A 72,089-nucleotide genomic window follows, 5' to 3' on the forward strand; every position below is an offset into this window, starting at 1 on the left:
CAATATAGTGTATCCAATAATACCCTTGAGAATGAAGATACTTTTTCACATAATCAAGATAACGAGGTTATAATTGGTAACACTACTTATTTAGATAAGGTTCAATCATTTTCGTACTATGATGATGAGGATAGCAGTAATGAAGAATCTGAAATATGTAGGCATAGTGATCAGGAGTCTAGTAATCCAATTGAGCTGTATAGTGATTATATTATTTCTAGTTCAAATCCAAAAAAAATTTATGATTATTCACCTATTCAAAAGGACGAGGATTTGATTAGGGATACCACCGTTTTAGACGATGTAGTATTTCCTGTTTACGAAGCCGATAGTGGTTTAGAGGAACGGGTTCATTTAGAAAATACTGTTTTAGAGTCTAGCGACTTAGAAACAATAGTCTTGGAAGAAGAAGATAGACCCGTAGAGATGAGTAAAGATGCACTACCTGATAATAACTTAGAAGAATCTCTTGAATATTTTAAGGACTCTGAAGATACGGAAATTCAAGAAATAATTAGAGGTCTATCTAGAGACACTGAAAACTCTAAGTTTGGGGGTGATTATCACTTCCCTAGTGCCTTACCTTTAACTCTCAGAAAGTCCCCAACTTAGGACTTGATATCTGTGCCTCAACCATCTTACAAGATTATCTTCATACTAGGTTTCCCGAACCTAATGATGTCATGAAAAAAGTTCAGTCGTTAGAAACCCATCCTCTGGTTGATGTGGTTTGCCCAGGATATGATACCCAGATTGACTTTGTTTTCCCACCAAATAGTTTTCTTCCAATTGTGGGAACGTATAGATTTCAAATGTGTCAATTATTAAGTTCTGAGACTAACCTAATTACTTTAGGAATTAGAATCGACACATTTCTTAAGAATGACCACTACTCTCACTGTGGTCAATTATGTAAGTCAACCTGATTGACTTAGAGGATCCTCAATTATTTAGGTTATTTTGTGCTTCAGTTCTTATTAAGTTTTCCAGACTCTAGGACCTAATAATTGGATCTCTATGAGGATGCAGCCGAGAAATATATTTAGACCCTTATAGAACCTGAACCTGAACCACAATTAGATAGTTATCCAGGAAACTAGGTAAGGGCATGCAGTCTTGTACATTTTCTTGGTTCACTGCAGTTTCCTTTTGTCAGCTCTTTTTGGTTTTAAAGACCCACAGTTATTCCGGCTACTGTTATACGGTTCGAGTTGACTAAACCTTTTCTAGTCTGGCTGAAGACTTTAAACTTAGCACTTCTTGGGAGGTAACCCAATCTCATGCAACCAGGTATATCCTTCCGTAACTCTTTCTTCAAATGGTAACAGTTTCTCCTTGTTCATGCTTTTAATTTCATCTTTAGAACATTGAGGACAATGTTAGTTTAAGTTTGGGGGTATGGGAGAAACTTTTTAGTTGCAATAAATAAACTCCAGAGCTTAGAAATTATGCCTATTGAGGATTGCACTAACTAATCTAAGTGGATGGAAGCATTTTGATTGTAGGAGTTTGAGGAACCAATCTGATTAGATGGAAACATCTAAAGAGTCTATTCATAAAAGCACAGAGCTCAGGTGTTAGAAATAACATGATAGTTTCACCATATCTCGTTGAGTCCTTTTCACTTATATTTTTATTTTATTTTTTAAACTATGTTCTCTAAGTGATAGGTGGGGCCCACGATTCAAGTTGTTACCAATGCTAGGGTGAATTAGAGTGATTGAGATACCAAAAAAAAAAAAAAAGTTGAAAAAGAAAAAGAGATGAAAAAAAAAAAGATGAAAAAAAAATGGTAGTTACCAAAAAGTAAAAAAAAAAAAAAAAAGAAATTGAGACCAGACCATTTGACCAAAAGGAATAAATTCAATAAAGTCGACCACTGGTACCCTTGTATATGCCAGTTGTGTTGACCTAGAGTTAGGTTATCGACCACTGGTACCCTTGTATATGCCAGTGTGTTGATATTAGTCAGACTAGTATCTCAATCCATTAGGATAGGTTCATTTTGGCGGAGGCCTTCAGACAGATATGGGAAACGCCGTTCACTTAGTAAACATCAAAACCATCTATGTTTTTCTATATCCATCTCTTAATCTTTCCATGTGATTAGTTTGACTGCGAATATGATGTCCATAGTGCAACTATCTGAGTAGAGCTCTGTCACTTTATATGAATTTTAGTATGCTTGAGTGCAAACTCGTGTACAGCAATTGGAATTTCGCATCAGGGTACTTCTTCCTGTAGTCGATAAGTATGCCAACCAAGGAGATTCTTTAGTGCCTTCCAAGGTTCTGCGTAGATAGATAAGCTCTGGAGTATTAAGGTTTTGTGGGTACACCTCTGGTAAACCCCCCGGAGACAACATTCCGCCACTAGGGCCACCTAGTGGTTTAACGGCTTACTGCACGTGCTAAGTGTAGTCATTTTATTTTAGATTAGATTTGCTCGAGGACTAGCAAATAATAAGTTTGGGGGTATTTGATAGACGCATTTATGTGTCTAATTTGTCCCAATTGTTTATATTGTTAGTGCTCGATTTTGTACTTATTTGGTTATTTTATGTCTTTGTAGGTGTTTTTGGAGAAATAAGCTTTTGCGGCGAAATTGGCTAAAAAGTGGTTTTTGCGCTCGTGGGAGAAAATTACTATACGGACTCTCACTTTGGATAAGGGGTAACCTAATTACTAAGGGGCACCCCATTTCAGGGCATTAACTAAAGGGACACCGGAACTGGATAGGGGGAGGTCATCTTCAAAGTTTCAAAACTGGATTTTGGCGGAAAAAAAGGCAGCAGCGTCAACAGTTTTGGATCAAGGATTTGAGCGGAGGCGATTCAATGGGCAAATTTGGTACCCACGGACTCTACAAGACATAAGGGACCTGTTAGAAGCGATTAGACCCATCTAATTGGGCTAGATAAGTCAGAAAATCCACACAAAGTCAAGACAGTGCACACGATTTCTGTTTAGGGTTTGAGATTAGTTTGAGAGATTTATGGGATATCTTGCGTGGGATATACATCAAAACAGTTGGGCAAAAGTCCTAGAAGATATTTGAGACGAGAGAATAGCTAGAAACAGCCTGTAACGCAACAAGAAGAAGATTATTCTTCAAACAACCCGTAAAGAATAATGGAGATTTCCAAGGGGTTTGATCGAGTTTCAAGGGGATTTAAAGCCTATAAATAGTTGGTTTTATGTCAGAGAAGGGGGATCAAGAGTTAGGGGTCGATTGGGAGGCCAGCAGAGAGGCGCAGGAGGAGTTGCAGGAATTGTACCTGCTGCTGCTGCTGCCATTAACAAAGCTCGAAGAACACGAAGAACACACCTGCAAAGACAGTCGTTTATCAACAGTGACAACGACTAGCAGCTGAGGGTCTTAAAAAAACAGCGTCAACAGCAGCAGTGAGGTATCGTTATTAACAGTAGTGGCATTCTATCGTTCTTCTCTGGACGCTTAAAGAGGGTCGTAGTTTCACTGTATTATATTTTTCACTCTTTTAATCATATTTTGAGCATCAAGTATGTATTTTGAGAACATGATTATTATGAGTAGCTAAACCCCAATACTGGGATGATGGAGGAAGCTATTTTTCAGCCATGTGGTTATTTAAATAATTCTTAATTCACTTTTTGCACCGATTTTAATTGATTTATGATTTCAATTAATTACTTGTGATTTTGTTTGATGGAACATGCTTAGTCCTAGGGATTCTTGATGTGCCATGCTTATCATATACAAGTAATATTTTATGGAATCTAATTTGGCAAAGATAGAGTTAATACTTTTTTTATTTTGAGCTATAATCGCCTAGAATTATTTTCTGAGCCACTTGAATATGAAACACATTGGAATCCTGAGTCCTGGTTCCTCTTGATCTTGTGACATATTGTGTATATATTTTTGTTTTAAAAATCTTTTCAAGTCCGAGTAACGAACTCTTATTTACCGCAATCGAAGTACCACAACAATAGATACTGAAAGTCATAATGAAACTTATTGAGAATCTCGACTTATACTTAGAACCATCAATTGATTGAGATGGAAAATCAGTGTTAAGAACTTCAATTTATTTATTTTCTAGTGTTTAAATCAGTATAGTTGAGGTTAATAATTTTGATTGTTAGATTACAGATTCATATAGAAACTTTATTATAGCGTATCTATAGTACTTAGAATCAATAATCTGTTGAAATAGAAATTAGTCTATTGAACCTAGAGCTACAAATTACAGATTTTAGTTGTAGAAAACCATATAGGTTTGTGTTTCATTTCATGTTGTTTCTAACTCATTTGAATTGAGTTGCTTTTCGCTCGTATGTAAGTATGAGCTGTACTTACATTGAGAGGTGGAATGATTTAATTTTTTAGAACGAAAGTAAGGTGGGGAGAATTTAATGACCCTCAAGCTCGTCAACGCTATTAGACAAGTTAAGAGGCGACTTAGACGCTATTGACTCGACTAATTAGATATAAACATTAATTAATAGAAATTAATCTAAAAATAATTTCGAACGAAATCAGTACCAATAGTTAGACCTCAAAAAGTTATGCGAAATGGATTACTTGAATGCATAAATCGGATATCGAACTAGAAAAATATGACAGGCGAAAAATATTTTATCGAAGTTTGACTCTGGTCAATCCAGATAGACTCCGGGTTTGACCATTTATTTTGGTCATGCTACCATCCCAACCCAAACATATCTGACCTTTCTTATAGCTCACCTATAGATAATACTTAGGTCGATGTATTTAGAGTATAATTAACTGAGGTGTAAACTTATATTAAAATAAAAATAAAACAAAAGAAAAAGAAGAATATGGCCTGAGCAATGGGCAGTTCATGGAGTATCAGGTGGATATAATGGTTATGTTAATACTGTTGAAGGAGGCTTGATGCAGCTGATTATCAAGAAGATATTAGCATGAGTAATGGGAGTTTAGGCGCAGTTATGTAGCAGAATGAAGAACTGTAGTACAAATAAGAAATGTGGCATGTGTTGTGGTGTAGGATTAGTCAGCCCATTCAGCTGTAACTCATCTAACTCACTTGAGTCAGCTGAGCTGCCTGAGTTAACTCAGTGCTGACTCACCGAGTTTCTTGTCTTGACCTGAGTTGGACCTCTGACTCGATTTCACCCAGTTGACCTTTGACCAAGACTTGATATTTGAATTTGACCTTGACGTAGTCGTTGACTGTTAGTTTGACCATTGACCATTTTTTGACTGATTACCGGTGTTAACTTTCCAACAACATTATCGTGAGTTTGCGGTATGTGCCCCTCTACCATTCCACTATTCCTATCCTTTGTTGAACAATTCGAACAGAGAAATATCAACGGAACCTTAATAAAGAAGGAGATTATGGAAGGCTAGAAAGCATATTGAGATAGAGCAAAGGATATCGACTGAGTTCTGAAAGACCATTTATGTATCAATGTGATGTGGATTCAGATTTTAATTACATGTTCAAGATGCAGATGAGGATGAGGGACGGTTATATGGACTTGCAGATAGGAATTCATGAAGTAAGCGTGATTTATCACCAAATCAGGTGGGAGCGCTGTAACCTTCTTTTAATCATTGAGCTTTCTTTCTATCTGCGAGCATGACGGGTTTTTGTTACTTTTGGACAAGCTTGTGTGCATTATTACTTTTTGTGTGAATGATTGTGATTACTTTGATGTGTGTGTAATGTGTGTCGCGTGATTTCTTCCCAAGGAGCACCCGTGGTTTCCCAGCAAATCCTTGCTAAGTCTTATAGCACGGGATGTGCAATATATCTATCTAACATGGGAAGTGTGATGTTATTTATATTTTATTTTATGGGGAAAGTACACGTTCGCATATTATACTTGATTGTTTAGCTATTTGATCTTGAGTGCAAATATTGTTGTAGCACGGTGTTGATGGTGGTTTTTAGCTTAGGGTTAAAATCGTAAAACCGCAGATCTGACATGATGTCACTATGACCATTAGCGTATTTATTGAATCAATCAGCATGCCTACGTAAGAATTACCAGGGTACCTTTTTTTATACATGTGTCATGTTCCACGGAAGAACCCTTAGCATTGACCGACATCATCTATGCCAAACCCTAATTCTCATGTTACATGTGCCAATGGCATGCCGAGCCAGCCACATCTCCGTGCCAAGGCATGCCAACCATGCCAGCCGCACCACCATGCCAGCCACGTCTCCGCGCCAAGGCATGCCAACCATGCCAGCCGCACTACCGTGCCAATGGCAAACCATGCCAGCCACGTCCCCGCGCCAAGGCATGCCAACAATGCCAGCCACGTCCCCGCGCCAAGGCATGCCAACCATGCCGGATGCACCACCGTGCCAATGGAAAGCCATGCCAGCCACGTCTCCGCGCCAAGGCATGCCAACCATGCCAACCGCACCACCGTGCTAATGGCATGCCGTGCCAGCCACATCTCCGTGCCAAGGCATGCCAACCATGCCAGCTGCACCATCGTGCCAATGGAAAACCATGCCATCCACGCCTCCGTGCTAAGGCATGCCATCCATGCCAGCCGCACCACGGCGCCAAGGCATGCCAACCATGCCAGCCGCACCACCGTGCCAATGGAAAACCATGCCAGCCATGTCTCCGCGCCAAGGCATGCCAACCATGCCAGCCGCACCACATGTGCCAATGGCATGCCGTTCCAAACACATATCCGCGCTAAGGCATGACAACCATGCCAGTCGCGCCACCGTGGCAATGACAAACCATGCCAGCCACGATTTCATGTCAAAGCCATGTCGGTCGCGCTATATGCCGCTGGCTGCCAAAACGAAGGGTTGCAACAATCAACGTCCACACTTCCATCTGAGATGCAGATCTTAGCCATCCAGGGTCGCCAGCTAACGCGTGGTAACCTTTGGCCCAACGCCAAGCCCTAATTTTGGCTGCGCCCAAAACTAATGCCAAACCCTAGTTTTTGGACGCGCCTAACTATGCCAAAATCCTAGCTTGGCCATGTTTCCATGCCAAATCCATGCCGGCCCCGCCACATGCTGCTGGATGCCAAAATTAAGGGTTTCAACGATTAACGGCCACCATTCCATCTGAGACGCAGATCTTAGCCGTCCAAGGTCGCCAGCTAACGCGTGGTAACCTTTGGCCCAACGCCAAGCCCTAATTTTGGCCGTGCCCAAAACTAATGCCAAACCTAGTTTTTGGCCGCTCCTAACTATGCCAAAATCCTATCTTGGCCACGTTTCCATGCCAAAGCCATGTCGGCCCCGCTACATGCCGTTGGCTGCCAAAACGAAGGGTTGCAACAATAAACGGCCACCCTTCCATCTGAGATTCAGATCTCAACCGTCCAAGTTCGCCACCCAAGGTATGGTAACCATGTCGCACCACATGTGCCAATGGCATGCCGTGCAACCTATCGGCGCCAAGGCATGCCAACCATGCCACATGTGCCAATGACATGCCGTGCCAGCCACACCTTCACGCCACGCCTCCACGCCAAGGCATGGCAACCATGCCACATGTGCCAATGGCATGTCGTTCCAGCCACACCTCCACGACAAGGCATGCCAACCATGCCACATGTGCTAATGGCATGCCGTGCCAGCCACATTTCCACGCCAAGGCATGCCAACCATGCCACATGTGCCAATGTCATGCCGTGCCAGATACATCTCCACGCCAAGGCATGCCAACCATGCCACATGTGCCAATGGCATGCCGTGCCAGCCACATCTCCACGCCAAGGCATGCCAACCATGCCACATGTGCCAATGGCATGCCGTTCCAGCCACATCTACATGCTAAGGCATGCAAACCATGCCACATGTGCCAATGACATGCCGTGCCAGCCAAATCTCCGCGAAAAGGCATGCCAACCATGCCAACCACACCACTGTGCTGAAACCATGCCAGCCTTTCCTTCACGACGTTGGCTGCCAAAACGAAGGGTTGCAACAATCGACGGCTACCTTTCCATATAAGATGCAGATCTTAGCCGTCCAAGGTTACCAGCTAACGCATGGCCACCTTTAGACCGACGCCAAGCCTAAATTTTGGTCGCGCCCAAACAATGTTAAAACCCTAGTTTTTTGGCCGCGCCTAAACTATGCCAAAATCCTAACTTGGCAATGCCTAACCATGTTAAACCATATCGGCCATGCTTTCATGCAGCTGGCTACCAAACGAAGGGTTGCAATAATCAACGGCTACCCTTCCTCTCAAGATGCAAAATCTCGACCGTCGAAGGTCACCACCGAGCCGGCAAGTTTCCCAAGATCAACTTGACAAATAGCAGCAACATGCTACATATTTTCCAAAAAAAAAACACCCGAGACCTCAACACATGTCACAAACTGGGGGATGCTCATTGGGGTATTGGTTTGGCGGTTTACAGCGTGCGACGTACACTACGCCCGTTACAAGACAATGTCATAAGGATGAGGCGATTAGTAAATACAGGGAGTAATAGTGAAACGCTTTCCTTCATTATGGAACATCAATTACAGGCGTTACCGGTTACCACCTCCTCCAATTTACTCATCCGTTTCCATTTCTTACGAGACCAGAGTACGTTTCACTTCGACTTGTATAAATAGGTCTTACCTATTTTCACTGAAAAACAAGTTCTGGTCAGGAGCATACAACACTCAGAATACATTTGCTATCTTTCCATCTGTTATCTTTCCACTTTCTGATACAAGTCGTCAAACCACTACTCTTCCAGAATCAACTATCCTGGTATCAACACTCTCTTCGCTTCCCTCCCCAAAGCCAACCCTTTTCCTCCACTTTGTGACCGAAGCAAGTCTGGAACGGCCATTTGTTGGTTTAGGCCGGACTTGTACAGATTGATCTCTCGAATCTAAAGTATTCCCTTGCGGTACATTGTTTAGGGTTTAGACTTGTTTCTCACCCACATCACACGAAATTACCGGAACCAGCAGAAATTGTTTTCACCCTCAAACAATTGGCGACCACAGTGGGAGATTAATCTCTCGGTTACAATATCAATTTTCAATTATCGATCTCATACTTCGACCCAGACATCAAGGCGGTAGAAGCAAACGATCCACTCAGGGATCGGCGACTCAGTTACCGACGTCCCGATTACCAGTCATGACACGGCAAGGGATGACTGGGGACTTACCAGATGATAGGAGCAAACGATCCGCCCAGGGATCGTCAACTCGGTTATCATGTGACTCAGGAACGGCTGGGGATTTTCCACAATCACAGCAGCGTTTCCCACAAAACTTGGACTTACACCCGGAAGATTCATTTTTCGTCAAGAGATCTGAAAAACCCGAGTAAGTCCTGCCTAGACAAAATACATGGTTTACTACTTCAAATTTTCACAGGAATGATAAAACCGATAGACATGTTATGTCTCATCTCATGCTCTCTACCGACATGCAACGCTCATGGTTCTATGGTTTTCCTGGGATGTTTGCGTCACTTGCAATCGTAACCAAGACAACATTATTCTAAAACAATTCATTCAAAAAGGGTAATCCAAAACCCTCATAGATAACAGTTAACTATCAATTCAAACCAAAACCATAAACCAAGTGTTTCGTCTGCCTTTCAAAAAAAAAACCTAAATAAAGAAGTTCAGAAGACAGGAGTGCATTTAAGGAAAACTATCCAGTAACGGCTTGCTCTTCTTGGAGAAATCCTCCCTCGCGCTTTCGAGAGCCCCCATTTTCAGATTCAGCTTCCTGGACAACCTTTCGATTTCCGCCTCCTGCCGTGTGATTTCATCTGCAGAAGGGCCTTCGACCGTTATGGATTTCAACTTTTCAATCTCAGCAAAGCCTTCAACAAACCAGGAGATGTTGAACTCATGGTCTATGCACATGTCACGATGAAACTTCCAACTTGTAATCATGTCCTCATAAACGGTGCGGCCAGTCACTTTGCACATATCATCAATCGAAGATAAAGCTTCATCCACACGTTTGGATAGCGCAAACTGACTAGTGACTTTTTTGGTTGTGACAATGTGTCCGCACCTTTCCCATATCTTGGCATATAACATTTCATATTTGGCTGGCACGATGAAGCCCCCGATCAACACATGATCCGGATAAGGAACCAAGTATGGAGGAGCAAAAGTGGCGCCAGCAACTGAACCAGTGACCAGCAAAGGATTCCCAACTACAATTGTGCCTACAGACACGGGAATGCTCTATGTTATTTGAGTCGCAACAACACTTTCAGCTTGATCAACCTCCATTTCCAGATTGCCAGATGTAGCTTCCGCGGTTAGAGGTAGAACTGTATCTCCACGAGCCTCCACTTCAAGGCCATCTCCAGAAGCGGATACTTCCTGTAATATCACGAGTTAGACACTTTCAAAAAAGAAAGGGGAAGAGGAAGAAAGAAAGATGCGCAGAAGAATCACTGATCCGCTTTCAGAAGAAGACTCAACATTGCTGTCGGAAGAGCTATTCTCGTCATCACGAGATTCAGATTCAGAGCTTTCCTACTTTTCGGACTCCTCTTCACCGTTGGAAGGTTCAGCATTGCAACCCCCTGCCTCAAGAAGTGCCACCTTATGACGACGTCCAAGTTCAGCATTGCCACCCTCCGCCTCAAGAGGTGCCGCTTTCTGACGACGCGCAAGTTCGGTAAAGGCGTTCACACTGCTGAGACCCTGAACAAAGCGCCAAGACGGAAATCCAGAAATGAAATGAAGATTTACACAATCCAGCTAAGCCGGGGAGAAGATGACGCATACTCGAATATTGGAAGAGCTGAAAGTCACGAGAGCCGCCGGACCTGACCGAAATCCACCTTCACGGTTCTTTGACCTTCGTTCCTTCGCTTGGGGAATGCCCGCATCCCGACTAGGAGACTTTCGCTTAGTTGAAGAAGGACCCCTCAACAGCGGGTGCTTTGCCAAAACCTCAGGGGAGGGTTTACCGCGGGTATTCTCCACTGTATTATTCACGAAACCTTGGATAGCAAGGAACTCATCCTGCCAGAACGCATTATACTTGGAAGTCGTCGACGGGTTTCTTTCCAAGGGCAATAAATGGAGACTCTTACCCGGCGCAATGGACTGGCGTCGGGAACGGTGGACAACGGATTCTCTGAAGCAACTGGATGACGAGCAAGAGGGACTCCTTGGTCAAAGCCCATATGTCGATCTGCCCGATCAACATTGTAGGAGACTACCTAGAACGATCCTCGAAAGAAAGACGCTATATAACTAGGCACACAACTTCGCATGAATACAACCTCTTCAACACTCATATTCCTTTCGTCAGAAAGCAAAAACATGTTCGGAGCAGAATCAAAAGTGTTAACCTGAACTATGGATGCACACACCGGGGCCCACGGTCGAAAGTTGACCGCGTACGAATTTTCGAGAAAATCAACCAGGTTTGAACCGGCTCTTGGACGCCTATTCGACCAGCGAAGTATCCTTGAACCGCCGCAAGCCTCGGGAAGTGAAGCCAACGGTTTAGGAGCGTATCTCTCGAAATGCTCCTATAACCATGCCTGGAGGAAAGCAGCATGGACATACGAGTCCACTTTCATGTATCCATTTGAAGCGCGCATGTCTGCAACCATATGATCCAAGTGTGTGTACAGAGAACCAAGAAACAAGCCGCCAATGGGGAGAACGACGCCTTTCGCTAATTTTATGGCAAGCTTGATAAGTTCCGGTCTTATCTCCTTCCTACCAGAGCCATCGTCAAAAATATCTCTGGATAACCAAAAGTCCAAGAATGTCGCGACATGAAGTGTACTATTCTTTTGATCCGGCTCTAACTCATCGGGAAACCATTGAGACACCCACCAGCTGTAGAAACACCTCGTCTCATATTCTTTCCGAACGAACCCTTTCGACTTCGCAACCAGAGCGGTGTGTTCTCTTCTTCATCTTCTGATAACTTGATATCGAGGTTTCCTGTTATGGGAGGATTCAGAAAAACGGCGACACTTTCTAAGGAGATAATCATTTTGCCCCACCTACATACGGCCGTGTGAGTGCCTGGACACCACCTGGAGATAAAAGCAACCATACCCGGGATATCTTTCCTAACTTGAAGCGCTGCAGAGGCCACGACAGCATCAATGATTTGCGCCCCAGTCAAGCTAGCTCTTACCATTACACCAAATTCCAGGATTAGTAACAGCAATTCGTAATGGCTTACGGGCCGTTACAAAAGAAATCGTAAGAGGCTACAGGCGTTACTAATTTTTCAAAAATTCGTAACAGAGACCAGCCGTTACGAAATTTTTTTAGACGTGCCAGTCACACTTGTGGCGTAACACTTGGAGTTTGTGCGTGTGCCATTCACATGCGTGATATTATGTTTCCGCCCAAGATGAGTTATACTAGGGATATTTCCTCCCAAGAGTGTGCCATTCACATGCGTTAGTTTGAGAATATAACCCTAATGAAATGAGATCGAGTTTCATTTCTTTTTTCTCTCTTCTGCCCGTCTTCTCTTCTCTTCCTCCCAGCAGATGAAACCCTAGTGAAATCTCTTAAATCTATTCAATCATCGAACCATAGTAAGTGTTTTTCAATCTTCAATAATCGAATCGTAATGAATCGATGAAACCCTTGTAAGTGTTTTTTTAATCTGTTTTTCGATTTTTAGGGTTTCATTTGTTTTCAATTTTCAAGGGAGAGTGGTGGAGCTTTCATTTTTCTGCAAAATCTCGTCAGGAGAAAGCTAGGGTTTCAAAAATCAAATCAATCCTTAGCTTAGATTAGATTAGCTCAAGATTTAGAAGCGGCCACATGTAATGAGTTTGATTTAGGGTTCATCCTTGAATCGGGTGAACCATTATGAGTTTTTTCTTTAAGTGTTTTCGTGTTAAAGATGAGAATCAAAATCATCATAGGAGAGGCATATTTTGTAATTTTAATTTTCTTTGATTTAGGGTTCATCCAATACACAAATCCAATTAGGGTTTATATTTGATTTGATTGATTTTTTCTGGGTTTTAATTTTCTGTTCATGTGCTTGTTTTTCTTTTGCAGAATTTCTCTGAAGGTATTTGAAGGAAGTAGAAGATTGATGATGATAATGAGGCCAGTATTTTGTGGGAGTTTTGATTACGAGACACGTCAATCTGATCTTGAACGCCTCTTCTCTAAGTATGGGACTGTTGATAGAGTTGACATGAAATCTGGTAGCCTTAAAACATCTCTCTTGAATCAATTTAGCTCTTTTGTTTTAATATTGATTGTTTTTTAGCTCTTAATCTTCGGTTGGTTTACTTTAGGGCCCTTAACTTGTTAAATCTGATGTATGAACTATGGATTTTGTCTAGAGAGGGGCAATTGCCCTGTATTGTAGGATGTGAAAGAATCATGATGTAGTTCAGCTTTTAACCTGTTTTTCAATATGGTGCATTAAAATTGGTGTAATCGAACCCTTATCTCCAGCACTATTGGTTTTTCCCTTAGCATAAATGGGTTACAAATAGCTAATAGAATTTAAAGGCTCAGAAAGTGATCCAGTTTTAGTTGCAGTACATGGTCTGATTGTTTTGTCTATTACCACCATATCTTGGCTCGTAAAGCCTTATGTTTAAGCTAACTTGTCTTTCTTTGGTGATCTGATATGAACTAATTCATGTTTTTGTGTTGTTTTTTCATGGTGCACAGGTATCCTCGACATACAACTGAAGTGATTGCAGAGTCTTGCCTATTTTGTCGTAGAAGTTGTAATTGTAAACCGTGCTTGTGTTTGTGCAAAGTGTCTAAGGTTGATATTTTTTTACTTGTTGTTGGCTTTATTAAAGTTGTCACTTGACCTTCTTCAATTTATGAGTTCCATCATTGCGCAGGATATGAAGAGCCAGGGACTGAAGATGGAGGCATAAGTGAGACTTAAATACTGTAAATATTTGTTGAAAGCTCTTTTATTAGTCTTGAATCAAATCCACGAAGAGCAAGCAATGAAAAAGGAGCTCGAGGAGAAGATTCAAGGTGCCTGGCTTAAGCTTTTTCACCAATCACCCTTTCTCTATTGTCCGTTTTTGAGTTAAGCAATATGTTTCTTTATTTAGAATAAATATTCTCCAAGATCGAAGTAATATATATTAGAAAGCTTTGAAAAATCTTGTTATCTAATTTACCTTACAAAAATCTTAAATTCCTTTTTGTTTTCTTACCTTGCAGTTATGATGAAAAAGCTTTGACGGAGAAGATTTTGTCCAAGTAACCGCAGCTTCAATCTGCAACTCAACCACCTATAGATCAGACAGTTTGGAGTTATTACGTCAAAAGTTCCTGGTAGCTCTTCCTTTCTATGTATTTCATTATCTTCCGTTTATTTGAACTCTGAGCACTATGATATTTTTCTATTAGAGGTATTTTCTCTTACATTCTCGACTGAACTGTATTGTATTTTGATGCAATCTGAAATGTGCTTTGACTGCCATATGATCAGGCTTGGATAACTGGATGCTAATGTGATAATTTTGTGCTTAAGTTTTTTTCCTTCTTTTTGCTTGGTTTTACAGGCTGACATCTTCTAGTTGGGAATGGATCAGCGTAAAGTGAGTATGTTTGCTAGGGATTACAGGAAAAAACTCTATAAAAGAAAGAACAAGCCTATAATGTTGTCACAGCAAACGAACAGTCCTATATCTTGCCACATCGTATGTTCCCTTCTTACTTGGAACACTTTTTTGTGTTTTAAAACGAATTATGATTTATTTACATACATTGCCTCGCAGACATGCTACCTGGTTTGAAAGAAGGGAAGGAGAAGACGTCTTAAAGTGATGCTTCATCCTCCATCTTTATTGAAGATGAAGAGGTATACAGTCGGTGGTTCTTTAATTCTTCTTCTCACATTTGCATTCTTTGTTTTCCTACTGTATTGAACATAGTTTGATGTTGAATCAATGATCTGATGGATCCAAATCAATGTTAACAGGACCAAGTGGAAATGAAAATAAACAGGGCACATTGTACAGAAGGAATTGTGGAAGGAAATCCATGTTTGGAGTACATAAAGCACATCATATTCCCATGGTTTCAGGAGTTCGAAGTAGAGCGTTTCGAAGAACATGGGGGGAATAAGTGAGTCATCCTAAATTACATCACTCAATCCTGCATATTTCATTTGTTTTAGCCTGCAGTCAATGGGGTTGATAGTCTGCTTCTCTTGCTAATGATTTTGATTTGTATTTAATCCAACTTCTTCTCTGTTCAGGACCTTCAAAAACTTAGAAGATCTAATTACCGACTACCAAAAAAAGAAACTGCATCCTGCTGACCTGAAGCTGGCACTTGATAAGGAGCTGAATAGAATATTGAAGGTAATACATTTATACTTAACCCTATATGCAGTCTGAATGTCAAAGCAATGAAGATTAAAAACAGAAATGAGCTGTAACTAATTCCCCTTTTATAAGCTCATTTCTGTAACTAGTTTGTGATGCTAATTTGTGAAATATTAACTCCTTTCTAGTATAATATACGGGTATGTGATTGTTGGGCCTGACCTAATTATGTTGTTAACGATTTAGAATTTGAATTTTTGTTGAAGATGTTATACATGTGTTGGTTGCAGTTCCACTTGAAGCTGTGGTACTTGTTCCACTTGAAGATGCTTACATTGATGTGTTACACCTATGTAATTATTTCTTGTTTACATTTACTTGCTACGTATTTTGAACATTATTTCTTCCAGTTTACTTGTCATAATAATGCAGCCTGTTGTATTTTGCAGGATTGCCTATATCGAGTTTCTGAAAAGGATATAAAGCTTAGCTGCAAGGGTGGAGAACAAAGCAGCTTCAATATTTTTAAGTTGCGGTTATTCAAGTTTTGTAGGCAGTTAGTAAGTTTTTGTGTTCCCTTAGAAGTTTGAAACCTTCCATGTATTCCCTTAGAAATTTTGATACTTAACGAAAAAAAAAAAGAAAAAGGTTTGGTACTTCGAGAATTTCAAAAAGTTTGGTACTTAGAGAAATTTCAGTTCTTTGTAATTTATATCTGTTCAGTTCTTTTGTAATATAAATCTGATATGAATAGATTGAAGAAATTGTTGTCGAGTGTGGATGATGAATGTATGCAGGGTATTGAATTTAGAATTCCGATTTATTTCCGGCAGAAAATGAACTGACGGTCAGCCTTGACCTGGTCAAGGTTGACTGGCAGTAATTTTTTTGTTGTTACGAAAACATTCGTAACGGTGTAAGCTGTTTCAAACTACCACGTATTAACGGCTCTTGCCTGTTATTAATGTGCCAGGTAGTAACGGCTTGAGGATGTTACGACCGCGTTGTTACAAAAAACATTGTAACGCCTTCAGCTGTTACCACGTGTCAACTTAGTAATGGCCATCAGGTGTTAGTAGAGACGTTACAACCAAAATTCGTAACGGCCCCTTTGCCGTTATGAAAAACGTAACACCCACTTTTGCAACAAGAAAGAGCTGTTACAACCCGTTTTAGTAACGGCTCATTTCTGATACGAATCCGAGAATTTGGTGTAGTGTACGCAGTCGTGGCTTATCATGAATCGCATCCATTTGTCGAAAGAACGCAATGGATTCACACTGATTTTAAAGTCAATAGACGAAGCAGAGTACTCTCCTCTGTGGAGACAGAACCGTATTACACCCTCTGGTCGAACCGACCGGGTCCTGCTTTCATCTTCTGAACCGGTCAGAAGAATCGACACATACTTGGAATGATTTCTCCTAGCTGCGACAGAAGACATCGTGAAGAATTCATCATTCGTGTTTGGTTTGGAGTTGCCAACGAATTTTGGTACAACAAGACTTTTCTCGGATGACATCCTAACGAAGTTTCTTACGCTTTCGCTATCGAGGTAACTACACTAGAAACAAAACAAAAGGAAGTTACTACAAGGTGCATGAAAGCTATTTTGTCAGCAATGGAGAATCCATTTTAGACGTGAACCAACTTGTTTTGATTTCAAAGTCATAACATGCATAACCGAAGAAATAGAGAGTACCAAACCCTACGAAGCCACGGAAAGCACACTCCTTGCGAAGCCGTACCTTGCAACGGAAAGTACGACCAAGAAAACATGCTCCACCGCGGAAACTATACACACGGCCACACCAAGGAAAGGGAGGAAACCCTAGAAACTAGGTTTTCGTGGGGAATGAATGTGTGGCAGTTACCTGCCCATGCATGCCTAATTTGTGTAATAATTAAGGTGGCCAACATTACTATCGTACTCATGCCGAAATATTACTACAAATTCACGGAAAGGATATCTACGGCTGGGATTCATACCAATACAAAAGAAAAATATTTCTACAAGTTCATGAAAGGTACACCTACGGATAGGGTTTGCACCAACACAAGAAAACAAGAAGAACAAATTGAAGAGGAAACGCTGGAAGACATACCTGGGATACTCTTGCTTTCTTTATTGCTACCACACATCCAAAACGAAAGAACAAAGGTGTGAAATAAAGGGAGAGACCGGCCCCTTTTATAGGAGTGACACTTTGGAGTTTAAATAAGGAAAGGACTTCCTATTTGAGTTAAGTAAGTAAAAAAAACAATTGGGCCCGCGAAGAAAATCCACCACCGTGCCAAACAGTCCATGCCTTGCCTCATCGTGTCGCGCCATGCCTTGCCTCACCGTGCCGCACAATTCCTTGCCACACTAAGTCGTCGCCCAAGCCCAAGCCCAAACCAACGCCAAGTCTACGCTAACGGCTCCATTCCAAGCCAATACTACACTGACGGCACCATTCAAAGCCGCACAATACCTACGGCTCCAATTCCGAGCCGAGCAACACCAGCAACTCGCTAAGCCAGCACCTCCGCGTTCTCTAACCCAGCCAAGATGACGCGTGACCAAGCCAAGCTGACAATCGGCATCTCACCGCTTCACGGACTGGCCAACAACACCACTAGTAGAATTTATGCAAGGCCGCCAACACGAGAATCACGAACTCTCCTTACTTCTCGAAAAAGGTTAGCCAGCTCTTCTTCACAATTTCTTTCACGACTAGTCTTTTCGATTTTGTCCTTGTATGTCACCATCTTATGCTTACCTCGCAACAATGCTCTTGTTCCGAGCTAAGCAGGGGACTTAATGTTGATGGTGGTTTTTAGCTTGGGGTTAAAATCGTAAAACCGCACATCTGACATGACGTCACTATGACCATCAACGCATTTATTGAATCAATCAGCATGCCTACGTAAGAATTACCAGGGTACCCTTTTTTTTAATACATGGGTCATGTTCCACGGAAGAACCCTTAGCATTGACCGACATCATCTATGCCAAACCCTAATTCTCATGCTACATGTGTCAATGGCATGCCGTGCCAGCCACATCTCCGCGCCAAGGCATGCCAACCATGTCACCCGCACCACCGTCCCAATGGAAAACCATTCCAGCCGCACCACCGTTCCAATGGCAAACCATGCCAGCCACGTCTCCGCACCAAGGCATGTTAACCATGCCAGCCGCACCACCGTGCCAATACAAACCATGCCAGCCACGTCCCCGCGCCAAGGCATGCCAATCATGCCGGCCGCACCACCGCGCCAATGGCTAGCCATGCCAGCCACGTCTCCGCGCCAAGGAATGCCAACCATGCCAGCCGCACCACCGTGCCAATGGCATGCCGTTCCAGCCACATCTCCGCGCCAAGGCATGCCAACCATGCCAGCCACGCTTTCGCGCCAAGGCATGCCAGCCGCACCACCGCGCCAAGGCATGCCAACCATGCCAGCCGCACCACCGTGCCAATGGCAAACCATGCCAGCCACACCACCGTGCCAATGGTAAACCATGCCAGTCACGTCTCCGCGCCAAGGCATGCCAACCATGCCAGTCGCACCACATGTGCCAATGGCATGTCGTGCCAGCCACATCTCCGCGCCAAGGCATGCCAACCATGCCATTCGCTCCACCGTGCCAATGGAAAACCATGCCAGCCACGATTCCATGCCAAAGCCATGTCGGCCCCGCTATATGCCGCTGGCTGCCAAAACGAAGGGTTGCAACAATCAACGGCCACCCTTCCATCTGAGATGCATATCTTAGCCGTACAAGGTCGCCAGCTAATGCGTGGTAACGTTTGGCCCAACGCCAAGCCCTAATTTTGGCCGCGCCCAAAACTAATGCCAAACCCTAGTTTTTGGCCGCGCCTAACTATGCCAAAATCCTAGCTTGTCCATGTTTCCATGCCAAAGCCATGCCGGCCCCGCTACATGCCGCTGGCTGCCAAAACGAAGGGTTGCAACGATCAACAGCCACCCTTCCATCTGAGACGCAGATCTTAGCTGTCCAAGGTCGCCAGCTATCGCGTGGTAACCTTTGGCCCAACGCCAAGCCCAAATTTTGGCCGCGCCCAAAACTAATGCCAAACCCTAGTTTTTGGCCGCGCCTAACTATGCCAAAATCCTAGCTTGGCCACGTTTCCATGCCAAAGCCATGTCGGCCCCGCTACATGCCGCTGGCTGCCAAAACGAAGGGTTGCAACAATCAACGACCACCCTTCCATATGAGATGCAGCTCTCAACCGTCCAAGTTCGCCACCCAAGGTATGTTAACCATGCCGCACCACATGTTCCAATGGCATGCCTTGCAACCTCTCCGCGCCAAGGCATGCCAACCATGCCACACGTGCCAATGACATGTCATGCCAGCCACGCCTCCACGCCAAGGCATGCCAACCATGCCACATGTGCCAATGGCATGCCGTGCCAGCCACATCTCCACGCCAAGGCATTCCAACCATGCCACATGTGCCAATGGCATGCCGTTCCAGCCACATCTCCACGCCAAGGCATGCCAACCATGCCACATGGGCCAATGGCATGTCGTGCCAGCCACATATCCACGCCAAGGCATGCCAACCATTCCACATGTGCCAATGGCATGTCGTGCCAGCCACATATCCACGCCAAGGCATGCCAACCATGCCACATGTGCCGATGGCATGCCGTGCCAGCCACATCTCCGCGACAAGGCATGCCAACCATGCCAACCACACCACTGTGCCGAAACCATGCCATCCTTTCCTTCACGACGTTGGCTGCCAAAACGAAGGGTTGCAACAATCGACGGCCACCTTTCCATCTAAGATGCAGATCTTAGTCGTCCAAGGTTACCAGCTAATGCATGGCCAGCTTTAGACTGACGCCAAGCCCAAATTTTGGTCGCCCCCAAAAAATGCCAAAACCCTAGTATTTTGGCCGCGCCTAAACTATGCCAAAATCCTAGCTTGGCCATGCCTAACCATGTTAAAGCCATTCCGGCCATGCTTTCATGACGCTGGATACCAAACGAAGGGTTGCAATAATCAACGGCTACCCTTCCTCTCAAGATGCAAAATCTCGACCGTCGAAGGTCACCACCGAGCTGGCAAGTCTCCCAAGATCAACTTGCCAAATATCAGCAACATGCTACATGTTTTCCACACAAAAAACCCGAGACATCAACACATGTCACAAACTGGGGGATGCTCACTGGGGTATCGGTTTGGCGGTTTACAGCGTGCGGCGTACATTACGCCCGTTACAAGACAGTATCATAAGGATGAGGCAGTTAGTAAATATAGGGAGTAATGGTGAAACACTTTCCTTCATTATGGAACATCAATTCTAGGCGTTACCGGTTACCACCTCCTCCCATTTACTCATCCGTTTCCATTTCTTACGAGACCAGAGTACGTTTCACTTCGACTTGTATACATAGGTCTTACCTATTTCCACCGAACAACAAGTTCTGGTCAGGAGCATACAACACTCTGAAAACATTTGCTAGCTTTCCATCTGTTATCTTTCCACTTTCTGATACAAGTCGTCAAACCACTACTCTTCCAGAATCAACTATCCTGGTCTCAACACTCTCTTCGCTTCCCTCCCCAAAACCAACCCTTCTCCTCCACTTTGTGACTGAAGCAAGTCTGGAACGACCATTTCTTGGTTTAGGCCGGACTTGTACAGATTGATCTCTCGAATCTAAAGTACTCCCTTGCAGTACATTGTTTAGGGTTTAGACTTTCTTCTCGCCCACATCACACGAAATTACCGAAACCAGCAGAAACTGTTTTCACCCTCAAACACACGGGAAGTGCAATACATCTACATAGCACGAGAGGTGTAATATTATTACTTTTATTGTATATTCTAATTTATGTTGCACGGGAAATGCGTTAAATATTCTTACGCATGTTGTGCATGTTTATTGTTCAATTATTGTTCTTTAGAATTATGAAGCATGTTAGTGATTACATGAGAGTTATTTATTTCCATTGGGAACTCCTTTTGGGATGATGTGCTCACTCGTTCCCACTTCAGTTTCAGTATTCAGAAGAAAAGGTGCGCGTGAAGATATTTGTTTTCGTAGCGTAAAGTTTTGGCGAACTGAAGATGTTTATTTATCTTTTGTATATGCATTATTTCTATGTAAACAACATATTATTATATTCATATCATTCGGGAAATTTTCATTTGTACGATATCAAAGTGTATGGGTATGTCTTGGGAATAGCTTATGTAATTTTGATTCTTAAAATCGATAATCTAGATTTGATGTTTGAATTAGGTTGTAATCCTATTATCTAAGCAAGTGATTAGATTGGGGGATCACAAACGCCTTCTGCTCAACACCAATTACTTACTCCAGCACCACCAAGATGATCTTCTCCTCAAACACGATGTCTTACCAACATGTCCATATGAATACTCCATGACGAAATATCTTTCAACATCGATAAGCATTCCATAAGCACCCTAATGAAGCATCGACTCCTTCCATCATTATATGGTTTCTCATATACCATTCCAAGAGATGGGATGAATTCCTCAAATCTCCATTGAGAATTCCATTGAGGAGACTAAACACATATCCTAGACCTCCTTATATTAGTAGTCACAAACTTGATTCTCAAGCATTATCCTCCTTGGATTAGGAAACCATCACAACTAAGAGACCATGATTAGTTAGGAAACCTATCTTAATATGGAAATTGATCTAAACTAGGAAAACCAACGTTTCCATGTTATTCCTCACCTTGGATCATGCATTTATGAATGAGACAATCAACTTGTTACACCTCAAACTTATGAAAATCGATTGCACCAAATGTTATGCACGGATCCTTTCTGCAAGGAAGCAAACCAAACTTCGTTCACCCAAATTTTTCTGTAGAACTTCACCAGAATAGAGCAAACCAAACTTGAGCGTCATTAACTCACGACTCAACAACCTAACCTAATGGTGATTGTACAATCTCCACCTCAACGAAAAATTCCAGACCATCTCACCAACCATTATCATACGATAACTCGTCATACAACATCTTGAGATACACCTTATTCCTTTATGCTCACAATTCCACATTGATTGACACCATTCAGTTGTACTGCATTCCAACACAATTGGACCATATACAAACGTTGTCCATATGATACCGTGGAACTTAGTTATAACCATTATGCGCTTTTTGAGCCTTTCCCTCCTGTTCGAAGTTGCTTCGTACTACGATCCCAACTCTGTCTGGGTTAATGTTTCATTCCACTTAGGGCACTAACTCCAACTTTCGCACCATATCTGTGAGGAATGACACCCATAACTACTCGATCAACAAATGGAAACTACCACAGTAGCCTCCAACCGTCTGCATAAACATCCCTTAGCATAACCATAATCTTCATCTCTAAAGTCCGCCAAATTCAACTGCTTCTTCAAATAATTGATCACACACTTGATCTTTTCCATGAGAAGGTCCACCAAAGCGGGTCAACAAGATATTTCATGTTAGTTATATATAGCCCACCTTCGCTTTAGCTTCCAAGAAACTAACCATCTATATTTACCAAAACATATTGATCGTGGCTCTGTGCATCCCAATCATTGGATTATTGTCACAGCGTGCCAAGCTCGAGCTCATCTTTATGAGTCTTGCTTTCGAGTCTATCTCTTTCACCGAATCGTACTCCCCATAAACGCTCATCATATATTGTCATATTGCATACATAACAAATCACATAGACTTCGGAAGCTGACACACCAATCCTCTACAGCACTTCAGCAATCTCAACGGGCATTGATAACAATACTGTCCTATTACACGCTTTAACAAAAATTGTCAATCTAGTTATTTACCAATTTCTGAGCATGCACGTGGTTTCGACTTCGCGACAGTCAAACCCTAGTTATTTACCAATTTCTGAGCATGCATGTGGTTTCGACTTCCCGAGAACCAAACCACAACATAATTTGGACTCGGATAGAACAGTGACTAATGTCTGAAGAATTCATAACATTCACGCATTCTATTTTATGTGTATCCCTTTCCAAAAAAAAAATGCTTAGGAGAAGTAGTAGAGAAAGTAAGATGTTCAAGAGTCGTATATCTGCAGTAGTAGAGAAAGTAAGATATTCAAGAGTCATATATCTGCCCAGATCTGCTTCAATTGGGTCTATTGGGCATATGAGGATTCAGGCGGTTGTCGCCGGAGAAGATGAAACAGAGAGAGGAAAGAGGCCTTTAAAATGAGAATTCCGGTTTGAATTCTATCTATGACATAAGATTGCTTTAATCATCTAGTCTATCTGAAGATTTGGAAATCAGTCATCTTTGACAGTGCGTAAGCGTAACCAGATTCCTTGAATTTGATCAAACAAATAACTGTGAGGAGTCAAACGAAGAGCAAAAAGAGCACCATGTGCACTTCAAAAAGATGGGAAAAAATTATAAATGGATAGTAAGGGTTGCTAAAGAAGCTAAATTAGGTCTTAGAAGTTTCTCTTATGAAAACTTGCTATTAGGGTTGCTAAAGAAGCTTCTAAAAGTTTCTCTTAGAAGCTTCCTTTATTGCTCACAAAACTAGGCAAATCTTTATAAAGAGGAAAAAAATAAACAGTTCCACCAATTTACAGTGCACTTCTTTTCCTGCAAGTATCCTTGTATTCCAAGTTGTTAACAGCTCAAGACCACAAAAATGTTTCATAAATTGTTGCTATCTAAAGAAGGCCCAGAACGTCTTGCTTGATATCCTCAAGTCCCAGATCTGAATACAACGGCCTGAAAAGAAAAAATTGGATTAAAAATTTGCTACTGAGTGTTTGTTACTAGTAATCAAGCTTATCTTAGATACTTAGGAAAGTTTGAAGATTGACACAGTGAGTTTTGTAGATAATGCTCAGATATGTCCTGACAGATTTGTTTACTAACAACTTGCAGGTAAAATATGGATTGAAATGCATACCTGAACGAAAGTAATCTATGGTTTTTCCTTAGCCTGCTCCTGATGATATCTCCAAGGATTAAGAGCCTCTTTAACAGCTTGAGCTTCCGGGGAATTCTCATACGCTCGCTTCTCTGATTCAAGAGCAGTCACCTGATCATCTGCAAAAACAGGAAATCAAAAGTTGAAATCAAGGATTATATCATAAAAGACAAAGAAGAGATTATTGAATCGCTCCATTAGTGCATACTATAACAGGTATAGCTTGACATTGTCCCCCAAAACATAAACTAAACGAGCAGCAAATTTAAAGGGACATGCGTATCAAATATTATGATTTATGCTGAGTAAGAATGTCGTAAAAGTGGGTATCTGACAAGCAATCACAAAGCAACACCACATAAAAAAGATCTGAACGAGTAACAATAAAGCTTAGACAGCAGAAGCTTTTCATTTCTGAAAGACAGGGGATCGTTGAATCAAAAACTTCATATCAATAACGAATCATAATGAAATATCCAACATCCTCTGAAGTCCATAGGCTCTCCTATCTAATGTGAAATGGGATCAATGGACTAGGAATTGAAATACCATAATGTCATACATAGCATAATTGTGATAAAGGAAATTGCATGGCATACATGTGTCGCACAAACTGTTCCTCATTAAGTAGCACGTGTACATTTAATATTATTGGGTTTAACTCGATCTGAATTTCTGCCATATCTGTAGCATGGCAGGAGAGTTTTTTTCATCTTTGTTTTAACTGGCATTATGCTAAGCCACTTGGTTAGTTGGAGAAGTTCATCTGCTGGCTGATTACAATACTCCTATAAACTTTTTAACATGGATCTTCAAGACTTCAACTGGTTTTCTGTGGTATTAACCACCAGTTAACAACTCCAGATGACAGAGAAGACTTTAATTCTCCGGAAAACCAGTTGTACTCAAGTTTTTGAGCATAAGCCTCAAAATCAAGCATCCGTTATTATAAAAATGTTAACAAATATGTCCAAAACTTGCACGGACTCATATTATACACAAAAACATCACAAAAACATCATTAGCAGCAGTTCAGCACACCACATGCGATCCAAAATAACCATACCAATCATATAATATCTTAGCAATGTTAAAACATGACATGCTTTTGTAGTTGCAGTCCCCTTGCCCAGTTAGCCCAGTTAACAGCCTCTAAGGCTCTGATTGCTTCTCTTCACTAGATGCACCCAGCAATGGCTTCTGATCATTCCGAAGAGGAGGATCTCTAGCTCTAGGAACTGCAGGTTCGCCATTTCTTTCTAAACTAGTGTAGTAGGAGAATATTCAAGCCTGACTTCTTCCAAAAGGATAGGGACCTAAGAATAGAATGAGTAGTACGAACAGACCTAGTGTATTTTCCTTCAAACACTGTATTACATCACTAAGAATAGAATGAGCAGTACGACCAACACTTCACAGCTGCCAGGACAGGCTAAGATACATAACCATAATAGTGTCATTACACAACATACACAAGTTATCTTCACCATTAGTGGGAGCATCATTCAACATTTTCCACCCAAATAGAAATATGATAACTTTAGGAGACCAGTCCCACCTTTTCCACACATAAAAAATGTCAAAACCTACCGTACCAGAACAATTCCACAAGAAGGATGGCGCAGAGTTAACTAAGAAAAAGTAATCCTTGCCTGGTTACCTAGAAGGGAGGTGCGTTCAAGAAAGTGTTGAAACATAAATAATGTCTTATAAAACCTATGGATGCAGTTCCCAGTTCAAACTACCTCTACTGTATACTTCTTCTATTAAAAAGATTAAAAAACTTAACATTGAACAAAAGATATAAAAATGACAGATATATTAGAACTTCCAATATATATCAAGTGATGTTGGTCTTAACATGTTGCAAAGGGATAGAGATAGCTAGCAGCTGATGCGAACAAAAAACAAATAAGATGATGGGTTTGCTTAGAAACGAAAAAAGTAAACTAGCATAATAGAATAGACATAAACGAATACAACATAAAACTGAATCGATAGAACGCGGATAATTTGACTTTAGGATAAACCCAACACTCTTCTACAATGTATATGCCACAAGGAAAATTATCACAAAAGTCTGTCTTGTGAAGACAATCAATAGCCTATTTATATTAGAGAGAAAAGCCTAATAAAAGAAACCCAAACTAAGAACAGAAATACCCCCCACCGCCGCACCACCACCACCACACCCCCCGAGGAGTAGAAACTAACAAAACATTCCTGAGAAAGCAAAATATGCCCCTGCATCATAAAAGCTACAAGGATTTGAAATAATTATAGCCTCTAACATTGCCTCTTCAATCTCTGCAAAATTTATGGTATCTAAGTATCTAGCATATTAATGTCTCCCATGCATCATAAAAGCTACAAGGATTTTAAATAATTATAGCCTCTAACATTGCTTCTTCAATCTCTGCAAAATTTATGGTATCTAAGTACCTAGCATATTAATGTCTCCCAAATCAAGGGAAGAACTATATTATGGCATCCTATAAGTCCTTAAGTAGGTTTTAAAGAGACATATTTTATTTGAGTCATTCAAACATAGCGATCGGATTCATACTGGCGATCAAAATGGTGAATCAATGACCCTAAATAATAGATAAACTAGCAAAGATCTTGTAGACAACATTGATAAAAAGAGATGAGTTGATGATATCAATACGTGTCTGCTAATGCCAGTAGCTAGAGCCTGAGTACGAGCAATCTAGTTGAACTTCGATCAGGAATTTTTCTTTTCATATGCATATTATAATATTTACATTACTAATGTAATAACCCTAACATTCTTAATCTGTTGCTACAACAAAACAATAGGCGAATAAACAGAAAATATCATAATCAGATACTTCATATTTTCAGACTAGTGATGCTCGGGAAAGTAATAAATGTCTTAGTAGCAAAGTAGAATTATGGAAAGCTTTCACTACCTTTCCCGCATATACTCATTCTTTACTTATTCTAAGCAATTCAGTTAACTATACTCTGTATCACATTCTTCCACTGAACTTACTTAAACATAAACACATAATAAAATACACAATGATTCCAAAAGAGCTAAACTCCAAGCTATAAAAATTAATCATACAAGATAAGAGATGAAATAAATAGTGCAAGAACAGAGTAACACAAAAATCCATATGTAATAGCTATCAGTTAACTGACTGTAAATCTAAAAGGGGTTCAAGATAATGTACCCTGCATTAGCTGACCAATCACCCAAATGAAACCATTATAACTGTATATACAAATTTCTTCCTTCCGACAGCTGCTTGTCTGCTAATAGTAGCTTTTTGTCTCCAAATTTGATTCTATTATTTTTGTATCATCTTCTCCTAAAGTTTTCAATGAAACTAAGGTGTTCATGTGAGGGGAAGGTGTCCAATAAACCCATTTACCTAAACTCAGAAGAATCTCTAGGGATGAAGATTTTAACTCGTAACAATCCACAGCAGGATCATTCCTGGTGAGGATCGGAACACAGGACTGCACCACTTTTGTCAAGGCCAATGGCTGATGGCTCCATATGGTCTGACCAAAATTATTTAGTCCAGCTCATATACTAATAACTCACCTCCCCTCTTTGATATATATATCATAAGGACAGTTTCTCTTTAATAACCAAGGTCTAGATGTTATCAAAAAAGAATTAATATTGGGAGTTAGGTTCTAGTAAAAGCATTAGCATATGGAACAACAAACGGGTTCCTACACAGGATTCCCATCTCCCATCTTAGTCCCATCTTCAACACACACCACATAATCACCCAAAGCCCCAAATTTAAGATGAGGCTACAAAATTGGGAGTAGCGAAACGTTAAGAAAATTTTCATCAGCCAATCATTTGCTACACAAGGACCTTCGGTCAGAAAATAAGTTTAACTCGAGTCTCAAAATTAAACTTCCCAACATTTCTCCATTTGCTACTGCCAATAGTGTATACCTAGACTTGGAAAAATTTGGCTTCTCCCTTTAAGTGGTACATTCTGACTACTTTGCAGTAGACAAAACAATATCCTAGTGAATGCAGTCGCCGCAAAGCAAAACTAGACGGAAAAGATCTAGTCTACTATAAACAAACCTTGGTCACTAAAAAGTTATAACTAGTGATCTTAAGTTTAATGTTTGTGCAACTGGTTGCTTTAGGTCCATATACAGTCTGATATCATATGGAATAGGATTAAAAAAAAAAAAAAAAAAAAAAAAAAAAAGAGGGCAAGGATGTTCTCACACACAAAATCCAGTTTTGATCATAAACATCTCCATTGAAGCTCCAATTGTAGCTCCCACTACTACAATCTTCAAATACCAGTCTAGAAACTTCATCTATACCTGCAAAAACAAACAGATAAAAGAAGCTCAATAATAATTACTTTTTCTGCTTCTTCTAAACCCTAAAAAAGAATTATTTCTACTAAAAGAAGCTCAATAGTAAACAACATCAAAATTTTCAAGAAATCAACTAAAACATACAATTACTGAGTTATTCTAGTGTCCTGTGGCCGAAGAGTAGATTGATAGAGAAGAAGCCTTCAGCAGAGATCGTTCTCCTCGCACAGTGATGAGAAAAATGAAATATTTTTCCCCTGGTTCTTATTTAATCAAATTCATATGCCATTATTACCCCTAGACTAGTTGGGTGTGAAGTAAAAGATTATCTCTGGGTGGAAAAATCTACTAACTGATTTATTGTTAGGTTTAAGAAACAAAATCAAGGAGGCCAGCTCCGGCAATATTTTACACCAATTTGATTAAAAAAATTTATACATTACGATCAAATTCAGGATTTCAAGCATATCCAAAGGTTCAAATTTGTATGAACAAAGTTACTTGCAGGGTAAAGAGAACGTTGAAGATGATAACGAAGAAGAAGAGCAGAGGAAAGTCGATTTCTGCATCTCATTTCCAAAATTGAAACATACACACAATTTCTTAGAAAAGAACCAGTCTCCATTGGTGCCGTCTTCGTTAATGTAATAGAAGACTCCATAGAGGTAATTCATTTTTTTTATTTCTGTTTCATAATTACCAATTTCTGCAGGTAAGTTGTTAGAAGGAATGTGGAGTTCATTTTGTAATGTCAATTTTTTTTTCCCTAATTTCTGCAACTTTAGATTATTCAAAAACAATTTGAGCACAAAAATTTTGGTCGTTTTCATTGTACCAATTCATGTGTGTTTATACCCTTCCTTGAAGCCTCCTCCTATGCATCAAGGTATAATGTAATGCATCCGTGGAACCAGACGTGGGGGTTCAGGCGCCCGGCTTCTTTTACACCCATTATGGATCGAAGAGCCTTTGTTTCATAATAACAAGGTCTAGACAAAATTCAGTTGTTGTGTAGATTATTCTTCTTCACCTTTTATTGATGACCTTATGGATTTGAATGCACATGTGGTTGTGGTTACTTATTCTTAAGACACTCCATAATTCCATCATTTGTTTACCTGTGAGCTCATTTGGTGTGTAGGCTGGTCATCAGATCATGGAACATAACAACGAAGGAAATCTGTCTTTCGGCGAAAAACATTATGATATCTCACTGCAAATATGCGCGAGTCCGGTAGGTTCTCGAAGTAGCGTCAGTGGGAAGGACTTAACCGTGTTAGGGAGCTCGTATGAAGGTCCGTCTTCAGAACTTGGTACACATTCTGATAATCCACTGCAAATATGCACGAGTTCAGCAGGTTGTCGAAGTAGTATCATTGGAAATGATCTATCCCCAGTTCGGAATTCCTCTGGAGATAGGCCTTCAGGATTCAACAGAGCACATGCTGATTTCCCACTGATAATACCCACCAGTTCAGTAGGTCCTCGAAGTAGCATTAGCGGAAAGGATCTACCACCCTTTCCTAATTCTTCCAAAAGTAGTAGACAAAATTCTGGTGGCTTTTGTCATGATTTAAGTTCCAAAAACAAAGTAGCATCTTTAAATGGAGAAGGAGGCTCCCGTCTTGGTAAAAAGTCCAGGGAGGTTTGTCAGAGTCTTGTCCTGGAAAGTGTAAACATTTCGGTTTTCCCATCGAAAAAGTCCACATCTCTTCCTGTTACACCATTGGCAAGCTTGACCCCTTCAGCCTCAACAACTTCGAAAGAAAGGATAGGTGGTCAGTATGAATCTTCGCATGTAAGTTTTGTTTGTTTCTTAGATCTTTTATTGTACTGAATTACTTCTTGATGGTAATGCGAATGAGTTGAGTAAGTTTAGTATTTTGGTCATCCTTTGCAGACTATGGTAATTCCACCTAAGGTTCCAAGGTCCTTGTCCGTACCTGTGCGTAATGTTGTGATTGTGAGATCTTTGTCCTTCATCAATCGAACGGAACCTGTGCAGATTGAAATTAGCAATGGTATCTACATCTGGCTTGTTATTGAAGTGTCTGATTCAATGTAGCAAAGGACGGTTTTAATCAAATCGCGCCAGAGTTCACTTGTCAAGTGTAGCTTTTGCAGTCGACTAACGTTTTTTCTATTAAAACTGTTTGTTTTTACATCACCAAGTGCGCGCTTTAACTTCTTTCTTTTATATATTTCACTTCTTTGCGTGACAGATATTACAAGTCCTATTGTAATGGAAGATGGTGATCAAGAGATTCCTGAAGAGGAAGCAGTTTGTAGGATCTGTTTCGTAGAATTGACAGAAGGAGGAAAGACATTCAAGATGGAGTGTAGTTGTAAGGGTGATCTCAGGCTTACGCACGAAGAATGTGTTGTGAAGTGGTTCAGCATTAAAGGTAACAAGACATGTGATGTCTGCCGGCATGATGTTCGTAATTTACCTGTTGCTGTCCTCCGGGTGCATGCTTCTAGACAAAGGATATACAGAAACAGACGGAACACAGCTCAAAATCCCCCAGCAATTAGGTACAACGGCTTGGAATAAGTTCAACGTCTACATCTTATGCTTACCTTTTTGGAACTTGGGACATCCAACTGCACGCTGTGTTCTGTCGCTTTTCTTCCTTTTTACGAATTCCTTGCTAAATTCGAAATTCTTTTTTGACAGTGCTTGGTATGACTTGATAGTACTTACCATGATAAGTTCAATAAGTTACTTCTTCTTCCTTGAGCAGCTACTGGTACGTTGATCTAGTTTTTATCAACTTTGTGTCTCTGCTAGATATGCTTTTAGCCGACTTATGTTGAACGAATATTATAGGAGTCCTGATGACTCGTTCTTTCCTCTACAGCGTAGTGACATGAAATCTCAAGCAATCGTTATTGCAGCACCATTTGCTTTCAGCTTGGGGCTTTTGGGATCAATGTTTGCGATCATTGTAGGTAAAGTCTTATGCTCTTCTGGAAGTTCGACCTGACTGAGAGTATGGTAAAACAGTTTTCTAAATTTGGAATCTTAACGCATTGCAGCAATCAAGGAGTATGTATGGACGTACACAGCACTTGAATTTGTTTTGGTGGTCATGATTCTCCATGTGTGCTATACTGAAGTAATTACTACCTCCCGTATTGATTTGCTGGTCGAACTATGTCCTAGATGGCTAGATGATATCTTATCATTCAAAATTAGTGTTGCAAGTTTATCAAAAAATGTAGGGCTTACACTATATATACGTTTCGTCTTTTATTATAATTTTAACTGTAGCGTGTTCATTTTCATGACAGCTCCATCTGCATCCGATCTACGCAGTATTGCTTTCGGCAATAGTTGGTTTTGGGACTGCAATATCAGTAAATGCATTATGTCTCTACATATGCATGTGGCGTCCCTGGTATGTGCGGAGACCTATAGACACTTGGAGTGACGCGTAGTATCTTGTGCTGGTGTGTTTCCACAGATAATCATGTATATATGTATATGACTACATTAACTTTCTTTATATCCTCCATAAACATATTTCTCTTTGTGTTTGTAGTCTGCCGCCTTATTGACAGAAAATTAGCCTTGAAAGTACAATCTTTAACTAATCTGCTTGTACTATCCAGTTGAATAGCATTAACTAAGGACAGGTTATCAGAATTAGAAGAAAAAAAACTTTCTACTTTTGATGCCTATTTTATTGCTTTCAGGAGAGCTTTTGCTTCAGCATAAGAGCAACTCCTATGGTATGGATGTTAAATCATCCATATCTCAAGGAGAATCCATATAAATAGGGATAATCAGTATTATGGAGATTTATTCCACTATGGAGATCTAGATAAATAACCACTAATTGAGACCCACATATATTTCTTGTTTTTATTACATTAAAATACTAAAAGAAATTGCTAAAGAAAAAAAAACAAAAATAAAAATAAAATATACATCCGAATATAAGTGTCCGGATGGACTCTCCATATTACCTCCACTCATTTGAGGAGGCCCTTCTGGACTTCACAGACATATGGATGTTAAAATCATCCATGGTAGCACTTTTTAGTCCATAAAATATGGATCATCACAAAGATGTGGATGCTTTTTGGCTCCATAGTAGTTGCCATAAATAAATGATGGTGCTGGACAGGTGGACAGGTCCATCGGCATATTTTTTTTCCCAGTTATAGTAAATGATCCAGCCACCTGAAAACTTTATAGACTGATTTGAAAAAACATCAATTTACATTCTTTATTTTTATTTTATTTTTGATCGTGAAAGAAAGATTTTACTGAAGAAATAAGAATTTGATTACGACAAGACATGAAACACAGGAGGACCAAAAAATTCCCTTACAAACTGTAAGAAAAATAAAGCCCATTACAAAGTCGAAGAGACACAACCTCAACTAAGCCGAATACAAACTACACATCAGTGAAGAAATAGCCCATTACAACGTGTTTGAGATACCCGGATGGATATGCCCGTTTACTGAAGAGAACCCAGAAAAGATGAAAACCTTAACTAACAACATTGCTACCAAAATCCCCGCCGACCACATATGGACCACCATTATCATCACGAATTCGCCACTGCAATCTACACCCTGATTATCAATAGAAACCGGCACAATTGCTGATTAAGAACTGAGATATGAACCCTTTTCATCATCAAAAACCGGCACATTCATTAGTTTAGTAGAGGTCCGAGAACTAAGTACGCATACTGGTACGCGTACTGGCGTGGGGTTCAAGTTCCGAGACTTTACTGAATTTGGTGATGGAGAACCCAAACATAGTCCGACCGCTAAAGTATGCGTACTCGTTTGCATACTTGAGTGGGTTATGTTCTAAAATCGGTTTGTTCATGAACTAATACATTTATATAACAATATAATAAGGAATGCAATCTTTTGCAAACCGTGGCTATAATGTTCATGACTTGATTCGAGTGAATCAAAATTGATTTTGCTTTAATTGTGTCTTGTATTCTTCTATGAGAATTGTTGATGGGGAAAAACGATTTGCTGGTTTTTTAGGGAATGGAGAGACGATCGTGTGGACGGAGGCTCCTCAACCGAGTAAACTGCCTATCCTCAAACAGATGCACTACACGGGAGTGCTTTGAGTTCGAGAGATCAATCTATAGGACTCCGGCTTAAACCAAGACAATGGCCGTTCCAGAGTCAATTCGGTCACAAAGAGAGAAGAGGGTTGATCTGTAGGAGGGAAGCTGAGAAGTGTGTGAGATCAATGATGATCAAGGATTGTGAATGTGTTTAAGGTTTCTGCCAGTTTTATGTGAATTGTTGAGTTCGAATAAGTTCTGGTCGATTGATTGAATTCTTGAGAGTGATTGCTCGGATCAAAATTCTTCTGTTGTTCAACCGTGGATTCAGAGACTTATTTATATCGCCAGAATAGACACATTCATCTCCAGTAAGTGTGACGGTTGCTCAAGTGAAAGAGTGGAAAAGTGGGAAATCATGGTTTAACCAGTTCCAGGTCGTGCGAAGACTTGGTTGATTGTCCATCCACTACTTTGCTAACTCTCTCAACTTCTTGCACGGCTTACTCACATTTCTCATCGTGGATGAACACACGTTCTGTAGGCCGCCGGACCAAAACCCTAAATAATATCCCCCATGTGACGTGGTTGATGTTTCACGAACGTGGAGTCTGCAAAGCAGGACGTGCATTTGATTAGTCAGTCATTGACTTGATTAGACGGTGATGTAGGACATCTACCTGTTTTCAATGTATCAACTGAACCAGTTGATCCAATTGGTTTGTATCAACTAGATAGTTAATCCCTTTACGTTGTATCAACTTTCACAGTTGATCCATTAAACATCTACTTTGGTTTACTTGTTTATCAAGTCTAGAACTTCTTCTTTTAGAGTTTCTTTATTCTTCTTCTAGAGTTTTACTATTTTTAGGTTCTTGTCATGCCTATATAAACAGGCTTATTACGTTCATGTAAGCTACACATTATTACTATCAAGTTATAATTAAAACAACTCTTTCAGAGCAATCTATCCTTCTCATTTTTGAACCCTATTATTCTTTCTGATTTCTCATCCTTTTCTTCTCTTCTAAACACCAACAATCTCCGTATTGCTTTCTTCTTACACATACTGCATTAGTTGGTATCATTCGACAGTAGATTAGATTTTCATCTTTTTTAGGATCCTGTTTTTCGCTTTCGCAACCCCTTTTATCAATAATAACAAAAAAAAAAAAAAAATCTTACCTCTATGGATGACAATGTCACGCAAGAAGCTTTTGACGCTGCTATTACCAAGCTTACCGCTCTTATTACTACAAGTAGTGCTGCTATAGCTACAATTAATACAAATATTGTTACGGTTTCAGATAACCTAACAAAGCTAGAGAAAACTTGTTTTACTCAGTTTGAAAGTTCTGAAAATAAGTTTGAAGATATTCATCTAATTTTAGACAAGTTTGTAACCACTCTTAAGATCGAGGATGAAGACACTTTAAAGCTACTGGCTGAAGCTAAGAAACCATCATCCTCAAAGAAAAATTTGTTTGTTCACAATGATGATATTCCTGGTGAAATTATGCAACAGATAAAAAGAAACCTACAACATGAAGGGTTTATTGGTTTTACCCCTACAAAAAGTTCTATTCCTCCTATTCATGACAGTGAGGATGACGACATTCAAGAAGAACAGTAAGAACGCATTTGGATTGACGAAAAAAGGCTTAAGTCTTCACAAAATCCTTATAGTTCTTTACCTGAATACAAGTTGAAAGCTGAGATTCCAATTTTTAATGGAAGTTTCAAAATTGAAGAACTTTTAGATTGGTTTTATGAGGTTAAGGCTTTCTTTCAGTTTATGGAGATTCCAGATGATTCTAAAGTTAGACTTGTTGCATATAAACTTAAAGGAGGTACTGCTTCTTGGTGGGAAAAATTATACGAGGACAGAGTTCTTTCTTCAAGACCTCCTCTTCGTACTTGGGATCGAATGCTCAAGTTATTGAGAGCTAAATTCCTTCCTCAAGATTACAAACAACAATTATTTGTTAAACTTCAAAACTATAGGCAAGGAACACGACTAGTCGAAGAATATGTAGCAGAATTCTATAATCTTATTGCTCGTAATTAGCTGAAGGAGTCGGGAGAAAAATTGGTAGCAAGATTTATTGAAGGTTTGAATATTCTAATTCAACAGGGAATGGTTTAATCAGTTTTCGCAATGGTTTAATCTATACAACAAGCTATTAAGGTGGAAAGGCGTGTCCTTAGTACTTCCAGACAAGCAATTCCTCTCCAATCTCGTTATCAGCATTATTATAAACCTGACAAACCATATAATTCATTTTATGGTAATCAAGTTGAACAGGGATCAATACTTATTGTTGACCCATACGATTTCAACTATAATTCAAATTCTCTCCAACACCAACAGCCTGTGAGTTTTTATTTTGCTCAACCAACTCCAACAACTTCACATATATTACCATCCCCTGTTGCACCTCAATCCATTCAACAACAATCTAAACCAACAAGTATCAAATTTTCTAATAGAATGCAACAACAGTTTCCACCTCCTAATAAAGTTCCTAACATTTATTCAAAATTTCGTGGAGATAAATGCAATAAATGTAACCAACCTGGTTTCATTGGAGATAATCAGGTACATACTGAATCAAAAGATATTGAAGTTTTTGATGATGATGAATTTGAAGAAGTTGAAAATATTGAATCACTTTGTTGGAATGATTCGACCACTCATGCTTACTGAACCATGTTATTCTCAAATACATAATATTTTCAAAACCAAGTGCTTTATTGGTGGTAAAGTCTGTGACATGATCATTGACAGTGGTAGTGTAGACAATTACATTGCATCTGTTGTTGTGGAGAAAATGGGATTACCAATTACGCCACATCCTACTCCTTATTCTATAGGTTGGGTGAATAATTCCTCTACACAGCGAATTACTCATCAGTGTGTTATTAAGTTTTCTTTTGTTGGTTATGAAGAATCTGTGCTATGTGATGTTATCGATATGACTGCAACACATCTCCTACTTGGAAGACCATGGAAGTATGATGTCAGAGCAGTTCATAACTGTTTTGAGAATACTTACACTTTTTACAAAGATGGTAAATGAGTAACTCTGTTTCCTTCAAAGTCTTCTTCAGTAGTTAAGGAACGTAGTGATTGCAAGACTACTGCTTTGGTGTCTACTATCTCTCGCTCTTTACTTTCACTCACACTTTGAGTTCTCATGAAGACACCAAACATATGGTACAAATTCCAACTCAGGTACAACATTTATTATTTAAATATCATCCATTATTTCTTGAAGAATTACTTGTGAGTTTACCACCTTTATAGATGTTCAACATTGCATTGATCTTATACCTGGAGCTTCTTTACCTAATCAAGCTCATTATAGGTTAAGTCCTACAGAACATGGCATTTTACAGGGTCAAATTAATGACTTATTGACTAAAGGATTAATTAGACCTAGTAATAGCCTTTGTGATTGTCCTGCATTTCTAGTACCTAAGAAGGATAATGGTTGGAGAATGTGTATTGATTGCAGAGCTTTGAACCGTATTACCATTACTTATAGGTTTCCCATTCCTCGTATTGAGTATATGATTGATTTTTTGGAAGGATCTGTTATTTTTATTAAACTTGATCTTCGCAGTGGTTATCATCAGATTAGAATAAGAGAGGGAGATGAATGGAAAATTGCTTTCAAAATGAGAGAAGGTTTATATGAATGGCTTGTTATGCCTTTTGGTTTTTCTAATGCTCCTAGCACCTTTATGAGATGAATCAGGTTTTACAACCCTTTCTGAGTAAGGTTGTCATTGTGTACTTTGATGACATATTAATTTTCAATATAAGTGCAAAAGAGCATATCAGTCATCTTTCTCAAGTGTTCAAAGTTTTGTTCGACAATTCTTTGTTTGTGAATTTGAAGAAATGCACGTTTATGTCCTCTGAAGTTACTTTCTTGGGATATGTAATCTCTTCCAAGGGTATTCATGTGGATCCTTCTAAAGTTCAAGCTATTATGGATTGACATGTTCCTACTTCTATCAAAGAGGTGATAAGTTTTCATGGATTAGCTTCTTTTTATAGGCGCTTTTTAAGAAATTTCAGAACCATTGTTGCACCTCTTATTGATTGTTTGAAGAAAGACAATTTCATCTAGACTGAGGAAACTGATAAGAGTTTCAATACTCTTAAAGAAAAACTGTGTTCATCTTCTATTCTTGTCATGCATGACTTTTCCAAGCCTTTTCAAGTTGATTGTGATGCTTCTATTATTGGAATTGGAGCAGTTTTATCTCAAGAAGGACATTCAGTTGCTTATCATAGTCAAAATAATTCTGAGCCACAAAAAATGTGGTTTAAATATGAACTGGAATTACTTGCAATTGTACAAGCTCTTAAACAGTGGCGTACTTATTTGGTTCATCGAGAGTTTGTCATTACTATTGATAATCATGCTTTGAAGTATCTCCAAACATCAGCAAAGGTTAATCGTATGCATGATAAGTGGTTATCCACAATTAACACGACACTTTTTCTATCAAACATAAAAATGGAAAACTTAATCAAGTTGCAGATGCTTTAAGTAGAAGGCGACATCTTTTAGCAATCATTCGTAATGAGAGTTTTGCTTTTGATTATATCGAAGAGATTTATGCTGAGGATGATGATTTTAAAACACTTTGGGAACAATGCAGTCCTTTGGTTCATGGATTTGATGACTTTCTCATTCAAGATGGCTTCTTATTTAAAGGTAATCGTCTTTGCATTCCTAATGGCTCTTTACGTCTTCATTTAATACGCGAACTGCATGGAAGTGGTCTTCGTGGTCATTTTGTCAGAGATAAAACTATTGCACTTGTAGAAGAGCGCTATTAGTGGCCTTCACTTAAACGTGATGTACAAAAATATGTTATGAGATGCATGGTTTTCCAACAAGATAAAGGTATTGTTCAAAACACAAGACTTTATACGCTTTTACATATACCTGAATCTCCATGGGTGAACATTAGCATGGACTTCATTCTTGGTTTACCTCAAACAGCTAGATGTAATGATTCAGTGATGGTTGTTGTGGACAGATACTCCAAGATGGCTCATTTTATAGCCTGCAAAAAGTCTACTGATGCTTCAAATGTTGCATCTTTATTTTTCAGAGAGATAGTTCGATTACATGGCATTCCTAAGTCTATTACTTCTGATAGAGATACAAAATTTCCGAGTTATTTCTGGAAGACATTGTGGATGCATTTGGGAACTAATTTATAGTTCAGTACTACTTCACATCCTCAAATAGATGGACAGACTGAAGTTGTCAATCGTTCTTTGGGCAATTTGATTCTAGACAAAAACATTGATAACAACAAACAATGGGATAATTTGCTGCCTCACATGGAGTTTGCATTAAACACTTCAGTAAACAGATTTACAGGTAAAACTCCATTTGAAATTGTTTATTCAAAGGTTCCTAATCATGTATTAGACTTGGTTGTACTTCCTAAGTTACACAAATCCAATGTCAAAGATAAGAATTTGTTGGATCAAGCTTCTCAACTACATCATAAGGTCAAAACAAAACTTAAGGAGTCTAATGCTAAATACAAAGATGCTGCTGATAAGCATAAAAGATTCAAAACTTTTCAGGAGGGAGAGTTAGTTATCATTCATCTGCGCAAAGAATGTTTTCTAGTTGGTACCTATAACAAGACTAAGATGAAGAAGTACGGCCCTTTTAAAATCTTGAAGAAAATCAGTGACAATGCTTATGTCATTGATCTACCTAAGGAATGGAACATCTCTAATGTGTTCAATGTTCAAGAGGTTTTAACCTTTCATGGTAATAATGAACTTTTATTTGTTTCCAGCAACTCAGAGACGAGTTTTTCTCAAGAAGGGGGGCGGGCTGATGTAGAACATCTACCTGTTTTCAATATATCAACTAAACCAGTTGATCCAATTGGTCTGCATCAATTATGATAGTTGATCCCTTTACGCTGTATCAACTTTCACAGTTAATCCATTAAACATCTACTTTGGTTTACTTGTTTATTAAGTCTAGAACTTCTTCTTTTAGAGTTTCCTTTATTTCTTCTTTTAGAGTTTTACTATTTTTAGGTTTTTGTCATGCCTATATAAACAAGATTATTACGTTCTTGTAAGCTACACATTATTATTATCAAGTTATAATTAAAACAACTCTTTCAGAGCAATCTATCCTTCTCATCTTTGAACCCTATCATTCTTTCTAATTTCTCATCATTTTCTTCTCTTCTCAACACCAGCAATCTCTGTATTGCTTTCTTCTTACACATACTATATTAGACGGTGAGTCTAAGTATTGTTCAGTCAAGCATGATTGTTGAATGCTCTAGGATTCATGAATTGAATATGTCTGCTGGGACACATAGTTATCGAATGGATGATGTTGATAGTTGAATCAACATAATGAATATTGATATTCTGAGAAAATATTGCTCGTATGATGAATTGTTGAATACTGATAGTTGGATCAATATTCGAAGATCTGAGCAAGTATTGCTCATTCAATAAATTACTGAATATAAGAACACTTGTGAAATTAATCATGTTTCACAAACACCATGAAAATATTCAATCACCATCAACGAATCCTTACACAGACTCCACCATTGAGCACCAAGAGAACCATCCAGAAGAATCACCATTATATCCACCTAACCAGTAAGCTAACAACATATTTAACTTTAACCCAAAAAGGAAGAGTTAAATTCAATACCATACTCCAGCACATGTCATGATTATCGTGTATCTGGAATAAACCATCAGACATCTCCACTGTGATTAACAGGCTTAATCCTTTAAGCGATTCCCAAAGCCATCACCAATCTAACATACCAATTTCCCATATTACCGTGGTACATGTTTTCGAGATCGAGCACATTCTTGATATTACGTGCAAACCATCAAGAATACTTTAACATAGATTTAAGAACGTAACTCTATAACATCTCGTGCATAACTTCGAAGCGTTGTTGGACTTGCTTCTACATGAGACTTCACAGCCCCATCCTTTCTTCAAACTTTCTAACCCATTCTTTATAGTGTATGATTACTAACACTCTTCAAGAAGTATATATGTATTCCACCTCATTCGGCCTTATTCTGCATCCCATACTACATCATGAAAACCAAACGAAGAACATATACCTCTACCAAGTTGAACCTCCGATTTGTAAATCACATCACAAACCCATCTTTGTGTAAACACCGGTTGAAACATTATCTTCAAAATATATTTCTCCACTCGAACAATAAACCATCATTCAATTCCAGGTTCAATCACACCAACCCGTCCTTGGGCTCTGATACCAATTGTTGGGAAAATTGGCACCCTAGCGCAGCGGAATACAGGATCACAAAAGGGCAATTGGTATTTGAACCAAACATGGGAGAAACAATAAGAGAGAGAGAGAGAGACAGAAGATAAACAATAACACAACCACAACACAAGATATATGTGGTTCACCTTTACAGGCTACATCCACGGCCAATACTACCAGAGAAATTTTCGTTAAATCAAAGACCATTACATGCTCTTTCCGCAACCCAAGACAAGACCAAAGAGTTAACAAGACATATCCGAGAACACCATTGAAGAAACCATAGAAATCAACCCTCTAACCATTCCTCAAACCATCTTCGTGTCTTCTTTTATACACCGTCTTCACAGTTGCTAGTAACAGAGGAAAAACATGGAAACACTAGAAACTTGGTTTCAGGCAAAGCCCCAAACCCTAAACACCAGAACACCAACAAATCCTCTCTCTACAAATTTTTATGTCTCACCGATATTAACCTTCACGGTAGCACATGACCCTCCCTAACAAAGAGACCAAAATCTTAAGCACAAGGATTTACCACTCTTCTAGGTTGGATTATATATACACCTTTAATTGTAATACTTTATATAGAGAAACAAACTTGGACCTTAAGAAGCCCTAACTTTGGGAACAAGTTTTCATAACTTAGCCCTTAAGTTCCAAACTTTAGGAGCAAGCTTTCATAGGATAGAGTTTGAATTTTGGTTAAACTAATCATTGACTCAATCCTACAGTAACTTCCCTTAATGCCGCACAGAGGGGGGTAGGTCTAAGAAAAAAAAAAGAGAGCAAAACACCATGTCATGTTCAAATATTTATTACTAATAAAAAAAAAGATAAATAATAATCCCCACGCACAAACAAACAATGAATTGATGCACTAGTAACGTTAGTGAAAGGATGCACCAATTCCAAAAACATGAAGTTGTTAAGGTTAACAAGGAGAAAGCAAGTAATACATGAAAAACGCCATTGTCACAAAGGTTCTTTAATGCCATCAAGTATTTAGATTCCCAAGTCGGTCCAAGTAACGTCTGCAGAATGCCAATGCCGAGAAATTCTTGTTGATAGTTGCTAGCAGTTGCTTCGCTCTGGGTAGCCTTAGTGGTATGTGCCCAGCATCGAAATTTTTCGTGTAGTGACTGCATTCCAAATCTTCTCTAACATACCCTTTCCCTACAATTTTAAAAAGATAGAGTTGCTTGGTTTAGTCAAGCTTGTTTTCAATACCTTTTATCTAGAGTTGAAGCTCGACTGCAGGGGTGGAAGAGTAGTACGCTTAATATGGCCGGAAAATCTACTTTGCTGGCAACTGTTGTTGATCCTATTACTAATCATACCATGAATATTTTGAAACTTCCGAAGGCTGTTACTCGAAAAATTGATAAATATCGTCGTGATTTTCTATGGCGTGATAAAGAGGGTAAACAGAAAATGCTTGTGATTGGATGGGAGAATACCTTCTGTCCCAAGACTATGGGTGGTTTGGGACTTCAAGATCTTGAAGCTAATAATGAAGCTTTTTTAGCCAAAATGGCTTCGTATTGCGTCTAGTGTCAATCCTGTTCTGACACAATTGTTAAAGTCTAAGTACTTCAAAAAGGAGGAATTCTGGACCTGTCCCATTCCACAAAAGTCTTCTTTTCGTTGGAGGGGTATTATGCGTGGTCGTGACTTAGTACGGGAAATCATTAGATGGGCTATTGGGTCTGGTGAAACTGTTAATTTTTGGACTGATCGGTGGGTTCGTGATTATCCATTAGCTTCCATCATGGATATTCCTGTGCATTGTGACCCTCACCTTAAAGTTGGCCAAGTAATGGACAAGTATAATAGGAATTGGAATTTAAGTGACTTGCAGCAAGCTCTTCCAACTGAAATTATTCAAGCGATTTCTGCTATTCCGATTTCATGTGCTAATTCTCAGCAGGATCGGTTGGTTTATGCGGGACATCGATCTGGTAAGGTTACTGTTAAAGTTGTATATTGGCAATGCATCTCTCGTAATCAAGGTATTTTTTTTAATCGGGATCGGAAGACAATCTGGTCCCTCAAATCCCCTCAAAATCAAAAATTAAGACACTTTTGTTGGCAATTGTGTCTTAATAAACTTAAAACATCAGAATTCTTATATCATTTTGGGTTAACTAGTAATCCTAGTTGCTCTCTTTGCTGTAATGATATCGAATCAAGCTATCACTTGTTTCTAGTTTGTCCACAGGTTGTTCCTATTTGGAGTTATTTGCATTCGCATGGTGGAATTACTCTCCCTTTGGGATCTTTTGAACCCAGCTGGTTTAAGCAAATTATTAAACTTAAAACAACTGTGTTTCATGTTCCCTGGGAGTATGTACTTCCTCAGTTATTATGGCAAATTTGGATTTCCAGAAATAATTGGATTTTTCGCCATGTTCGTTTTGATTGGAAGATTATTCTCCAGAATGCTGTACAACTTGCTAAACAATTCTACGAGATTTCTTTGCTTTCAGGTATCCCCGATGTACGCGGCATGACATCCATGTGCAGTGGGAACCCCCTCGAGAAGGATATGTGAAGCTCAACTCTGACGAAGCTTCCGATGATGTGCCAGCTGCTGGTATTGGTGGTATTTTACGCGACTGTAGTGGAGACTTTATTGACGCTTACGCGAAACATATATTCTCCAACTCTAACAATGTGGCAGAAGTTTATGCTATATGTGAAGGTCTTTGCCTGGCAATTCAACTGGGTCTTCCGAAGTTGGAAGTTCAAAGTGATTCCATCTTTGTGATATATCTCTGCTTATGTAGAATAGAAGCTCCCTGGTTCTTACAAAATGTTGTTACTGATATCCAGTACTTGAATGGCTTTTTTTGTGATATTTTGTGTATCCACGGGTGTAAGGAATCCAATTGATTACCTAGCGAAATCAGCTAGTGAGCAACGTCTAGAGGGAGTTTGGGTTCACACTCCTCCAAATGGTTTGCAATCTTTTTTGTTAGATGATATGAGAGGGAGAGTCTACCCTCGGTGTGTTAGGCTCAACTAGTTTGTTTTAAATATTGTATTTTCCCAAAAAAAAAAAAAAGCTTGACATACAAAAAGATGGTATCAAACTGAATTTTGATATTCAAATCTTATCATGGACTATCTTTCCATTTATCTCTACTTCATATGACTCCATAACCTCTTGGATTGCAGCACCAACATCACAAAGGCGTACATCTATTCCAGCTTCCTAAGCAAGAGATCATTAAAGAATAAGAGAAATGCTTGCTAATTTACGAATCTCAAAATAATAACTTTCTTAGAAATTCCTGCAAAGGATTAACATACCTACACAGGTCATACCCAAACACAAACTTAAATGGAAACAAGCTTCCTCATTGGTTTCTCTAGAAACTTACCAACATCTTTTCCGGCGTGATAATAACAAAATACCAGATATTAAATATTAATGAGTTATTTAATGTGTGGTACCCAGTCAATGTCCAATACCTAACTTTGGTACCTAATATTTAAAATATTAAGGGTTGGTACGTTGACCTGTTAAAGAACGTCAAGTCAAATCGTTGACTTACCATACTCTTTTTTAAGTAATTAAAATTAATAAAAAAGGAATAAAAATATAATAATAATATAAATAATCCGAAATTATATATTTAGATATTATAGAAAACCCCATCTTCTTCCCCCGTTTTGACTTCATTCTTTTGATTTTGGTTATATCGTCTTAAGATATCTCTTACTTTAATCTCCTCCCTAATCAGAATCAATCATCAATTATAAATGTAAATGAAGGAGCCGAGGAGCTGCTTATTTCTTCTGTGTCTCGTACTTCTGGTTGTAAGAAACCATTTTTGGCACTTATTCGATCTGTTGAAATCTAGACTTGTCAAGGATAGAAAAACAAATTGTGGTTCCCGAAAAATCTCATGGCAGTAATGTGGATCTTCATCATATGTTATAAGAAGAAAAAATTGAAACAATTTTTGTGGTCTGATTGGATCTGATCATGTTATTGATGCTGATAATACTAGGTTTTGGTTTGATCATGGGGGTCATCAAATCAATCGATTCTATAAGCATCACTCGGTAATGAATCAGTTGTTGCAGCACCAGTAGTAGATGAAGAGAATGGGGAAAATTGGTGCGAACATTTGACATTGGGTTTGATTGTTTCTGTTTAATATAGTTTTTTTTTTTTTTTTATTGTCGAACTGAGCATGAATTTCTTTTCTTTTTTATACCATACCAATTTTTTTTTTTTTTTTTTGATCTTCATCTTCTTCCGCAGACCAATTTTTTTTTTTTTAGTGAGCATGAATATATAATGTACCGACAAGGATTATTGAGATTGAAGTAATTGTTAAATTGGGATGCCTAATTTAATTGATCTGAAATCATTGTATTAACGAGTAATTAGAGGAATGGGTTTTCTAAAATGTTGTGATGATGAAGATCTGGGTATGCAAGTTCATGGAACACTCATTCCGGACAATAGAGTGAAGGTTCAGAAGGAAGAACCACGATTGAGGAAATATTATGATCCGGCAACTTGCACCGAGTCAAATCGCATGCCATTCTTATTTTGTTCATACTTCGTTTATTTTTTATTGATTTTAATTATTTAGGTAACAGAACTTTTAGTCAACGCGTTGACTTGACAGTCTTTAAGTAGTCAAGGTATCAAGGCTTAATATTTGAAGTATTAGGTACCAAAGCTAGGTATTGGACTACCAAATGTTAAATATCCGTATGTTAAACTGCTAATTAGACAAAATTTGAACGAAAATCCTAATCGATTAAGGACACCACTAAGAGAGCAAATCTCAGTGCAGGGAATACAAACTACCTTCACCCCAGTTTTTGCTGCATCTTGTATGGCCTTTAGAAGTGGATCAAACATGGGATTAAATGCCACTGTGAACGCACATCAATTATGTGTCCTGAATAAAGTAAACAATAAAGACCATCCACAATGTTGTGAAATTATAGCAAAAAAGTTATAATTTCATTCACAATGGCATCAACTATTTGCAAAATATGGTATATTTGGTGAAATTGCCAGACTTATCATATAGATATAGCATAAATGGCCAGGCTTGCTCTCAGATCAAGTACTGTATGAGAAAACACGATCAGGCCATATATATCTAAGAGTGAGCCCCGCGTGAGACTCAATCTCAAAGTGAGTATGGATGGCATACTGGTTCTCGGTGGCGGAACTTGAAATTTAACATGGGGTGTCTTTGGGTTTTCAGGGGTGGCTTAAACCTATTAATTAAGATTATTTCTATAAGCCCAAGTAAAATAGCAAGGCTTAATTGGGGGTCCCGAAAAATAATTAGGGGCCTCACAATAAAGGACGAAAAGGGTCGTTAAAACCTATTTTGAGTCACCCGGTAATATGAGATTTACGGTTGAGAAAATAAGAACTCCTAGCCTGTAAATGGCTACAGAAACTTTTTTATTTTTACCCGAATCTAATCGAATCAGATTTCTTAGTCACTCACAAGCAAAAATAAATAATGGGTTTCTTTTTTTTTTAGGATCATCATTTTCATCGTGGTGAAATTTTGATCATCATCTTCGTCGTGATTTATGAATGAAAAGAGAATGATGAGAAGATAATAGTTTTGTAATCATCATAATCATGGTGATATCATGATCGTCATTTTCATCATGATTTGTAAACAAGAAGAATGAGAAGATAATGGTTTTAGTTTTTTTTTTCGATGATCATCGTGATGAAATCATGATCATTATTTTCATCACATTTGACGAATGAAAAGAGAAGGAGAAGGAGGATGTAATTAATTTAATTTTTTATTTAATGAATAGTGTGATTTTGATTTATTCATGTGTAAGCACTGTAAGGTTAAATTGAACTTTTCATATGTATTCGGTCCTCCATCCATGGTTTGATTTTGACTATCATTTTAAGCTCCCAAAACCTCAACCCCAGGATTCTTAATTAATATACCCTTTTATCTTCAAGGGGTAGGCCACAGACTAGCCAGTCTATAAATCATCAAAACCTAAAAGTAGGGAGCACAATTACAACCTCATCCCTGGTGGGTATCAAGCCGTGAAGATTAAAACTGCCAGTACACAGTGTCCATGAATGGCGCCCAACATGAAAATACTTCACAGCTTCCATCTTACTGCACGCCAAATTCATTATTGCTCGGTTTACTTCAAAGTTCAAACATACTGCTATTGAAGATCACCGATCACGTCCTTCCCCTGTCTTCCTAATATCCTAGATATAGCAACTGAAATTGTGGCCTTAAAGAATGGAACCGCGTCAGAGGGAGCTGTATTTCTGGCAAAATATTGTGCCAGTATTCAAGTATTAAGATCGACAAAATTAGTGTTTACGGTTCTCCCAAGATGTTAACATTATGACTGACACTGTCGTTCAGTTATTCTAATTTCCCAAATTGTTATAACTAAAGAAACTTGTTATTCCGTGGAACTTTTACAAGAGAGCCAAGGGGCTGAGCAGACAATGAGCTCAACCCCCAACAGTAAAAAACTAAAAGCAGAAAGCAAGGAGAACTCTTAAAACAGACGATGGTAAATAAATTAGAGCGGATACGAAAATAAAACAACTAAAATGCCCTGTGATAATCTTACAGCGGAGAACTGTTACTGCTACTTCGAACCAGACTCAACAAATAAACATGCTGCAAAGAATAAACATACGTACACGTTGACGGCTAACTTTACCCACACACGAGCAAACTAAAAACTCCAGAACACAGGAAAAAGTTTAAAACCCAAACTTGACAGACGATTTACGCAACTTAATTTACAGGAGAGAGGTTTTCAGCAAAAGCATAAAACCCAAACCTGATGGGTGAATATTTTCCAATCATATCGCAAGGAGGAATCAAGAATGCGTGGATTCGGATCATTTCGCACTTGCTGCAGCTAAAACTCTTCCTCTTCCAATTGTAATAATAAAAGGACGGATCGCTTGAGTGTCTTATGATTAAGAGGTTTGTCCCTGGAATGGGTCGAATAAACTCAGGAATACCTGGTTTCCAATCAAAAGGTGGCAGTGAGAAGGTCTCTTCCATCCAATAGTAATTGCCAACACTACTACCGCTGTCGCTGCTGCTGCTGGACATTGCGTCTTGGTCATCATCATCATCATCGTCGTCATCGGTGCACAGTATGCACCTCTTCAATGATGTGAAATTAGTATCAGAACTACCGTGACAAGACTTTATCTTCATAGGTAACAGGGCCAAACGACCATCCAATTCCATTAGGGCAGTCTTGTAGGGGTAACGAACATCTTCGATGATGAAACTAGGAAGTTGTATTGTTCTAAATTTTTCAGACCCAAAGTTAAATTCCACAATACATGGTTCATGGTCCTTCTTGAAGCCAAGGCCACGATTCAACCAATAGATAGAACCATTGGCATAAGCAGAGCTAGTAAAATTGGTCGGACTGGCTGGTGGAACATCATCAATCTTCCTCCATGAATTGTTTTGTCTACCCACAGTCAAGACCTCACAAAGGAATTCAAAACGAATAGAGGGACCAGCCTTTATACGTTTACTCCAAAGGGCAATCACTTTGTGTTCCTTGGTTGCAGGATCATATCCAAATTGGAACCAACCAAGATTCGCCAATCTTACATCATCCAGACAATGAACTCTCCCTTCTGCTTCTAGTTGTGGCTGTTGTTGTTTTATCATGGATGTGATCCAAGGTGTTCTTTCTCTGGTGCTGGGGTTATATATACAAACAGAACAAAATAGTGTATTCACCAAACAAAATATACCGTTGACCAGATAGGTCTGGCCCCATCTTTCTGATGTTGCAAGATTAAATTGACTTTGACAGGTTGCTTCTCCTCCTTCAGATGTGACTTCAGAGGGTAGTTTTAGGTCTGCAGACAAGAAATAGCACTCCCAAGTTGATATAATACGGGCATTCAGAATAAGTGATGGACGTGTTTTTGATCGTCTAAAGTGCAAGTCGATGAAGTACGGATCCGTTTTTATTATAGATAGCCAATCTTTGCACACACACTTGAACCTCATGTGTGAAAGGACAATAGTCCCACATCCCTAGTTTCCGCCTAATGAACTTAAAATATAATATGGAAGGGTCGCTCCACTCATTGCCAATTGGTTTTGAGTTGGATGCCCGCAGACTTTAACATGGTATCAGAGCTAGACTCGTACGCGGGGTGCAAGCCCGGTTTTGGCCGTGACCGAATTTGTCACATGTGCACCCGTGACCGAATGACTGGTCACTCGTATGACCTGTACGTGGGGTGGACCGTGACCGAATGTCACCTGCACACCCATGACCCACACGTGCTTAGGTCCACGTGTTAGGCCGAATGACTGGCCTTACACGTGAGGGAGGGTGTGAAAAGACAATAGTCCCACATCCCTAGTTTCCGCATAATGAACTTAAAATATAATATGGAAGGGCCGTGTTGCGACGAGTCATTGACCGCGCCTTTACTCCGCGTCACTCGATTTATTGTCCACGTGTTAGACCCAACGAGACTACACGTGAGGGGGCGTGTTGAGATTGTTAGTCCCACATTGTCTGGGCAATCTAAAATCCTGCAGTTTATAATCTCTTAGGGCCTCTCCACTCATTGCCAATTGGTTTTTGTGTTGGATGCCCGTATTCTAACATGGTATCATAGTTAGGCCCGATTTTAGCCTCTGCGACCGAATGACGTACGTAGGTGCACGTGCCTTACACGTGAGGGGGCGTGTGGAAGGAAAATAGTCTCACATTGCTAGTAATTACATAATTAACTTAAATATAATATGGAAGGGCCGCTCCACTCATTGTCAATTGGTTTTGAGTTGGATGCCCGTATTCTAACATGGTATCAGAGCAGGCTATTTGTTGCGACGAGTCATTGACCGCGCCTTTACTCCTCGTCACCCGATTTACTGTCCACGTGTTAGACCCAACGAGGCTACATGTGAGGGGGCATGTTGAGATAGTTACTAAAACATTGTCTGGGCAATCTAAAATCCTGCAGTTTATAATCTCTTAGGACCTCTTCACTCGTTGCCAATTGAATTGGATGCCCGTATTCTACCATCATGAGTGACTTCACAGGTAATCTGCTTAATACCTCGAAAAGTATATCACCACCTAGAAAACAACTACTACTACTAAAATTATTACCAGATTGGTTCATCTCTTATTCCACTGATTTGTCACCCTTGGTCCCCTCCTTCCTATGTCTTGGTTATAGGGCAGTGTATATATAACTTACTCCTCTATACACACCCATATATATACAGATAAATAAACCAATCTTCCTTCAGATTTCATATAAAACAAGCCTCGATATTTATAACTTAATTCACTACCTTCAAAAACGAGTTTCCATCAATTGCACGCTTACATTCCTTTGTCAATTGTGTTGCCAAAATTTCTGTACAGGGCAGCATATGCAGAACTTACTTCTCTGAGCACACCCATATATACATTATACAGATAAATAATTTCATCTAAACCAGACCAAACTAGGAAAGGAATCTAAAACTCACTACCTTCTACGACCAGTTTCCAATTGCACGCTTACATTCCTTAGTCAATTGCGGTGACAAGATTTATGGGGAAGTCTTTCAATAAGTATCAGATACCTATAAGGGGAAAGAAGAAGAAAAAAGTTAATAATGGAGAAGTAAAATTTGTTTGTTCTTTTTTTTTTTTTTGGTAACCTACACACTCCAATTCCAATACAAAAAAAAATTGAAACACAAACCTCAGTCCGATTATTTACTGGAAGTCCGAAATCTACCATTCTTTGATTAAAATTCGATATAGAAGGGTTGGGTCAAATATTTTAATTCGTTTATTTTCGAGATTCTCATATGAAATCACCCAGCCAAAAAGAAAAATGTAAACCACCTTAATTAGATTTATAATCAAGATTGGAAGTGGATTTGAGGTAAAATCTGAACTCGAACTACATGTTCGTATTCTAGGAGCATCACATAAACCAAACATCTGAAATCAAGCCCATCCTATTTTTAGATAAAACAAAAATGAATACCTGGAAATCTTTGGATGCGCCGACCCATGACAGACTCTAGAGAGATTTCTTTTTTTTTCTTTGATAGGAAAAAAATGAGAGATTTCGATTCAGATCGAAGAGAAGCAAAGACGATAAATGGTTGCAGAAAAATAAAGAAGAGAAGCAAGAATCCGAGACTTGGAAGAAATAAAGAACAACGCTGAATTGGGGTCAGGAAACATTTTATACCCACACCAAAAGATATATGGGTTTCCAAAATGATGGTGAAATAACTATTTTACCCTTCTCTAATAATTTTTTCTCCTCCCATTATTCTTCTCCTCTGTTCCCTCTCTCCCACTGTCTCCCATTCCATTAACGACTTTGAGAAAAAAAAATTCTCACCGATTCATCGTCGTAAGTGAACTAAAACCCCTTAATCTAAGTTGGGTTTGCGTTTTAATTTGATTTGTTGATTGAAAAATTAGGTTTTCAACTGCAAAATTGCAGTTACAGTTCTAGGGTCGTTAACCACGGTTTTTTATTGCTTAACGATTTTTGATATGCATGTTGAATTGATGAAAAATCGTTAACCATTAGGGTGTAGTAGATAACGACCCTAAACCTGGTTTTCTGTCCTAGAATAGTGTCGTCTAGGGATTTCTAAATCGTTAACGATTCTTCTCGACGACCCTTTTTAAATACGAATGACTCTGTCTTATGCAGAACCACCTCTCTGTCCCAAATAGTGACAGGGTCGTCAATATATTTCTAAAGCATTAACGATTCTTTTTTTGATGACCCCTTTATGAAACTAACGACTCTATATGATACAAAATTTGTTCCCTGTTTAAAAAATAAGAAGGGTCGTCATGTCAAATAGTTGTAGTCGTTAACTACGTTGAAGGGTCGTCATGTCAAATTTTTGAAGTCGTTAACGATGTTGAAGGGTCGTTTGGTTTTATAAATTTTTCCTTCCGACCCTTGATCTATGAAATGGCTCGCTAGGGTCGTCAGTATATAGGAGTGCCTAATTAACGACCCCAAGATTAACATCTTCATAGAGTAAAAAGTTTTAGAGTCGTTGGGTTCTAAACATATTAAGTTAACGACTCTATATGACCTAACTAGCTGGAGTCGTCAATTATATCACACTTGGTTGACGATTTTTCATAACCTGCAAAAGTTGCAGGTTTGAGTCGTCAAAGGTTGTGTCAAGTAATTGAAGACTCCTTAGAGTCGTTCGTTTATTACCCTCTCGACTTAACGACCCTCACTCTGAGTAGTTGCATAGTGTACATGAATCGACCACTTGGGGGGTCATTCATACAATTTGAAGAGTATAGGAAGTTTACCTGATTGTTTTGAGCTTCGGGTTCTTCATTTTGAGTATTGGTTCCTTTATTTTGAGCAATATGATTCCTCTACTGGAATCCCCCAGAAACTCAACTTCTTCCACTCCACAACACAAAAACACAATTTTTCTTTTATCAAAATTTTATCCCTAAATCTGATTTTAATCTAATTAAACTAATTAACAATTAATTGAGTTAATTACCACTAATGATTTGGGGTAGTTTAGCCATTTAAAAAAGTTGGGGATAAGGGATAACTCCCAATTACTATTTCATGACCTTTTTTTTGTCCTGTATCTAGGGGTTCCCAATTATTTTTCCAGGGCCCCCAATTCAGCATATATAAAGAAGACGGTGTTTCAGATCAAATCTTGGGCTGCTCCAGGCCCAGACGGATTCCAAGCGGGGTTCTACCAACAATGCTGGACTGTTGTGGGTAATGACATCTCTCAAATGATTCAAAAAATTTTCAGACATGGATTTCTTCTCAAAGAACTCAATTATACTTTCCAAACATTAATTACAAAAACAGAATGTCCTCAAACACCATCGGATTTCCGTCCCATTAGTCTGTGTAACATAAACTATAAAATTATCTCCAAAATCATAGCCAACATACTCAAGCCAATCATACAAAAAATAGTTTCACCCTTTCAAGCAGCATATGTACCCAACAGAAATATCTCAGATAACACCATTATTGCTCATGAAATTGTGGATCATATGAAGAAAAGTAGGAGTAAATTTGGTGAAGTTGGAATCAAGCTCCACATATCGAAGGTTTTCGATAGACTAGAATGGAACTTTCTTCTAGATATACTGAACAGATTAAGATTCAGCAAAAAATGGTGTCATATGATAAAGCAGTGTATTGGAACAACCTCCATATCGGTTTTTCTCAATGGTTCATCTTGCCAACCGTTTATCCCATCCCGTGGTCTACGACAAGGAGATCCAAATGAAGATGATGGGTTTGAATGAAGATGATGGGTTTGAATGAGAAATATTTGGTACTGCCATTGTTCTTAGGAAAGAATAAAAATGAGAGTTTTAAACTAATTGAAGACAAAGTACATCACATTCTCAGCACATGGCAATGCAAAATTATTGATCAAGCGGGAAGATCTACACAAGTTCAAGCTGTACTCAGCACCATGGAAAACTATCAAATGGGATGCTTCAAAATTCCAAAGAATGTTACTGAATCAATTGACAGAGAACAAAGAAACTATTGGTGGAGACAAGGCAAAAAGAAAGGATTCAACCCAATTTCTTGGTGTGCGGTCTGCAAGCCCAAAAGACTTGGTGGAATGGGATTCAAAAACACCTCAAAGTTCAATAAAGCTCTACTAGCCAAACTTGCCTGGCGCATGTTAACTGCCAAAAACTCTTTATGTGCAAGAATACTGAGGGACAAATATTTTCATAACAAAGACCCTTTATGTGATAAATTAAGTACGCATGGCTCGTGGATCTGGAAGAGTATTCACAGAGGGCTGCAAATTGTGAAAAAGTATTATGTTTGGAGTGTAGGAGATGGATCAGAAATAAAGATATGGAGGCATAATTGGGTAGGAAATATACAACATCATCAGCTATCAGGAGCAGATCAACAACAAGGAAATGAAGACAGAGTCAAGACTCTGTCTAACCAAAATCACAAGCAATGGAATACTCAAAATATTGATGAACTCTTCAATCAAACTGAGAGACAGAAAATACAAGAAATCCGTCTCTCAGAAATTTCCAGAGATACTATCAATTGGAGCTTAACGAAGAATGGAACCTTTACAGTGCAATCAACTTACAACGCTCTCATTCAGCAAGGCAATTTCATAAGCGCTGAAGATCAGAAATTTTGGTTAAAAATTTGGCACCTGGAAATCCCATACAAGCTAAAACTATTCCTCTGGAGATGTATGCATAACATTCTTCAAACAAGGACCAGAGTTGGAAGACACATGCAATTAGAAGATTACTCTTTCCCTTTCTGCAAGCAAGTTCTAGAAACTGATGTTCATATCCTTCTTCATTGTGATCTCGTCAAAGTCATCAGGTTTACTTTGTTACCAGAAGCCCTCCACTCGCAAAGCCAGTTTACTTCTCTTCAAAACTGGATGAAATCTTGGAATCAAGAAGAAAGCATCATCTCGTTCAAACAAGGAAAAAGTATTCTCCTCGCGGCAGTAATCATGTGGCAGATATGGAAACAAAGATGCGCCGCAGTCTTCGAAGGAAAATAAGCTAACCCTAGCAGCATTATAATGTGCATCCGAAAGTTCTGCACTAAATACAATATTAACAACTCTGAAACTAACCCTTCATGCAGGCCCCTTTACAATATTAACGTGAAAAAATGGCAAAAACCACTAGAAAACTGGTGGAAACTTAATTTTGATGCTGCATTTGACAAAGATACAAAAATTTGTGGTATTGGTCTAATCCTTAGAGATTGTGCAGGTTGTTTTATAGAGGCCTCAGTGAAGGTGACAAGAGCTAGAGATGCTGAGCAGGGTGAAGGTTTGGCTCTCTTAGAAGCTATGGAATGGATCAAATGTAGGGGATGGAGAAATGTTATTATAGAAGGGGACTGTAAGTCTGTCATTGAAGCTGTGACTTCAAATTTTGCTATTTCTAGTTGGAAGGATCATAACCTTCTCTCGGATATTAGTAGGTTAATATAATCTATTAGTAGTATTAGGTGTGTTTATTTTCCTAGAGCTGGTAATGAAGTGGTTGATGGACTAGCCAAATATGCCAAGAAGTATGGTTGTAATCAAGTGTGGTCTTTGGCACCACCAAACTGTATCCGCTCAGCTATAGATCTGGATAACTCTCTATAACCTGTTTTATTTGGGTAATGAATTTGCTTTTACGATCAATAAAAAAATAAATAAAAAAAAATCTAAAACTGAAAATATTCAATACCATCGATTTTAACTTTTTTCATTTTTTTTAAATATTGTTTAAATTTTTCTAGCTCAATACTCTTGTTTTTTTTTTCTTCATAATCTTCCATCAACTTTTTCTTTTCGAGTTCATGTTTAAACAATTAGTTTTATATTTTAATGACTTAGAAGGTTTAAATCTTCCCCAACTATCGATGTTCTTTGTTGCTCTAGATCCTGCAAAAAGTTTTCCATATCGCAAAAAGATTATACAAAGGATATATGCCTCATGTATTGTCTTTTTTTCCTCCAGTTCACAAATAGATTTCACAAAGAATATATGCCTCTTTTATTGCACTTATTTATTAATATGTTTTATTTATTTTTTTCTTTTCCCTATTTACCCCTTACCCCAACGTTAGCGAGTTTCGAACGTAGGGTTGTTGGTATCATCACTCAATAACTTTACCATTATACTACAATCATCACCTGTTAACTTTACAATTGCACCAGTGACACCTTCATACCTCTTGTATTGCCATTACATGGCTAAGCAATTTTTCTAGGTTCTCCAAATCCAGTTCATATACTGATATTTTGGCCTCCTCTAACTTGCTTGCTCTTTTCTTAGCATTCTCTAATTTTATTGGTCTTTTTTTCCTTTGTTAACTCAGCTTTCATCTCTTTCCTGTCAAATTCATATTCTTGATTTCTTATGTTTCCCTCTCATATTTTTTTTTTGGTAATTCTTGAAGTATTAATCTTGGTCTATTTTATGTGTTGTATATTTTGTTCTTTGATTTTAAACCACCCAGTTAAATGTCTAAAGTTTAAAAGAAATGGAAATAAAATGTAAATATTTTCCTAAATTTTTTCCACGTTTTCCAAGTCAATAAAATTTGTTATTTCTTAGTGTGGCCATGTCGAAATGCAAAAGTACACCCTAGTGTATTAGACTTCTATCGGAGAATAACATCGACATATACACAGATTTTTCTATGCTTATCACTCTTTTATGTTTTTTCCTTGTTAATATCTCATCTTAAATTTTTGTCTTTTCAAACTTTGTGATCAAAACTTTAGTAGCTTCATCAAGTCTTTTTTTCTCAACTATGTGATATGTGCACCAACTTTTAGCTGGATTCCATGGATTGAGAATCCTAGTTATTCTAAATGTTTTATAATTTGTTGAGAGTTATGGAATTCTACGTTGTTGTGTTTTAGCGTAGGTTTGTTATTATTTGAATCCATAGTTAAATATGTGTTTGTCTCTTGGCATAAGTAATATCATATGTGACTTGATTTTATATTTGTTTTCAGTTGTTAGTGTTGCAATAATTTTTTTTTTTAGTTTGGATCCTCCCTAATTTCAAGTATGTTTGAACACGTGATGTCGATGTATGTTTTTCAGATCTTAATTGTGATTCGTTTTTATCTATAGTAGCAATTACTTTCCCAAAATTCTTATTTACATACTTGAAAAGGTGTCGTAATGTCCTGTTTACTATGTACAAAACAAAATATTGATCGGAAAATATGAAATTGGATCTAGTGTGACATTGATCATGACCTTTATAAATGTAGTTACATATGTATTTAACAATCCTTACACCTCCAAAAATGTCAACATTAATGTGGAAATTGAACATCCTAGATACACTAGGTTTAACGGGCTTCTATACTGTTTGCTCTGTATCCCTTGCATATGATCACCCCTTCCTTCACCACGTCGGTGATAGATTGGTTATATCTTCGTCTAGGGTTGTGCTATATGCCTGTTTCTTCTACTACTATTTACCATGTAACATACATTTCCATGCAGTCTGAAATAGAGCTGGGTCATATTTTTAGAACAAAAATTCGGTACATATAGTTTTCTCAACTTATTCCAATGTACTAATTTTTCTAGACCATCCAAGAACAAAATAGTGCGCATATGAGGAAAACCACGTTTTCGAAATTCAGTCGATTTATTAAACATATTTCTTGATTTATTATATCAACTGAGTTATTCAGTCATCTTTCTTCAACTTGAAAACACGATTTATCAGATTGGGACGATTAAGCTCGTCTTTAGTTCGGTTTGCGATCAAGAAGATATATGGTTGATGGTTAAAGCGTGTAATGTTTATTGAATCTTGATAATATCGAACATATGCCTAGGACCACCAATGAATTTCACATTTTTATCCACGTGACTTCCATTAATCAGATATCATGTGCGGAAGAATATTTAGCACATAACACGATATGTTGTGAGAGAGTATTCTAAATTGTCCCAAAAACATCTTGGTCCAGCTGGGTATTTTTTTCCCGCACACTAAACAAAAGACATGATCAGTTTCGTATATAAATATGGGGGGGAAAATGGTTCCCTTCTTTTAGAGCATTGCTCGGTTGAACTCGCATGCGTTGCTATCTCAAGCATATTTGTCAATATTAGTGATCAAAACTAGTATTGATTTCTAGTATATTATAGCTAAGTCTCGGACTAGGATAAAAACTGTAGTTGAGATCAATGACTTCATGGAGATTCATCATACGAGTAGAAGAACTACTCAAGGAACCGGTGGAACTTCTCGACAAAAAGGTATGTGAAGACTTGAACTTATTTGTCACTCAAAAGCCTATCTACTCTATATCCTACTCTTTGAGACAATAAGTCGTATGCTATATATATAGACTTGGATTATACACATTTGATTTTTCGAGCGGAGTATACCTCGCCTATCTATATCTCGAAATATGTGTTGGTAAGCTTTTCGCTTCGATCAAGTTTATCTTTACCATGTGACGAAAGTCATAATATGTTTCAATCATCTTGAAAATTGCTTTGACGAGAAATGGTGTAACAACTACATAACGTCCTCTAAGAATGTTTCAATGATTGAAATGAGAGTTTAGATTACATAACCAATAGTGGACATAAGCATTGTTATGGAAACACATTTATGTATAAGTCCTATTCCTTGAGCCAAAGTTTGCGAACTTTGTTGATCAAGAGAACCGGAAGAATGGCGTGAGGCAAGTCCGTAAACTGCCGAAGTTCTCAAACCCGAGAATTTCTGCTGGAGTTGACAAACTACTTGCGTGAACCTAAGTCCGCGAACCGACGAAGTTTTCATACCCGAGAATTTCTGCTGGAGTTTGTAAACTCTGCCCGGTAACTTAAGTCCGCGAACCTAGTCTGCGAACTTGAGAAGGTTATATATCTGAAGATGATTTCTGAACTCAAACTTCAAAAGACTAAGGAATGCAGTTTGCAAACCGTGGTTATAAAAGTTCATGAACTGATTCGAGTGAATCAAATCATCTTTGCTACAATTTTTTCTTGTGTAGTACATAATATTTCCTTGCAATTGAACAACTCTCTAACTAGTTCATTTGAAGTCATTTGAACTAGTTATGGTGAAGAAGAACATGGTTGATATGAAATGCTCATATGGATAACCATTTGGTTAACTATTGTTGAACCAACAAGTGCATACATTTGGGTACGGCTAACAAACCTAGAAGCGTGCATTCTCAAGTGTGTGTGACAAGCTAAGTTTTCGATCTAATGGTTGAAAAATATTAGCTTGAATCTAAATCAGGTTTTCATCTAACAGTGAATAATGAATGCTTTGTTATTAAGCTAACATTGATTGCAAACCCTGATTTGAAAGATTATATAAATGAGACATCTAGTATTGTGCAAAACTAATCCCCACACCTTATGTGTGATACTAGTTTGCATGCTAGAGTCGATTCTCCTTTAACCTTTGGTTTTCTTCTTCTAAAACCAGGTTAACGACTTAAAGACTTCATTAGGATTGTTAAGCCAGACCGATACTACTTTTATCGTAGTTGTGTGATTTGATCTTGCATCTTCTATCGTAGGAGTACAATCATATTGATTGGCTTAAGATTGATATCTCCGATAGGCAAGATATAAAAAGTAATCACAAACATCTTCGTCTCATTGTTTGTGATTCCACAACATCTTGTTTGGCTACCATACGATTAAGATTGTTATGAGGTGATTGATTAATCTAGGCTGTTCTTTGGGAATATAAGACCAGATTATCAATTGGTTCTTGTTCACCTTGATTATTATCAAAAGACGGAACAAAACCTTTAGGGTTTATCTGTGGGAGACAGATTGATCTTTTGATAGACTTGTCTGTGTGAGACAGATTTGTTTATTGTCAAAGCCTGCGATTTTGGGTCGTATGAACTCTTAGTTGTGGGTGAGATCAGCTAAGGGAATCAAGTGCGCAGTATCTTGCTGTGATCAGAGGCGTATGAGCATAACTGTACCTTGGATCAGTGGGAGATTGATTGGGGTTCAACTACAGTCCAGTCCGAAGTGAGCTTGGAGTAGGATAGTGTCTGTAGCGGCTTAATACAGTGTGTGTTCAATCTGGACTAGGTCCCGGGGTTTTTCTACATTTGCGGTTTCCTCGTTAACAAAATTTCTGGTGTCTGTGTTATTTCAATTTCCTCATTATATTGTTTTATCTTTATAATTGAAATAATACATGTTGTGCGTTAGATCATCAATTAGAGTAATCCAACCTTTGGTTGTTGATTGTCATTGATTGATCCTTGGATATTGGTCTTTGGTACCATCCAAGTTATTCCTTGCATTTGATTAGAACTTGCAGTTCCTACTTGAGTAAATCAAATCAAGATAGAGATATAAACTCGTTGATGTACTTTTAATTGATTGAGTCTTGTTGATTCTCTTAAAAGTATATTCGAGTTTGTCCATACAGATTTCTAAGCGAAATATTGGGTGGTGGTGTTAGACCCCCGCTTTTTCAATTGGTATCAGAGCAGGCAAACATGTTTAAGACCTCACAAGTCTGTATTTGTAGCAATATGACTTTATGGATAAGAACATCTCTGATAACGTAACATCAGTCAGAGACTTTCAGATATGTTTCAAAGACCTGAAACTTCAAGAAAATCCCTTACTCTCGTCCATCAACTGGATCTACATTCACTGGGAAAAATCTCTTGATGAACGGTTGGATGATCTTTCAGACGATAGTAATTCAGAAGAAGGACAGAGTATTGATGAGGAAGTCTCTCAATATATCAAGTTGTTTGACCGTGCTTTGAAAGAAAACAAGTCGACAACTTGCTTGAGAAAATACATGGGTCCTCTTTGTCAAGAAAACATGAAGTTGAGAAAATTCTTTAAAGGTTATGATGATGGGTACATGCTCTTACAATCTACCATTAAAGATCACAAAAAAAGAGGTTTGCTCAAAAAGGATCGAATGTGATAACCTTCTTCGAAATCTCTTCATGTTGAAAGAAAGACTTGCAGAAACTGAAGCAAGACGTGAATCTCAACAAAAATGTTTTAACGACAAAGAACACAGTCTTCTTGCCAAAGAAAAATCCTTGGAGATTAAACTTGCATCTGCCCTTAATAAAGTAAATTCACTAGAAGAGAGTCTAGAAAAATTCAATTCGAGCTCCAAAAAATTATCTTCTATGCTTGGGGCATGTAAACAACATCGTGATACACGTGGTCTGGGATATAAAGGAATAGACGCTCCAAAAACTAGTAAGATAAATTTTGTTAAAGCTTATGATTCTTCATGTGAAAAACCCTTGGCAGTCTGCAATGATTCTAAAAACCAGGATTCTACTCCTTCTAAACCTGCTCGCAAGAGAACAGTTAAAAGTAATTCCTTTAACTGCTATTATTATAGAAATAAAAGACATTCTGAGCAAAGATGTCATTATCGATTGAGGAATGAAAAACTTCATAACATTCTTGCATGGATGTCTAAGGAAGTTATTAAACCGGTTTCCCACGTTGTTGGAGTAAAAGGCATTTTGAATACTTGAAGAATGCACTGTGATAAGTCCCTTCTTAGTTGCATGTTCAAAAGGAAAATTGCCTACAATAATAGAAGAAAGAGTGGCAAAAGAATGACTGATCAGGTAAATCACCCTGACAAAAGAAAAAAGGCATAGGAGAAGGAAAGAAAAGTTAGGTTCCTCTTCACTCTCTGAAGGAAGATGCAAATCCAAGACTTCTGCTCCATACTTCATTCATATCAATAATCGAGTCTCAGAACTAAAAATCAGCGTAAATCGACTCAAACGGAGCATCAAGAAAACATGGAAAACAGTTGACTCAGGTAATCCTATATCCTCTCTTGATAACACTTCTTTTGATATGACACGTAAGTTTTCTCTAAACACCCGTGAAAAGGAAAAAAAAGAAGAAGTGAATATTGATGAGCAAGATTCTCATCTTATTACACCATGACTACGTTAGACTGCATCCCTCTTTTTTAAAGAAGGATGCTCATGAGTCTCAAGAAAGTTGTCTTGAGAAAGCTGTCAAGGTTGTTTTTGGGTTCTTTGTCAAAGGTCTTTTTCTTTTCTTTTAAGAGTTCTTGTGTCCTAGTCTCTGCCTCTCGGAATTTCAATCTCGAAATTGTTTCGTACAATTGGGCTTCTACGGGTCTCACATAGGCTTTGACCTAAAAGTACACGTACCAAACCCACACAGACTTCACGGTCTCTAGGGTTTATTTGGAATACTGTAAATATTGTGTTCCATAAGATGAAAGATTCTACTGAATTCTTTTGGCGTGTGCACAATGGATAGAAGCAACAAGATTGATGAAGACGAGAAGGGCAAAACTAATGAGTTGATTCCAGTTTCCATAACATGCTTTCATGCGGTTGATCATGAAAACAAACTACCAGTTCATATGTCATCACAGCTGGTAGGAAACCTTCTTCGAGACTTTGAAGTAGTTCGTGAACAACTCGGGATTGCAACAAGGAATCTTGATTTTATGTAGAAAAAACTAAAGAAAACAACTGATGAACTCGTCCATGTTCAATCTCTAGTTACTGACAGGGTTTAGGGTGTTTCAAATCTTGTTTCTTGGTTCTTTTTGTTACCTAGTATGTCTTCTTTTTGGCTTAGTTGGAAGAATAACTAGTGCTTGAATAACAATGATTGTGACTACATATAGCTATTATTTTCATCTTCTTATCTTTTTTAGGTTTATTTGGTATTAAATTCTAAAAAATTATTTGGAGGATGATGTTTTTGCAGTATTAATCTTTATGATTTGATATATTGCAATGTGTTATGGGATATTGGTGTTTGCGTCTGTGAACTATGTTTGTCCCATATTCTGTCAAAAGTAAAGTCGTTTGTGATCGGTATTCACGTACTGGTAAAAGAATGAATAGACTTTTGACAAATACAAAAGTTAAGCCTATATTGTCAAACATTTGATGGAAGATAGGTTAAAATATTTTGTTTTCAAGGATTATGTCTATTAGTGTCGTTATGCAAATAGTGATTGAAGATAGAATGAATCCTTGTGTATTCCGCAGTATTGATCATCACTGATCCATAATTTTATGTATTACTGTGAGGCTCCGTAATGCATCTTATGTTGAGCACTATACAACCAAGTTGATTTATTAGCTTAGTTGGTGTTCCGTGAGATATGTTATGTCGAGCATATTGAACTAAATTAATCATCTTGTTTGGTTATTTAGTTATTGCTCCGTACGTTTTCTTATGTCGAGCAAAACACATGACAATTAAATTGATTACTTTTATAATTAGTTTGGTTGTGTATTCCAATTAGATTAATTATGGGTGCTCTTGTAATTAATCTAGTTGAGTATTTTCGTGTCTCCATAAGTTCTCTTATGTTGAGCATAATCAATTGAATTGATCACCTCTTGTGTTTAATTTGATTGTGTATTATGATTAAATTAATCATGGGTTTACTTGTGATTAATTTGTTTGAGTTTTTTGGATATAGAAAATCATTCTCATGGTTTTTGGTGTCCAATAAAATCCTTCTTTTCTCTTGAAATTAAGGTCGCTCTTGTTGTTCTTTCGGGAATGACATCAAATGGGGGAGAGTTCTTTTGAACTTGTGCTTAATGGTCATATCTTGAGGGGTGTGCGGCTGTGGAATATTAGAGGGGTTATCTTGTATATTTAAACTCCTTGATGAATGCATTTAGCTTCGGATTTATGATTGCATCTAAATTAGTTGGTATGTATTTTTTCCATTTGTCATGAAATGTCTCTCTCGGAAATTTAATTATGATCCCATTCTTGTACCTTTGACAATTTTATTAACAAAAAGGGGGAGAATTAATATGTATTTCATACTACAAATACATATGGTTTTCGGATCATTATGTAAGGGGGAGTGGTTTCCATGTGAGATGGAGTATTGACTAAGGGGGAGTGATACATATCACCATAGTATTATTGTTGAAGTTGTGATACAATTTAACTTTGACGCTGTGTAATAATATTGTGACACTCTATAACAATGATCGAGAACTATGTTTTCTCATTGTTATAGCTACGGATCTTCAACAACGGTGATGCTAAACTTACAACCTTTGGGATCATTGGAGTACTAGGAAGTGACGAAGATTTCGAGGAATGTTGAAGATTAGACATGTGGAATAGGAGCTACTAAAGTTTCTTTATCTTTTTTGTATTCCATATGTATTGATAGTTTTGTCACTAAAATTGACAAAGAGGGAGATTGTTAGAGCATTGCTCGGTCGAACTCGCATGCGTTGCTATCTCAAGCATATTTGTCAATATTAGTGATCAGAACTATAAGTCTTGATTTCTAGTCTATTATAGCTAAATCTCGGACTAGGATAGAAAGTGTAGTTGATCTAAAGGACTTCATGGAGATTCATCATACAAGTAGAAGAACTACTCAAGGAACTGGTGGAACTTCTCAATAAAAAGGTATGTGAAGACTTGAACTTATCTGTCACTCAAAAGTATATCTACTTTATCTCATACTCTGTGAGACAAGAAGTCGTATGCTATATATATAGACTTGAATTATACACATTTGTTATTTCGAGCGGAGTATACCTCGCCTATCTATATCTCGAAATATGTGTTGGTAAGCTTTTCGCTTCGATCAAGTTTATCTTTACCATGTGACGAAATTCATGGTATGTTTCAATCATCTTGAAAATTGCTTTGACGAGAAATGGTGTAACAACTACATAACGTCCACTAAGAATTTTTCAATGATTGAAATGAGAGTTTAGATTTCATAACCAATGGTGGACATAAGCATTGTTGTGGAAACACATTTATGTATAAGTCCTATTCCTTGAACCAAAGTTTGCGAACTTTGTTGATCAAGAGAACCGGAAGAATGGCGTGAGGCAAGTCCGCAAACTGTCGAAGTTCTCAAACCCGAGAATTTTTGCTGGAGTTGACAAAATACTTGCGTGAACCTAAGTCCGTGAACCCAGTTCGCGAACCGGCGAAGTTCTCATACTCGAGAATTTCTGCTGGAGTTTGTAAACTCTGCCCGGTAACTTAAATCCGCGAACTTGAGAAGGTTAAATATCTGAAGATGATTTCTGAACTTAAACGTCAAAAGACTAAGGAATGCAGTTTGCAAACCGTGGCTATAAAAGTTCATGAACCGGTTCGAGTGAATCAAATCATATTTGCTTCAATTGTGTCTTGTGTAGTACATAAGCTTTCCTTGCAATTGAACAACTCTCTAACTAGTTCATTTGAAGTCATTTGAACTAGTTATGGTGAAGAAGAACATGGTTGATATGAAATGCTCATATTGCTAACCTTTTGGTTAACTATTGTTGAACCAACAAGTGCATATGTCTGGGTACGGTTAACAAACCTAGTAGCTTGCATTGTAAAGTGTGTGTAACAAGCTAAATTTTCGATCTAACGGTTGAGAAATATTAGATTGAATCTAAATCATGTTTTCATCTAACGGTGAATATTGAATGCTTTGTTACTAAGCTAACATTGATTGCAAACCCTGATTTGAAAGACTATATAAATGAGACATCTAGTATTGTGCAAAACTAATCCCCACACCTTATGTGTGATACTAGTTTGCATGATAGAGTCGATTCTCCTTTAACCTTTGGTTTTCTTCTTCTAAAACCAGGTTAACGACTTAAAGACTTCATTGGGATTGTTAATCCAGACCGATACTACTTTTATCGTAGTTGTGTGATCTGATCTTGCATCTTCTATCGTACGAGTACAATCATATTGATTGTCTTAAGATTGATATCTCCGATAGGCAAGATATAAAAAGTAATCACAAACATCTTCGTCTCATTGTTTGTGATTCCACAACATCTTGTTTGGCTACCATACGATTAAGATTGTTATGAGGTGATTGATTAATCTAGGCTTTTCTTCGGGAATATAAGACCGGATTATCAATTGGTTCCTGTTCACCTTGATTATTATCAAAATACGGAACAAAACCTTTAGGGTTTATCTGTGGGAGACAGATTGATCTTTTGATAGACTTGTCTGTGTGAGACAGATTTGTTTATTGTCAAAGCCTGCGATTTTGGGTCGTATGAACTCTTAGTTGTGGGTGAGATCAGCTAAGGGAATCAAGTGCGCAGTATCTTGCTGTGATCAGAGGCGTATGAGCATAACTGTACCTTGGATCAGTGGGAGATTGATTGGGGTTCAACTACAGTCCAGTCCGAAGTGAGCTTGGAGTAGGATAGTGTCTGTAGCGGCTTAATACAGTGTGTGTTCAATCTGGACTAGGTCCCGGGGTTTTTCTACATTTGCGGTTTCCTCGTTAACAAAATTTCTGGTGTCTGTGTTATTTCAATTTCCTCATTATATTGTTTTATCTTTATAATTGAAATAATACATGTTGTGCGTTAGATCATCAATTAGAGTAATCCAACCTTTTTGTTGATTGTCATTGATTGATCCTTGGATATTGGTCTTTGGTACCATCCAAGTTATTCCTTGCATTTGATTAGAACTTGCAGTTCCTACTTGAGTAAATCAAATCAAGATAGAGATATAAACTCGTTGATGTACTTTTAATTGATTGAGTCTTGTTGATTCTCTTAAAAGTATATTCGAGTTTGTCCATACAGATTTCTAAGCGAAATATTGGGTGGTGGTGTTAGACCCCCGCTTTTTCAATTGGTATCAGAGCAGGCAAACATGTTTAAGACCTCACAAGTCTGTATTTGTAGCAATATGACTTTATGGATAAGAACATCTCTGATAACGTAACATCAGTCAGAGACTTTCAGATATGTTTCAAAGACCTGAAACTTCAAGAAAATCCCTTACTCTCGTCCATCAACTGGATCTACATTCACTGGGAAAAATCTCTTGATGAACGGTTGGATGATCTTTCAGACGATAGTAATTCAGAAGAAGGACAGAGTATTGATGAGGAAGTCTCTCAATATATCAAGTTGTTTGACCGTGCTTTGAAAGAAAAAACAACAGTCGACAACTTGCTTGAGAAAATACATGGTCCTCTTTGTCAGAAAACATGAAGTTGAGAAAATTCTTTAAAGGTTATGATGATGGGTACATGCTCTTACAATCTACCATTAAAGATCACAAAAAAAGAGGTTTGCTCAAAAAGGATCGAATGTGATAACCTTCTTCGAAATCTCTTCATGTTGAAAGAAAGCTTGCAGAAACCTGAAGCAAGACGTTGATCTCAACAAAAATGTTTAACGACAAAGACACAGTCTTCTTGCCAAAGAAAAATCCTTGGAGATTAAACTTGCATCTGCCCTTAATAAAGTAAATTCACTAGAAGAGAGTCTAGAAATTCAATTCGAGCTCCAAAAAATTATCTTCTATGCTTGGGGCATGTAAACACACATCGTGATACACGTGGTCTGGGATATAAAGGAATAGACGCTCCAAAAACTAGTAAATAAATTTTGTTAAAGCTTATGATTCTTCATGTGAAAACCCTTGGCAGTCTGCAATGATTCTAAAAACCAGGATTTCTACTCCTTCTAAACCTGCTCGCAGAGAACAGTTAAAAGTAATTCCTTTAACTGCTATTATTATAGAAATAAAAGACATTCTGAGCAAAGATGTCATATCGATTGAGGAATGAAAAACTTCATAACATTCTTGCATGGATGTCTAAGGAAGTTATTAAACCGGTTTCCCACGTTGTTGGAGTAAAAGGCATTTTGAATACTTGAAGAATGCACTGTGATAAGTCCCTTCTTAGTTGCATGTTCAAAAGGAAAATTCTACAATAATAGAAGAAAGAGTGGCAAAAGAATGACTGATCAGTAAATCACCTGACAAAAGAAAAAAGGCATAGGAGAAGGAAAGGAAAAAAGTTAGGTTCCTCTTCCACTCTCTGAAGGAAGATGCAAATCCAAGACTTCTGCTCCATACTTCATTCATATCAATAATCGAGTCTCAGAACTAAAAATCAGCGTAAATCGACTCAAACGGAGCATCAAGAAAACATGGAAAACAGTTGACTCAGGTAATCCTATATCCCTCTCTTGATAACACTTCTTTTGATATGACACGTAAGTTTTCTCTAAACACCCGTGAAAAGGAAAAAAAGAAGAAGTGAATATTGATGAGCAAGATGCTCATCTTATTACACCATGACTGCTTTAGACTGCATCCCTCTTTTTTAAAGAAGGATGCTCATGAGTCTCAAGAAAGTTGTCTTGAGAAAGCTGTCAAGGTTGTTTTGGTTCTTTGTCAAAGGTCTTTTTCTTTTCTTTTAAGAGTTCTTGTTCCTATTGTCTGCCTCTCGGAATTTCAATCTCGAAATTGTTTCGTGCAATTGGGCTTCTACGGGTCTCACATAGGCTTTGACCTAAAAGTACACGTACCAAACCCACACAGACTTCACGGTCTCTAGGGTTTATTTGGAATACCTTAAATATGTGTTCCATAAGATGAAAAGATTCTACTGAATTCTTTTGGCGTGTGCACAATGGATAGAAGCAACAAGATTGATGAAGACGAGAAGGGCAAAACTAATGAGTTGATTCCAGTTTCCATAACATGCTTTCATGCGTTGATCATGAAAACAAACTACCAGTTCAGATGTCATCACAGCTGGTAGGAAACCTTCTTCGAGACTTTGAAGTAGTTCGTGAACAACTCGGGATTGCAACAAGGAATCTTGATTTTGAAAAAAACTAAAGAAAACAACTGATGAACTCGTCCATGTTCAATCTCTAGTTGCTGACAGGGTTTAGGGTGTTTCAAATCTTGTTTCTTGGTTCTTTTTGTTACCTAGTATGTCTTCTTTTTGGTTAGTTGGAAGAATAACTAGTGCTTGAATAAATGATTGTGACTACACATAGCTATTATTTTCATCTTCTTGTCTTTTTTAGGTTTATTGGTTTAAATTCTAAAAATTTTGGAGGATGATGTTTTGCAGTATTAATCTTTATGATTTGATATATTGCAATTTGTTATGGGATATTGGTGTTTACGTCCGTGAACTATGTTTGTCCCATATTTGTCAAAAGTAAAGTCGTTGTGATCGGTATTCACGTACTGGTAAAAGAATGAATAGACTTTTGACAAATACAAAAGTTAAGCCTATATTGTCAAACATTTGATGGAAGATAGGTTAAAATATTTTGTTTTCAAGGATTATGTCTATTGTGTCGTTATGCAAATAGTGATTGAAGATAGAATGAATCCTTGTGTATTCCGCAGTATTGATCATCCTGATCCATATTTTATGTATTACTGTGAGGCTCCGTAATGCATCTTATGTTGAGCACTATACAACCAAGTTGATTTTTAGCTTAGTTGGTGTTCCGTGAGATATGTTATGTCGAGCATATTGAACTAAATTAATCATCTTGTTTGGTTATTTAGTTATTGCTCCGTAAGTTTTCTTATGTCGAGCAAAACAAATGACAATTAAATTGATTACTTTTATTTAGTTTGGTTGTGTATTCCAATTAGATTAATTATGGGTTCTCTTGTAATTAATCTAGTTGAGTATTTTCGTGTCTCCATAAGTTCTCTTATGTTGAGCATAATCAATTGAATTGATCACCTCTTGTGTTTAATTTGATTGTGTATTCCGATTAAATTAATCATGGGTTTACTTGTGATTAATTTGATTGAGTTTTTGGATATAGAAAATCATTCTCATGGTTTTTGGTGTCCAATAAAATCCTTCTTTTCTTTGAAATTAAGGTCGCTCTTGTTGTTCTTTCGGGAATGACATCAAATGGGGGAGAGTTCTTTTGAACTTGTGCTTAATGGTCATATCTTGAGGGGTGTGCGGCTGTGGAATTTAGAGGGGTTATCTTGTATCTTTAAACTCCTTGATGAATGCATTTAGCTTCGGCTTTATGATTGCATCTAAATTAGTTGGTATGTATTTTTTCTTTGTCATGAAATGTCTCTCTCGGAAATTTCATTATGATCCCGTTCTTGTACCTTTGCCAATTTTATTGACAAAAAGGGGGAGAATTAATATGTAGTTCATACTACAAATACATATGGTTTTCGGATCATTATGTAAGGGGGAGTGGTTTCCATGTGAGATGGAGTATTGACTAAGGGGGAGTGATACATATCACCATAGTATTATTGTTGAAGTTGTGATACAATTGAACTTTGACGCTGTGTAATAATACTATGACACTGTATAACAATGATCGAGAACTATGTTTTCTCATTGTTATAGCTACGGATCTTCAACAACGGTGATGCTAAACTTACAACCTTTGGGATCATTGGAGTACTTGGAAGTGACGAAGATTTCGAGGAATGTTGAAGATTAGACATGTGGAATAGGAGCTACTAAAGTTTCTTTATCTTTTTTGTATTCCATATGTATTGATAGTTTTGTCACTAAAATTGACAAAGGGGAGATTGTTAGAGCATTGCTCGGTCGAACTCGCATGCGTTGCTATCTCAAGCATGTTTGTCAATGTTAGTGATCAAAACTATAAGTCTTGATTTCTAGTCTTTATAGCTAAGTCTCGGACTAGGATAGAAAGTGTAGTTGATCAAGGACTTCATGGCGATTCATCATACAAGTAGAAGAACTACTCAAGGAACCGGTGGAACTTCTCGACAAAAAGGTATGTGAAGACTTGAACTTATCTGTCACTCAAAAGTCTATCTACTTATCTCCTACTCTTTGAGACAAGAAGTCGTATGCTATATATATAGACTTGATTACACATTTGGTATTTCGAGCGAGTATACCTCGCCTATCTATATCTCGAAATATGTGTTGGTAAGCTTTTCGCTTCGATCAAGTTTATCTTTACCATGTGACGAAAGTCATGATATGTTTCAATCATCTTGAAAATTGCTTTGACGAGAAATGGTGTAACAACTATAACGTCCTCTAAGAATGTTTCAATGATTGAAATGAGAGTTTAGATTACATAACCAATGGTGGACATAAGCATTGTTGTGGAAACACATTTATGTATAAGTCCTATTCCTTGAACCAAAGTTTGCGAACTTTGTTGATCAAGAGAACCGGAAGAATGGCGTGAGCCAAGTCCGCAAACTGTCGAAGTTCTCAAACCCGAGAATTTGCTGGAGTTGACAAATACTTGCGTGAACTAAGTCCGAACCCAGTCGCGAACCGGCGAAGTTCTCATACCGAGAATTTCTGCTGGAGTTTGTAAACTCTGCCCGGTAACTTAAGTCCGCGAACTTGAGAAGGTTAATATCTGAAGATGATTTCTGAACTTAAACTTAAAAGACTAAGGAATGCAGTTTGCAAACCGTGGCTATAAAAGTTCATGAACCGATTCAAGTGAATCAAATCATCTTTGCTTCAATTGTGTCTTGTGTAGTACATAAGATTTTCCTTGCAATTGAACAACTCTCTAACTAGTTCATTTGAAGTCATTTGAACTAGTTATGGTGAAGAAGAACATGGTTGATATGAAATGCTCATATGCTAACCTTTTGGTTAACTATTGTTGAACCAACAAGTGCATATGTTGGGTACGGTTAACAAACCTAGAAGCTGCATTGTCAAGTGTGTGTAACAAGCTAAGTTTTCGATCTAACGGTTGAGAAATATTAGCTTGAATCTAAATCAGTTTTCATCTAACGGTGAATATTGAATGCTTTGTTACTAAGCTAACATTGATTGCAAACCCTGATTTGAAAGACTATATAAAGAGACATCTAGTATTGTGCAAAACTAATCCCCACACCTTATGTGTGATACTAGTTTGCATGCTAGAGTCGATTCTCCTTTAACCTTTGGTTTTCTTCTTCTAAAACCAGGTTAACGACTTAAAGACTTCATTGGGATTGTGAAGCCAGACCGATACTACTTTTATCGTAGTTGTGTGATCTGATCTTGCATCTTCTATCGTACGAGTACAATCATATTGATTGTCTTAAGATTGATATCTCCGATAGGCAAGATATAAAAAGTAATCACAAACATCTTCGTCTCATTGTTTGTGATTCCACAACATCTTGTTTGGCTACCATACGATTAAGATTGTTATGAGGTGATTGATTAATCTAGGCTTTTCTTCGGGAATATAAGACCGGATTATCAATTGGTTCCTGTTCACCTTGATTATTATCAAAATACGGAACAAAACCTTTAGGGTTTATCTGTGGGAGACAGATTGATCCTTTGATGGACTTGTCTGTGTGAGACAGATTTGTTTATTGTCAAAGCTTGCGATTTTGGGTCGTAGGAACTCTTAGTTGTGGGTGAGATCAGCTAAGGGAATCAAGTGCGCAATATCCTGCTGTGATCAGAGGCGTATGAGCATAACTGTACCTTGGATCAGTGGGAGATTGATTGGGGTTCAACTACAGTCTAGTCCGAAGTGAGCTTGGAGTAGGATAGTGTCTGTAGCGGCTTAATACAGTGTGTGTTCAATCTGGACTAGGTCCCGGGATTTTTCTACATTTGTGGTTTCCTCGTTAACAATATTTCTGGTGTCTGTGTTATTTCAATTTCCTCATTATATTGTTTTATATTTATAATTGAAATAATACAGGTTGTGCGTTAGATCATCAATTAGAGTAATCCAACCTTTGGTTGTAGATTGTCATTGATTGATCCTTGGATATTGGTCTTTGGTACCAT

At 38.3% G+C, this 72,089-nt stretch overlaps 4 protein-coding genes and 1 pseudogene across 7 annotated transcripts; 3 read left to right on the top strand and 2 right to left on the bottom strand.

Annotated features, from left to right (window-relative positions):
- Positions 1-14,707: 14,707 nt before the first annotated feature.
- Positions 14,708-15,898, top strand: LOC113336622 (annotated as a pseudogene).
- Positions 15,899-23,637: 7,739 nt separating this feature from the next.
- Positions 23,638-28,805, bottom strand: LOC113336680. The gene is made up of 4 exons (XM_026582324.1): positions 28,695-28,805; positions 28,457-28,553; positions 24,198-24,337; positions 23,638-24,013 (listed from the first exon to the last, which is right to left on the bottom strand). Exons 2-3 carry the CDS (start codon positions 28,545-28,547, stop codon positions 24,213-24,215), a joined length of 216 nt encoding a protein of 71 aa, XP_026438109.1. The 5' UTR covers positions 28,548-28,553; positions 28,695-28,805; the 3' UTR covers positions 23,638-24,013; positions 24,198-24,212.
- A 121-nt stretch (positions 28,806-28,926) lies between these two features.
- On the top strand, positions 28,927-32,084 carry LOC113336730. Of its 2 annotated transcripts, XM_026582399.1 has the most exons (9): positions 28,927-29,215; positions 29,418-29,537; positions 29,692-30,348; positions 30,451-30,571; positions 30,773-31,085; positions 31,228-31,300; positions 31,412-31,502; positions 31,590-31,669; positions 31,845-32,084. In XM_026582399.1, exons 3-9 carry the CDS (start codon positions 29,707-29,709, stop codon positions 31,989-31,991), a joined length of 1,467 nt encoding a protein of 488 aa, XP_026438184.1. In that variant the 5' UTR covers positions 28,927-29,215; positions 29,418-29,537; positions 29,692-29,706; the 3' UTR covers positions 31,992-32,084. The 2 variants fall into 2 exon arrangements, with proteins under 2 accessions (XP_026438184.1, XP_026438183.1); XM_026582398.1 differs by lacking the exon at positions 29,418-29,537.
- A 4,291-nt stretch (positions 32,085-36,375) lies between these two features.
- LOC113336623 lies at positions 36,376-38,459 on the top strand. The gene is made up of 4 exons (XM_026582274.1): positions 36,376-36,673; positions 36,909-37,292; positions 37,871-38,074; positions 38,158-38,459. The coding sequence occupies exons 1-4, from the start codon at positions 36,376-36,378 to the stop codon at positions 38,457-38,459; spliced, it is 1,188 nt and encodes a 395-aa protein (XP_026438059.1).
- A 9,068-nt stretch (positions 38,460-47,527) lies between these two features.
- On the bottom strand, positions 47,528-51,145 carry LOC113336926. 3 transcript variants are annotated; one of them, XM_026582641.1, is made up of 4 exons: positions 50,982-51,145; positions 50,476-50,568; positions 50,293-50,357; positions 47,528-48,830 (listed from the first exon to the last, which is right to left on the bottom strand). In XM_026582641.1, exon 4 carries the CDS (start codon positions 48,634-48,636, stop codon positions 47,731-47,733), a length of 906 nt encoding a protein of 301 aa, XP_026438426.1. In that variant the 5' UTR covers positions 48,637-48,830; positions 50,293-50,357; positions 50,476-50,568; positions 50,982-51,145; the 3' UTR covers positions 47,528-47,730. The 3 variants fall into 3 exon arrangements, with proteins under 3 accessions (XP_026438426.1, XP_026438427.1, XP_026438424.1); XM_026582642.1 differs by lacking the exon at positions 50,982-51,145 and adding an exon at positions 50,691-50,957; XM_026582639.1 differs by having other exon boundaries at positions 50,293-50,568.
- Between the last annotated feature and the right edge of the window lie 20,944 nt (positions 51,146-72,089).

Source organism: Papaver somniferum, unplaced genomic scaffold, assembly GCF_003573695.1.
Source record: "Papaver somniferum cultivar HN1 unplaced genomic scaffold, ASM357369v1 unplaced-scaffold_154, whole genome shotgun sequence".
NCBI lineage: Eukaryota > Viridiplantae > Streptophyta > Magnoliopsida > Ranunculales > Papaveraceae > Papaver > Papaver somniferum.

Coding starts and splice junctions, on each gene's coding strand:
- LOC113336680 (XM_026582324.1), bottom strand. CDS start 28,547: ATGAAGTTTCTAGACTGGTATTTGAAGATTGTAGTAGTGGGAGCTACA. Junction 24,338..28,456: donor TATGATCAAAACTGGATTTT/GTGTGTGAGAAC, acceptor CTGTTTTTGCAG/ATGATCAGGTGACTGCTCTT.
- LOC113336730 (XM_026582399.1), top strand. CDS start 29,707: ATGGAACATAACAACGAAGGAAATCTGTCTTTCGGCGAAAAACATTAT. Junction 30,349..30,450: donor GTCAGTATGAATCTTCGCAT/GTAAGTTTTGTT, acceptor CATCCTTTGCAG/ACTATGGTAATTCCACCTAA. Junction 31,670..31,844: donor TCCATGTGTGCTATACTGAA/GTAATTACTACC, acceptor TTTTCATGACAG/CTCCATCTGCATCCGATCTA.
- LOC113336623 (XM_026582274.1), top strand. CDS start 36,376: ATGATCATTGACAGTGGTAGTGTAGACAATTACATTGCATCTGTTGTT. Junction 36,674..36,908: donor TTACACTTTTTACAAAGATG/GTAAATGAGTAA, acceptor CCACCTTTATAG/ATGTTCAACATTGCATTGAT. Junction 38,075..38,157: donor AACATCAGCAAAGGTTAATC/GTATGCATGATA, acceptor ATCAAGTTGCAG/ATGCTTTAAGTAGAAGGCGA.
- LOC113336926 (XM_026582641.1), bottom strand. CDS start 48,636: ATGATAAAACAACAACAGCCACAACTAGAAGCAGAAGGGAGAGTTCAT.